Below are 72,089 nucleotides of genomic sequence, written 5' to 3' on the forward strand. Positions count from 1 at the left end.
AGGATGGAAGTATACCTGATCTGGTTACAATCACAACATACAAAATTTTTTTTTAAAAAGGAGCTTTAGCGACAGTACAAGGTCATGACAGCTTTGCCCTTGTGATGGTAAAGGGCGTCCACAGATAGGGGCAATGGGGGCACTTGCCCCCCTGCACTTGTACTTTATATTCTTTTGCCATATGTATATACACCTTGTTTTGTTATTTTTTGATATGAACACATTTCTTAAAATTACCATTAAGAATCTGCAATAAGTTTAAAAAAGTCTTACATCTTATGGTCAGCACCCTTTCAAATAATGGACCATCCCAATGCCTATTCTACTGCTCAGAGCAGCAGTCCAGTTTCGCTATGCCCCTTCCCTCTGTGACACGCTTCCTGTATCTCAACTGTGGGTGTTTCTCCTCCTGATGAAGCAGCTTCTTTCCAGGGCATATGATATGAGTGTGAATCTGTCAGGTGTGTTAAGCTTAGAGTGTGAATGCCAGTGTATGTGTGAGTCTTTGTGTGCATCTACAGTAGGTCTGTTTGTAAAACTAACTGCTAGTGTTAATGTAGGTAAGGGCAACTGTGTTTAAAGTGATGCTAACAAAAAAAATGTATTTTCAAAATATTAATCTACATTAAAAGTTACCTATAGGTCATGTTGATCATTTTTCGCTGATAGTTCTGCTTTTATAAGTAATTGTACCTTGAAGTTCCTAAACCTGACTGTTTAGCCAACCTGACTGTCCCTTCTTAATAGGGTTGCCACCTGTCCGGTTTTGACCTGGACAGCCCGGTAATTCGAAGGGTTGTCCGGGTCAAAACTTCCTGCTCGGTTATTCAAATTATGAAAACCTGGCAGGATTCCCCATGATTGACACGGTGATTGGACAATACGTTTATGACAAAATTATAAATAGCATTCAAAGAATGTTATGAGAGATAATAAAAAAGGTTATTTTCTGATGTCAGTATCTCTTTAAGAAGGTCAGACAAACGTTGTGTGTGAGTTATAGAGACTATAATGAACCTGTGTGTAGCTGTGTAACTACATTCATTATTGAATCCTATAGGTTGGCTGTGGATTTTGCCTACAATCATTCTCCCAGTGCATTTATTATAAAGTACATTAATCCCTACAGTTCCTTGCCCTGCTGCTCCACTGAATCCCCCACCTGTCCATGGCCTCACTCTATTCACTGTCCTCTTTTACTCCTCTTCTTACCCTTTCCCTTCTCATTCTGCTGAGTTACCTCCACACCTCTCTGTCTCTAATAACTTTCTGTTTCACTCTATATATCTGTATATGTAGAAATATCTATAATATTATAATATATATTGTTGCACCTCACCCCTCTCCTGCCCTGTATCCACCTCATTGTTTTTTGACGTATTTGGGTGATGTATCTTTTAACCTGTCTGCCACTCTGGTAACAGAGCAGCTTTCCCTTAGATTGAAACAGAATGCATAAATATAGATTCTATGCTCAGGCCCGGATTTGTGGCGAGGCCACAAAGGCCCGGGCCTAGGGCGGCATGCCACCCAGCCGCATCCTAGAATGTATGGGGAACGTGAAATTCCCCAGTGCCAGACCCACACTTGTGCAACGAGGGGGAATGGTGTGAGTGGGGAGTAATCCGGTGCTGTCTATGCTAGTGACATTTCGTTGTGCACAATCTCTTCTTGCTGCTGTTGTTACTCTACTTTATGTACAGTAGAACTCCCATTTTACATTTTTAAGGGGACCAGAAAAAATGGTGTAACGTTGGGGAAATGTATTATACATTATATATTGGTGGACCACAAAAAATGGTATACATATGGAAAACCTTAAAATGGAGGCTTCACTGTATATATCCAGCTTTACCTAGAACTCTAAATGAATACCATTCTACAAACCACTGGCTAGTAATTGTGCTAAGAAAGTAGAAAAGACCAAGCTGTCCTAGCAAACAAGGAGTTTGCGTCACTAATAGAATGACAATTAGGTTTAGGCTTGTGTGTAAACCAAAATATGGGTAAGTAATTTGTGTAATATGTTTTCTTTCTTTCTTTCCTCCTGAAAGGATTTCTGTGGACACCCATGGTGATGGTAAAGCCATATAAAGGAGTCTTTTGGTTATATTTTTCATATATAAAAATATATGCTTTAGTGACTGACCAAACAGCCATGGTTTTCAGTCAAACAGGTTCAGTTCCAGCCATGTGTCTGTCTGCAAGGAGTCTGCATGGGTTTCCTCTGGGTTCTCCTGTTTCCTCCTAGCGATAAGGACTTCAGATTGTAAGCTCCAATGGGGCAGGGACTGGTGTGAATGATGTATAAGTTCTGTAAACTGGTGCAGAATTCTTAAGAAGAATAATTGCAGAGGTCGGACAAACACTGAGTGAGCTATGAGAGGGAAATGCCAAACTTTCCTTATATTGCACTCAAGTGACTTCAAACCTAAAATGATATACTTTGTATTGTATTGCTGAGGTCTGGCACTTCATTGTGATGCTTTCAGTCAAACTCCTTTCTCTGGAAATTTTACATAAAAGTCATGTTTCCTGATGCTTGTATAAATGATCCCTAAATCCTTTTGTGAGAACTTCTGTAAGTGCTCTGTGACTACATTTAACCCTGGCCAACTCCGAAACATCAAACAGCAGGTGGGCTGACAGAGCTGTTTATATGTTCAACATTAAAAGGAAAATTCATCCAGCACAAAAGACATTAACAAAGAGCAATGCACACACAGAGCTCCCAAATTTATAGAATTATCATAGAATAAGTCTCAAGCAGAAGAGGTGGAAGTTTTTTAAAAAAAATTAATGTATGACGCAACAGTGCAGTCAGGACTTTAAATAGTTTAAATAAATGTTCATCATATTGTTGTTTTGCTTTTAATAAGGGCAGTTTATAAAACATTATAGGGGTCATTTACCATACATCCCGACATTTTGTAAATAAAAAGAGGGACAAAAAAGTTGCCGCACACAGTGTGGCAATTTTTTGACCATGCCCATTTTGTGGCCACACCCCCTATTTACCATGTTCATTTGGCAGGTTATGAAAGTTTGAACATATTTCTGTGTTTTTTTTTTTCAATTACAGTTTTGCTAATGAAGGTGAATTGGCCTTTAAGCTGTGAGTCTAACTTCTCCCAAGAGACCTGTTATCTTATATTGTTACAAATAAATTTTTGCTCAAAATTGTTAGAAAAGTATCTGCAGTTGTGGCTGTTCTGGGCTCTCTACCAAAAGCCAATTAAGTTAGAAACATTGTTTCTTTTTCTGCCTGTTCAGTGCAGAGAAAATCTGGACTTTCCAGTACAAACGAGGGACTGCGGGTTGAGCTGTCAAAAGAGGGACTGTCCCTCTAAAAACGGGACAGTTGGGAGGTATGATTTACAGATCCCTGTGGCACAAGGTGCAGAGCACTAAGGAACACAAGACATTAAAGATCCAATGTGAGGTACAGTGAACAGCATCAGGGGCACAGGCCACCTTGTTCTTATCACCTGCCATAACCGTTTCTTGTCAAACATAAATATAATTTTGATAGAGAAATATGTAGTGTTATATGTTAAAAAAAACCTATGTGTCAGAAAGGAATGAAAAGCCTATGAAAGCTGCCATTCCACATGTGCTTATAGAAACAATTTGGCTTTGCACCTTGGCTGAGCTGAAGCTGCCTTGTGTCACTTCTAAATGATCTATTAATATAAAGCACCCTGTATTTTTTCTGACTTTGGCATTTGTGTGCACATTGGAAGGTGCTGAACATAATCTGTTTCCTAGCAACCAGCTCAACAAAATGATCCAAAACTTTAGTGATCTGTTCTCAGCAGAAGGATGATAGACATGTCGTACTTGTGTTTCCAAGAAGAATTGAACAGAGGGAGATGAACTGAGGCTGATTGCCACACATTGGGGGGAATGTAATAAAAGTCCTTAACAGGAAAAAACAGAGGAAGTTCTATAGGGAAAAAGGTGATTTTGATAAAGGGACAGTATATATGAGGAACAAACCCAATAGGAAACAAAAATAGGTGCCTACAGCTCTGGGTAGAAATTTCACTCTAGTGGCGGAACTTCACTATTAACTTCATTCTTTGATAAAAATACCCCTTTATGTCGGAGAAGAGAAGGATGAATGGTCTTGCTTTATTAATACTAAATAAGCAATTAGTATTGTCTCTTGCTTCCCTAATATAAAGCCTCTGTATAGACTAGAGGTCATGGTTTAGAACAGTGCTGTCCAACTGGTGGCCTTTGACTTCCCCCCTTGTGTGGCCCCCAACATGAAAATGAAAGTCTGCCTATTGTGACTCTTTACCTTGTGTAAGATTTAAATGGTATCAGTACTGAGATTAACTGGCCCCTGCATTGTTTAACCTCAGATTCAGACTGTAATACCCCTGCATTGTTCACACCTGTAACATATCTATTGTTCACACCTGTAATGCCCTGTATTGTTCACACCCAGACTGAAAGTGCCCACATTGTTCACCTGTTCCCACCTCATACAAACTGCTAGAGGGGCACCAGCACTGTGTCACTGTATGTAGCACAGTATGAACTGTTCATCTTAGAGTGGATCTGATAGCTTTCCCTGTCTCCCTATTTTGCCTTCCCTATGCTCCCTGTGTGTGCCATAATGTTCCTGCCTATGCTCCCTGTGTGTGTGCCATACTCTGCCTGCCCTATACTCCCTGTGTGTGTGCCATACTCTGCCTGCCCTATACTCCCTGTGTGTGTGTCATACTCTGCCTGCCCTATGCTCCCTGTGTGTGTGCCATACTCTGCCTGCCCTATGCTCCCTGTGTGTGCCATACTCTACTCTCCTGCCCTATGCTCCCTGTGTGTGCCATACTCTACTCTCATGCCCTATGCTACTATAATTTTCCTGCCCTATGTGTTATCCACAGGGGAGGAGGAGGCATATGGATTTAAGGATATGTTTTTATATGACTTAATAAACTTGTTTCACATATGAATGATATCCCTGCATTGAGCAACAACCATTAGGTTTTTTGGTGTGCTACCGCCATTAATGTGGACATGGTCATAAAATTTCTTGTGGTAACATGGGTGTGGTATAAAGCTGGTTTGGTTCAAAACAGGGAGTGGTCAACACTGACTTCCATTGTTGGCCCTCCCCCACATACGCCAGCAGCACTGATTTAGAACAAATACATATAGATATTAGTTATAAGCATTGAGTGAGATACGTAATGCTACTGATAAGCCAAAAGCTATCAACGAGTTTAAGCTCTTAAACAAAGAATAAGCCTCTCTCTCTCTCCCCCCACTCTGAGGGAATGGATCACGATGTTTAGAGACAGATAATGAGAACTGAGGAAGGTGCCCTCACTATATCATACAGACTATGTCATACAGACAATGTCATACAGACTAGGAAAATTGCTCCTTCTGTGTGCTTTAACATCAGCTGAAGAAAATAAGAGGAGGATGGTAGTATTTCCTTGGCTTGATAATTGATAACTAATTTGCAACTCACCACTTTCCACTTTGGTTCCACAATATTCCCACTGCATGCCACTTGCTAGCTTGCTTAATCACAGGGCTCAGTTAAGGAAGGCAGCAGGGGTATGTTTGTAAGGTCCTCCACCCCCACCATTGCAACTTAGGCACATTGCCTTTTCTACCTACCCCTACCTATAGCCTTGCTTACACATGGGGAGTCCCAAAAATATACAGGAAAAGTAGATTACTAAAATCCACTTCTGGATGCTTCATATCTCTGTTTTGATTATTTATCATTGCTCATAAATCTTGATCCTATTTTCAGAACACAGGACACAACACTTTTCCAATTTACAACTTTCTTTCAATATAACCAACACTCCAAAGGCACTCAGGATTTAAATGCTTTATTTATGGGCTCAGAATCACATTGTCATACAGACTATGGGACTCTGAAACTTCAGCCTTTGAACAAGGCATTAACAATACATTGGTAGTTCCTAAACATAAAAATTTTTTACTGCAAAAAACATACACACACACACACATGCTGTGAGTCAATGACAGATTTCTCTTGGCTGATTGCAGCAAAGCTGCCAAATATCATGAAGCTGTTAGTTGTAGGCAAAAAAAGTTAGGTTGGCAATTTACACAAATGAGCCATTATATCTCAAAATCTATGAATCTGTGAAAAGGGATTATTAAACATTCACAGCAATATGAGTCAATGCTTCATATTAATGATTGTATCTAATATTTAAAAGATCATATTAAAAGATCAAAACATAGGGGGTACAATTGTTCCAGGGCTCACACCCCCTGCAGGCCTGTCGGCAGTTTGCGTGAGCAAGTATATGCTTAAAAAATCGCTTCCGGAGGGGTCTGCACCCGGGCTTGCCACTCCATAGTTATGTAACTGGTGTTATGTGCTTCAGGAGGTGGAGAAAAGTCTCTTCAGGGGACTGAGTTATGTGCCTCCACGCAACGTCCATTCTTATCTATAAACATATTCAGGCATATATTATGAGTCCACTGCCATGAGTCAGGTACTGCTAATTTCTGCAGACATATATGGGCAACTACTGACCACATATACTAGCTTTTGGAGTGAGAGTATAAAATGGGACAGTTTGTTCCATAAGGAAAATGTTGTGTGGCATAGATTTAGATGCAAGAATATGGCTACATCTTAGATTTAAAGGGTTTATGTGAGTGTAATCCATCTATACTGTTAAATTAGAGGAAACAGTGTTTCTACATATACAGTTTGGTTATGGGGTCCTGAGGCAGTGTTCCAATGTTATACCACAAAGTGGATTATACACGGGCCTATGCTAGGAGAGAACCGTAGTACCAAAAACAAAGGTCATTTATTTATAAGGCAAATATTACTGTGTTAAGATATATATTGCTTCAAGTAGAAATGCAAAATGTACTGGATGAAACAGTATATGCTGAATTGTGTAATCTATAATTAGCCAACTCCTCTTCCTGTTCTCTATTTGATATGAAATCTATTAAATTTGTGGGGAAATGCAGAGCTACATTACATCCTGGTTTTCTTTTTTTTCTTTTTTTTTTAAAGAGATACTGACAGAAGAAGAAGGAGAGAGTCCGTTGAGCTCCAAGGGCTGCATTGCTCCAATGAAGAATATCCTTTGTTGCTGACTTTAACACTGCAGGTTTAAACAGAGACACCCGAGAGGACTCCTAACTGGAGCAACTGGAGGGACTATATAGTATTACACTTTACAGGGATAGTGGTTCCATGGATAGACCGTAAGTGCTGAACCTGATGGATAAAAGTCTGTTAAAAGAGCAACTGATGGTTTATAGAGACTACTATTCATGGACTGTGAGTACTGCTGTAAAGTTCAAACTACAAAATATAAATAGTGAGGCTCTTGTGCCACTTTGGGAGGCCTGTGTTATATATAAATTCCTCCTGAAATGTTTTTGTACTCTGTCTCTGTTAATATTAATGAGCCCACCATAGGTGTAATAGTGGATCCAAGTAGAAGTAACCATGCTATGAACATCAATTACTTAATTACTAAAGGCACCACTGCTAAGGAAGGCGTAAAGGCAACTTGCCTGTATTTAATAAGAGACCACAAATAGCACACACCACCCTTTGGGGTGGAGCCCTTCCTCAAGTGTGACCAGTCTATTTATGTCAATAAGTGAGCACCACAGAAGGCATGCAATTCTCCCTAAAGTCCCAGAGAGGGTTATCTACATTAATGTTTTAAAGTTTGCAGCCACAAACACTTCTGGTAACTGTATGGTCACCGCTCCTTTGCAGTGAGTACTGTCCACAGGAGAGCATTCATCAGCCTTTTTTCTACCCACCTGTACTCCAGGACTGTGATGATCCTGATGAAGGAAAGCTATGGACTCCCCTGAAATGTTCCAATGTTCCTGCCTGCATTCCAATAATTTGCTTAAACAATACAGCTGATCTCAAATGGTATGTTAAATTGATATTCAAGGAACACTAGAGTGTGTGTTACAATTTAGATGTATGTGCTATCAAGCTGGTCATATTATAAATAAAACCCATCTACAAATTGATCTATAATTTGTACACATAGCACTTCCAACAACATTTGCTTAGAGACATAGGAGTATATTTATCAAAGAGTGAAGTTCGAGATCACCACAGTCCTCTAGAGTGAAATTCAGCCACTCTCCATTAATTTCTATGGGATTTTTAATAGAGTATTTATCAATGGGTGAAAGTGAATGTTCACCCCTTGTTAAAGGAGAACCAAAGCCTTTTTATTAAAATCCCCTACCTCCCTACCCTACATAGACCCCCCCTCCCTGCACCCCCCAGCCTAGGGGGCAAATTCATCAAGGGTCGAATATCGATGGTTAATTAACCCTCGATATTAGACTGGGAATGAAAATCCTTCGACTTCCAATATCGAAGTCGAAAGATTTTGCGCAAATACTTAGATCGAATGATCGAAGGAATAATCGTTCGATTCGAAGGATTTTAATCCAACGATTGAAGGATTATCCTTCAACCAAAAAATTTAGCCAAGCCTATGGGGACCTTCCCCATAGGCTAACATTGGGTTCGGTAGCTTTTAGGTGGCGAACTAGGGGGTCGAAGTTTTTTCTTAAAGAGACAATACTTAGACTATCGAATGGTCGAATAGTCAAACGATTTTCAGTTCGAATCCTTCGATTCGAAGTCGAAGGTCGAAGTAGCCCATTCAATGGTCGAAGTAGCCAAAAAAACACTTCGAAATTCAAAGTATTTTTTCTTCTATTCCTTCACTCGAAGTTAATGAATTGGCTTCTAGGTGTTACCCTGGGTAAATGCCGTTAACTCTTTACTTACCCCTCATTGCAGATTCAGGGCATCGGAGTTCATGGGTAATCTTCGGGAAGAGAGTAGCGTACCGGCGTATGTGCAGGTGGCGCAATTTTTCGGTCCTGAACAAATGTTCTTCTTACCGAAGAGAAGAAGATGTCGCCTGTGAACTCTGATGCCCTGAATCTGCAACGAGGGGTAAGTAAAGAGTTAGGGGCATTCACCCAGGGTAACACCTAGGCTGGGGGGGAGCAGGGAGGGGGGTCTATGTAGAGTAGGGGATTTTTATAAAAAGAGTTTGGTAAACCTTTAAATATGCTTTTCAAAATCCCTTTAACTTGAATGGAGAGTGGCGGAATTTCATTCTAGTAGACTATGGTGATCATTAACTTCACTCTTTGATAAATATACCGCATACTATATAAATACATGTTAATAATACTAATAATAATAATAAAAGTAAAGCATGTGTGTGTCAGATGCATATTTCATGGTTGCTCCATCTGTATCTATGGAATACATAAATGTCATCTTTCTCAGTGCCACTAACTTGCTATTACATTTCAGATCCAGATTTGACACGTGTAACCGATGTTTTAACATTCCCATTTATTCATATCATATTAATGTCATAACTGGAAAATTAAAAATGTCTTAAATGCAGCTGCCATAATAATCAAATGAAAACAATTCCTGCTGAGACAAAAAGTAATTGGTTTGTACGTTTTGTTTCAAACCTGAAATGGCAGCTGATGAAAAGGAGCCCGTATTTTCCTATGCAAATCCAGCTTCTGGCATCATATGAAGCAGTTTCAGCTTGAATCAAATCACAAAAGGGATTTGGGGTATGAACATTTTTTTAAAAATTGAGAATTCTGAATTTATCAGGGAGGACAGAATCCAAACACAAAATTATCATGCGAGGTCCCAGAAGGTAAAAGATATTTAATAAAAAATAAAAACGTTTGTATTTGGGTTGCACAACAACCATAGGTCTACTTCTCAGGGCTGGAGTGATTGACAGGGCACATCCCTATGACAATCAGTTTGTCATTTGGGGGGTACAAAAACGGTTTTAGAAATTGAGGTTTCTAAATGTATCAGGGAAGACAGGCTTCACTTCACTAGAATGAGAGAATTAAGGAACTTCCTCTTAGACAGTGTTGTAGGAAACAATAACAAGAGCTTAAGGGGGGTTCTAAACTACTGCAGAGTCATACAGAGTTAACAGTGACGCCTTTTCAGAATTTTTTTCTCAAATATCTTTATAAAATCATTTCTAAATATGAAAAAGCACACTTTTTCATGCTCTTTCTTTTTTTTGTAACAGACTTGCTTTCAGAGTTCAGGTGTAAATATCACCATCTGTACACAAACCTTTATCAATGCAAATCCTCTCAAACCGTGATAAATTAGTTCCCATCCATCACCTCATCTAAACAGAAAATCGCATCAATAAATCGCTGATTTTGTGCCATGTGATCCTCCTTTTTTTGATGACTGAAGAAGAGCTGTGAAACCTTTTGCCCTTGAGACTTTAATATTATTTGTTAACATTTTTTATGATGCCAAATGGTCTGTGTTAGAATGGGTGTCGTTCTTTAGCTGCAGAACCATATGGCAGAGCAAGTAATAAATAAAGTATTGTGATAGTTAATGAACCTAATTGCTGGCAATGGCTTTAATACCAGGGATGTGCTGCTGAGAATTTAGCACCGCATTAAACATGCGACAGAACTCCTCTGACTTCTGAGGCTTAATTTAAGTTCTATATTGCAAACTAGAGAAAATAATTCTCAACCCTCCTGCTGGAGCAGCAACCTGCTGGTAGACTGTGATTATACGGAATTACTAAAATCTCAATCAATTTTATATACGCTATTAACACTTGCTGTGCTGCCAATATTTTTTATTGAGCTGTACTGGTTACAGCTCTGGATAATGTCTTCAAAGTAATACTGCGGTTATTTATCAAAGTGCAAATCTGGGGCAATGAAATAAACAGCACCAAATTGCCCCCCAAGAAATACATATATTTGCTATTTTAATCGTTTTATGGGTATTTCAGGTCGATGACATGGAGCATCATTAGTACAAAAATTATAAATATTTCTTGTACAGGTATGGAATTTGTTATCTGTAATGTTGGGGTTCTGCAGATAACAGATCTTTAGGTAATGCGTATTGGTGCAATATGGCTACAGAAACATTTGATCATTAATAAAACGAGATTGCATTATTTCGCAGTTGTAATAATGCCGTTGGCATTGTATTTATGCTATAGTAAAAGTTGGTTAAAATATTAAAGTTATTAGTATTGCTGATTTTGGAGCCTTCAAGATAACAGGCTTCCAGATCACAGTTGTCATGCTGGTTATTTATTCTTACTTTGCAATAGACAAAGATTTTTTTAATACAAAGTAAATTCATGAAAGCAGAGCTGACAATCTAAACCTGTCTGAAAGAGTTTTGGTGTCCTGCTCAAAAGACATGGGAGTAAAAGTCAAACTGCTCTGCATCCCAGTCCTTTAACCACAGAACCAAAATTGGTTTGCTTTCAGCCGTTAGCAAGTTACTGGGGAAAATAAACACTGACACAGAGCAACTATGCAACTAATTAGCTAATTTTTGCCCCAATATGTGCTTTTTGTTTCAAAAATGACATGCAACTTATAGAGCAAATATGGCAAAGTTCCCCATGCTAATCCTGTGTCCTGTATTTTTGCAATCGCACCTGGACATATGAATGGAGATAAATGAATTTGCACTTCCGATATAGTTTTCTATTCTAATATAATGGCAGCAACTTTATATCTGGTAAATCTTCATCCAAATATTCCAGAATTTATGTTATTTTGTCATTTTCTACTAAATTTTCATAGCATGTTGTACTGAAATATCCTCTGTGCTACAGCTGATCTTACTTTATGGGGGGCTTTATATATGTTACATGGTAATCACAGCATTCTGTATAACACAGATTTAAGGTCTCGGCATTCAGGCAACACATTTAATACATTTTTTAAATGTTAGTGCCATTCTGATTGGATAACCACTACATATATATAAATTAAATAGCTTTCACACCACTGTGCAGTCATTGATATATCCCTTATGGGGACAGGGGTATAGAACCATGAGCATTGGTAGATTATAAAGAAATGGAGTGGCTTTCAGAACCATGTGCTAGCTGATCAATCAAGTAGAAGCATACAGGTCAGGTAAGGCTTTTTTGAATAAACGCATTTATGTTTACCAAGAGTGTTCCTAATATAGTTTGTGCTTTGTTGTATATACATTCTATATAATAGGTGATTGCAGAGGATCAGCATCCTGCATAGAACCTATACAGTAGTTCTGCATAATTTTTATATCATCAGCAAAAATAGAAATGCTACTTTCAATGCCCACCTCCAGGTCATTAATAAACAAGTTGAAAAGCAAAGGACCAAGTACTAAGCCTCGCTGAACGCTGCTAACAACACTGTCTCACTTAAAAATGTTACATTTACCTTCATTCTTTGTAATCTATCTTTTAGCCAGTTATCTATTCAGGTACAAACGCTATGTACCAGGCCAACATTCCTTAATTTAACCAGTAACCTTCTGTGTGGCACTGTATCAAATGCTTTAGCAAAGTCTAAGTAGATCACATCCACTGCCATCCCACAATCAAGGTCCCTGCTCACTTTCTCAAAAAAGAAATTAATTTAGTCTGGCAAGATCTATTACGCATAAAACAATGCTAGCACAACTCATAGTATTATGATTTGCTATGAAGTATCTTATCCTTTATTAACCCTTCAAAAAGCTTTCCTATCTCTGATGTCAGACAAATTGGCCTATAGTTTTGAGATTGAGAACGGGATCCCTTTTTTAATATCGGCACCACATTAGCAATACAGTGCTCAGTCTCAGAATAAAAGGATATATGTGTTGAATGTAATATATACATATACATTTTATATGATGGGTGCTTGGCTAGTATTTGTTTTTTGATACATTAAGATGTTTCTCTTGCATTTGTTGATGGGCAACTCTTCAGCCAGATAATCTCCCTGAGAGGTGGTAATTCCAATGTTCTGAAATATTATCCCCAACTTGCACATGAGGTTTTGGTTTTGACATGTCTGAAGCAATCTTGGTGCGTGCAACTCTGTGTACGGCAGCAATTAATTTGGAATAGCGGGGAGAGAGATGACGATTTGCATCCAAAATTGCATTTTGAACATTGGACTGCATTCAGAAATTACCCTTCTTGAGTTGAAATTACGTAAGTCACTAAATATGAGCAGTCATTAGTGTTTCTGGTTACAAACTAGTTACTGGATTTATGCAACATTTTCATTTAGAACCACAAAACAGGTGGTAAGAGTACATGCATGGAAGAGCAAACGCAATGAATTTCTCCTGCAGTTGGGAGGTCACAATGATCCCAACTAAGGGAAGGTGTCAGAAGTGGTATGTGCCTGGAGCCCCCTTACCTTTGCACCCTAGGCACATGCCTCTTCTGCCCTGCTCTTTCATACCTCCCAAATGTCCCTTTTTTTGTTGGACAATTCTGATTTTGACAGCTTAGCCGGAAGTCCCGGATTGTTGCTGAAAAGTCCAGAGTTTCTCTTTGATCTCCTGTAAAGACAACAGAAAAACATATAAAGTTTGTGAAATTTTATTAAATAAGAGGCTTTTTGGCAGAGAGCCCAGAACACTCAGCACCTGTACTTAGATAGATTTGTAACTATTTAAGATAAACAGTAATGATCTACAGGTCGATTAAAGCAGCATAAAGACATTGGAGTATATTTATCAAAGAGTGAAGTTAGACATCAACCTTAGTCCGCTAGAGTGAAATTCCGCCACTCTCCATTCATTTCTACGGGATTTTGAAAGTCGTATTTATCAAAAGTTGAACTTTCACTTTCACCCATTGATAAATTCTTTTTTAAAAAAATCCCACAGAAATGAATGGAAAGTGGCGGAATTTTATTCTAGAGGACTGCGGCGATCTGTAACCTCACTCTTCGATAAATATACCCCATTGTGCGTAGGTCGACCCGAATCCGCCCGACCAGAGGGCTTTGGGCCGGCCCACACATGACTAATAAGTAGCTCTCTTGGCAGAACTGAAGCTTTCAGCTTAAAGGGCAATTTCACCTTCAGTAACACAACTGTAATAACACTTAAAACATGACCCTAAAACCCCCAAAAATGTCTTCAAATGTTCCATAACCTGCCAAATTTTGCAAATTGGACATGGTATTTAGGGGATGTGACCATAAATTGGGAGTGGTCAAAAAATGTTGCTGCACTACACGTGCCACATCTTTTTGTCTCTCTTTCCTTTTTTTTAAATGTTGGAAGGTATTTCGTTAGTGCTCATTGTGGGAGCAATTGGGCCCCTCTGCCTGCTGCACTCTGCACAAGATAGGGGCAGGTAGGGAGTGGATCAAAGTGACTCCTATGTGCCTCCCCTGGCCCGTCTCTTTTAGATTATGCTGATGGATCCAAAGGCCATGTTGCAGGTGGTTTTGCAGCCAGCCGAACACAGTGTGCAAAGTTTAAAAAACATCCAATTGCAGTCACTTCACTTTGTATGCTGCATTCGGTTTTTCAGATGAGACCTATAGTGTATAGTGCAAGCAGCAAGTATCATAATATGCAGACCTAGCTCACACTGGGCTCTTTAAAGATGGTTTACAGTCTATACCACACAGGTTACAATAAAATGTATATATTTTTTATCAGCTCTTTCAATAGCAACTACACATACAAATAACTATAGAACAGTAGAATTAGATATTTTCATCCTGCAAAAATCTGTTTTTTGGTTGAGCTCCCCTTTAAGACATCAGTAAAGTTCATGTTGGACTAAAACAGGTCATGTCCTCGAACCTTTATTAATATCATCATTTATATGGTGTCAACACATTTTTCATAACCTTTGTCTTAGTTTTATTACTCTCTGAAGCTCACAATCTAATTTTTCTAGCACATTCAAATCTAGGATCAGTTTAATAAGTAGCCAATAAACCTAACAGTATGTATTTGGATGGCAGTAAGAGACTAGAGCACCCAGAGGGAAGGGCATGATAGAAGATGTGAACTCTATGATATTTTGATTAACATTGAAGACTGAATGATAATGGCAGGGGCGTAACAACCGGGCTTGCCCGCCAGAAAAATATTCGGAGTGCCCAGTGCACATAGGTGCTCCTGCATTAACCTTCCCCGCTGAGGCACGAGTGCACCAATCTAAGGAAATAGAAAGCAGCTGGGGGGGGGGGGTTTCAATGCTATAGAGGAAACAGACCCTGCTGTCTGGGCCCCCATTTTCCCCGGACCCCCCCTGCAACTGCGGAGTCTGCATCCTCTGTAGTTACGCCAGTGGATAATGGGAAAAGAACAGAGACAGAGACCTGGAAGGGGATAATACATATAAAAAATTAAGGGTGAGATCCACACACACACACACACACACACATATGGGGGAGGGAGACAGGAAAGCTGTATATAGGTGCAAATATATACAGCGAAACCTGAATTTTACATTGTTGTTTTGTGGTCCCACCTATATATTATGTATTATACATTTCCCTGATTTTACATTTTCCTGGATTTTACATCATTTTATTCTGGTCCACTGAAAAATGTAAAATGGGGTTCTACTGTAGTCGTATGAAACAAAGGTCTGTTTGATTTTCGGACGGTCTGTGGATTCAGAATAATAGTCCCAACATTTTTCATACCAGTGCGATCGGTCGTAGTTGTAGTCGATCGGACAGGTTAGAAGATTTCTGTCAGCTAATGAGAATATCTCTGCGTGTATTGCCTCTGATGATATCAATGGGTCATTACTACTGTATTTGTTGAACATAACTTTCATACAATTGCTGCCTGTCGATTAATGGCCAAAACATGGTCTGATTTGTTCCTTTTTCTACGTTACTTAATCTGAATGGTTAGTTGTTGATCTTTACATTGAAAGGAAGATCAATATCCAAATGTTCGTCGTACAAAGAATAAAATCTGCATGTCTATGGCCATCTTAAAATTTATATATATATATATATATATATATATATATATATATATATATATATATATATATATATATATATATATATATATATATATATATATATAGCTGCCCCTGTGCAAGGAAATATGTTAGATATCAATGAAAAATAAGCCAGCACCAAGGGTCTTATTGTGAAAAAATAAATATATTAGTTACATGGTATGTATAACCAACGTTTCTGTTTCCATGTAACTAATATATTTATTTTTTCACAATAAGACCCTTGGTGCTTGCTTATTTTTCATATATATATATATATATTCTGACCAGCACCTGGGTCTCGACTCCAGTAAGTGTGTGCCACAGCCCTTCCACATATATCTATATAGATATATATATATATATATATATATATATATATATATATATATATATAGTTTTACAGGAGCAGTGACAAGCTCCATGTTGTAGCTCCCACCATTCCCATCTATAGTCAGGTGATCCCACTGGTGTCTAATAAAAGGGCAGCCAAGTTTGGGAGTTTTACTTTGAAAGCAGCTAGTAAGTTGCAAGTAAAACTTAGTCCCTTTGTAAAATGTATAATGAAGCAATAGAATTCTTAATAAATCAGATGAAAATTGAGCATAGGACTGGCCAGATATGGGATGACTTTGACGTAGTTGGCCAGCTTAAGTATATTGCAATATATGGACAAACAATCCCTGTGTTGTTTAAAGGGTAAGGCAATTTTTAGTAGCAGTATGCACAAAATGTCGCTGTCTTAAATATATTGATGGTGGGTTGAGTGCAGAGGACCTCTTGTATATGTGTATATATATATATATATATATATATATATATATATATATATATATATCGAAACAGCATAAGTCCGCACTCATAATGATGGCTCACGTTTAGGAGTCGAAACTTTGAATAAATGAATTTTTTTTTATCAGAAGACCTATGAGTGCGGACTTTTGCTGTCTTGATATTATGATTGATTGTTCAGCACCTAAGCAGTTTTCAGTATTCTGAGTGCACCAATCTGTTTGTATATATATATATATATATATATATATATATATATATATATATTGAAGGGGTTTCATTTGAAGAGGTTTAAAATTTAGACTTTGGTCTTCTTTTCAACCCGACTATTTGTCATTTCTTATATCAGCATAGAGGAGGCAACAAAGTGACCCACAGTGGCAAATTTAAACCTGGGCAGATGGAACAGCACTTACTGATCCACAGCAGCCCATCCAACAATCAACTTACACAGATAGAATGTTACCTTTTCATATAGCTAATTTGCCCATTTAGCTATCTACAAATTAGTTACCCTGAAGAGAAATGAAATGAAACCATTATTAACCCCAGATTTGCAAAAATAACTGGCTGATTCCTTCAAGCCACATTGCTACTATTTATTTATTCAGTTCAGTTCAGCACTTAAACGGTTATGCAGATTTTTTTTCTCAGGAGGACAAGTTCCTAAATACATGGGCACAGCTCGGCATGTTCATTTTCAGACTAGTACACGGTGAGTGGATATAATTATAGGTGCCTGCTTTGCGTTCATGATAACCAACCATTTGGGCAGTCCCATCGGGAAATCATTGCCTTACAAACGCATTTCAAGCACATCCATATTCTCTTGTCTGGCTGAGTTCTTGTCCATCTGTTTCAATGGCCCCATGCCCGCTCAGCAAGTCATTCACATCATTGCCCTAGGGCACCAATGCCACTTAACAATGGCTGTAGATAGCCAGCCTCATTTGCAGTGCTAATGCCATTCCGTTTCCAAGAGGCAGGTCTTTCTGTGCCAAAATAGGCAGCTGGCACCTTGTGTTCTTTTCCTATGGAAACAACCATTCAAGAGCCATAAACCTGCTCCCTATTTGTCGCCTGATTCTTTAATGAGCGTTTTACTCATGAAAAAGTACCTTACCAAGATGGATGGTTCCCCACTGTGACTATAATAGCTGTTCCAGTAAATATTTTTTAAGGGAAAGCTCACAGCATTGCTACAGGGTGACTGGGTCCCTCAGCAAGATGGCTTTTGGCACCAGTGTCTGTGCAGAAATTGCACTTAAGCTGAAGAAACATAAAAAACCACACAGGCTTAAAGGGCTAGTTCTGTTTGGGACAGTGACATGCTGACAGAACTGCAGAAAGAACACATTCTTTAATCAATGTTTCAGTTTCTTAAATCATAAATATTTAAAAGGATGTGTGTGATATTAATGTTATTGAAGGGATGCTCGAGATTTTTTTTTCTACACTGTGTCACATACATATAAATTAAAAATCAATTCATAGTCATGTCTGCAAATCTTTCCCAAACAGAAGGCAAGAGGGCTTGTTTACAAACACAGACACGCAGACATGCAGTCACACTACATGGAAACGATGGTTGAATGTATTCATCAAAGTTACTTGCATCCGAACATGCTCCTTGCACTTCCTTATAGTTGCGCCAGTCACTACTTCGTCCGTCCCATCATTGCACACAAACATCATATAAATGCAGATCAAAATCCTGACTGACAATTGAAAACGCAACTTGCTTCTGATTAAGCAAAATGCACACACACACAATTGCCCTTGTATTAAAGCACTAGGCCACCCTGCAATTAAGATTTTTGCTGTTTTAGAGAGAAATATTGTTTACAGTATTTGGGACATATTTGTAACCATGTGGGCATGGTCTAAATGTTTTAGGTATGATCTGATGTTTTCTTTCTGTAAACATTTCACCTGCAGCCCGGTAATTTGCACACAAATTGATGTTAAAGGGGAAGTAAAGTCTAAAATAGAGGCTAGGCTAGAAATGCTGTATTTTGTATACTAAACATAAACATGTACTGCACCACAAGCATAATCAAACAAATGATTCATGATTGGCCACAAGGGTCACCATCTTGTAACATTGTTAAAGGAAAACTACACCCCCACCACTTAAGCAACAGCTAGTTTATATCACATTAAGTGACATATTAAAGAATCTTACCAATCTGGTCTATATATTTAAGTAAATCTTGTCCTTTTACATCTCTTGCCTTGAGCCACCATTGCATGAGGGTCTGTGTGCTGCCTCAGAGATCACCTGACCAGAAATACTACAACTCTAACTGTAACAGGAAGAAGTGTTGAAGCAAAAGACAGAACTCTGTCTGTTAATTGGCTCATGTGACCTAACAAGTATTGTTTGTGGGTTTGTTTGTGTGTACAGTGAATCATTCGATCCTAGGTGGTGGCCCTTATTTTTTAAAATGGCAATTTTCTATTTATGATTACCCAATTGCACATACTACTAAAAAGTATATTTTTATGAAAATGGTTTATTTACATGAAGCAGTGTTTTACATATGAGCTGTTTTATGCATTATATTTTTATAGAGACCTATATTGTTGTGGGGTATAGTTTTCCTTTAAACATCTTTGCAAGACCTAGACTGTGCACATTCTCAGTGTGGTCTGGGTTGCTTAGGGATTTTGGGATTTTATTTCTTTGCCTTTAACTATTGAAAATGCCTTGAACAATCCTGAAATTATCTCAGATACAAGCAGCATTAGGCTGTGGGGTGTGATCTAGAGAATGGCCAGGGGCAGAACAGAGAATCTTTTGGGCATAAAGGGAACCCCACCAAGAGGCACCTGAAAAAAACCCATGTTGGTTTTATTACAGAGAGAAGGAAATAGGTTTTAAAATTTTTAATTAGCGACGGCTTCGCCACACTTCGCCACACTTCGCCAGGCGTAGTTTTACCAGGGCTGCTCAAATTCACTAAAATCCAAAGTTGCGCTCAGGGAGGCGAAAGGTTGCGTTAGCGTTTATTCATCAAGCAAAGTGAAGTTACGCTAGCGATGCCTAATTTGCATACGGTGCCAAGTTAAAGTACAATGGACGTATATGTAGCAGCAAATACATTACACTACACAAGCCTGGGAAGCTTCATAAAATAAAATAGAGTTGTTATTTTGCCCTACACATGTGCCCACTGTATAGTTTAGGTGCCATATGTTAGGATATGTAGGGAGGAAGGAGGGTACCCCCAAAAAATTTACGATCTTTTTCACCCTATCACCCTTAAAAAAGTAAAAGACGCCAGCATTTTTTGGGACTTAGAAAAAATGTAAACTTGTTTTGAAGCAAGTCCTGTATATATGTTGAAATGACGTCACTTCCCGTGTGCAGCATTAATAATAGAATTAGCATTTGATTCACTTGGCGCAAGCCAGTTGCAGGTTTTGACACAAACTTTTATGGAAATCTTGTAATTACCTCCATGCCCAGGCTGTTGGTAGTTCTGGGGTTCCCTATGTCCATGCTTGCTCATCAGGGCAGAATCTTAACCACACATTACATTCCCTGTGGTCTTGTTGCTTTGATGTTGTGAGTGTTGTTGTGGTGGATTAGCAACTATATCTGCTGAATCCATATTTAAGGATCTGTAGTAGAAACTGTGTGGTCTGTTTATTCCAAGCCAAGTGCTGATTTAACATAAAACAAGAATCTAAATGGCCCCATCACTCTATAGTACTACACATACAGTATTAAAAGAGTAGGAGATGTCATATTTATGAAAGTGAGATTTTTTTAAGTCAGGTGTTTTTTTAGGGTTTTTAAAGAACACAAGCCTCACCTCAAAAAATTTCCAACATACCCACAGTTCCTCTCTATGTGACAATGAACAGTTAATATGACTTAGGCTCTACACTAGTCATTCAATTTTTATGGATACAAGAAACCTAAAAGAAATCCACTACGCCACCAACTCCGGCAGAATGGATAGGCAAGGTTAATGAATTAGCAAAATTTGAGGAATTATCTACATTCACAGAAAAACAACATTCTAACTTTAGGGATACATGGCTGAGTTGGTACTTATACAGGGACACTGCAGACTATAGGCAACTTCTGACCCCCTAAACTCATATTACATTGATCGACTTTAGAGGTCTCCTTATCCTGTATAATGGGCATTATTGCATGTTGTTACAATGTTCTACCCCTTCTACCCGTGTAGATTTGAGGGGACTGTAATTGATCCTATATTACCTTTATGTAATGCTTTGTTTAAAAATGATGCCTGAGTGGTGATATTTTTCTTTAATATTATTGTTTCCCCCCTTGCTTGCTTCCCCCACCCCCCCCCCTTCTTTCTTTCTGTACCCCCCCCTTTCCTCCTTTTTTGAATACAATAAAAATCATTATACGAAACAAAAAGAAACCTAAAAGGTAAATACTGTACAGGAGGCTTTATTTTTAGATAGGACTGGAGTCCAATGTACAATTCCAGACACTGCCCTTTCTACAGAGAGTTTGAATGTTCATCCAGGTCTGGACTGGGAGTCAAAATAGGCCCTGGTGTTCCAAGTACACAGAGGCCAAAATAGTCCTCCACTAGCCCTTTAAATAGTGGCTGTCTATGGGATCTTACAGCAGCCCATAGACGCTGTTGTCTTTTTTTTTTGGGTAGCCGGTTTCCCCCATACATTTTCTAACATATGGAACATTATCTATACAGTGGGCTCATGTGTAGGCCATTATATTAACTCTAATGCCTTTATTAAGGTTCCCTGGACTTGTGTAATTAACAGTGGAAATGGAATGTTTTTGTTGCAACACATAACATAAAGACATCCATTCAACTTTAAACTTTCCGCAGTATGCAAATTAACCGGAGCGCAAGACCTCGAGCGAATTTGTGCTAGGCAGAAATGAACGCTATGGCATCTTCGCTTTGAATTTGTTTGCATTTGTCGAAGTAAGGCTAGTGAAAAGTCGCCCACAACAAAACTCAGCATTTTAGTGAATTAGTGTTGTCCAAGCGAGTTTTCGCCTGGCGAAGTGTAGCGATGGGTGCTAAGCAGTCGCTGACAACTTTTCGCCGGTTAGTGAATCTGCCCCTTAGACTGTAAGCTCCACTATGGCTGGGACTGATGTGATTCTTCACTCTGTTTGTATATTCTCTGTATGAATTTGCACTTTATTACCTAGGAGGCAAATATTTCCTATATGTTTCAGCTATGATTACTGCTGCACACTACCAAAGCTATCAATCAGATGCTTTTTTTTTCATCTGCTAACTGGTTGCTCGGGGCTACTATAATCTGGGTAAAAATGATCATTATCTTTCAAAATGGCCCCATTATTGGGGCTCCCTATAGATCTGCTATAATCCCTGTTTAATGTTTTAAATGAGGGGTGGCCATATTCTAGCAGTACCCTGCCAGAAGCACTGTTGGAGGGTGGATATCCAATTGCAACCCTACATTCAAGCAAGCGCAGACAGGCTTCAGTTCCCTATCAGGTCCACCCAGTTGCTGATTAGTTTCTATCCTACAGTGCAGTGAGCTGAGTGCCGCTGAACAGCCTGGGAAAGGAGGCACCAGGAATCGGAACAGACGGTGGGACTAGTAGGCTTTTTGAAGAAATTATCAATAAAGCATTCTGAAACTTTTAAACACATTAATTATATATTTAAAAAGGACAGTGCATTGGCACATTCTTGCTTTTTAGATAATATGTCTCCTTTAAAATAACATTACTACAATAGAGGCAGGAAGACCTGTTTTGTAAGATCTTAGCAATGCATCCCACTGTGGTAACCAATATCAAGGCCTGGTTTCACTGCTACAATGATGTGAAATAATAGGCGAATTGTATGAAAACAGATGCCTTATGGCTACATACCAAATAACAGTATTACATTTTTTTATGGGGCATAATAAATCAAAAGAACAGAGGTAATCAGAAGCAAATGCAGAAGAGATTACTTTCATTGCCATTAGCCTTGTCACAAGCCATAAAATGGTTAAATCCAAAGCGCAGGTTTTGGCAGAAAACAAAACCAGTTTACTTGTGTTCTCTGGGCAGGTGTGAATAATCAGTTACATTATCCTTTCTACTTCTCGGGGGAATATTTTCTACTGCAGAGTAAATAACTACATAGAAACACTACCTTACTTTTAAAACTCAAGGCAATTATTAAATGCTGTGCTGAAATATGGGCCTTTAGATTTTTTTTAGATATTTCCTGGGAGATTAATTCTAGAGGCTGTTTCTTTGCCGTCTTGCTGCAAATCTACAATGCATTTAACTGTTTGCTTCCAATGAATAGAGAAACAATTTGGACACCCACTTGGAAATAGCACCAGCATAATGATTTCTAAGCTGATAAATGGGTGAATTTGGGTCAATTAAGCGGTGTTATGGCATAACATGACAAGCTGTCACACGCTGCGCTTGTGTTATTTTTTTTTGTCTGAAGGTGCTTTTTTCAGAGCTGGTGTACCATTTAGTCAACATGTATCTGGAAGCAATGCCAAAATTCTGCTGTAGGGGACATGATGGTCTATTTGAGTTTTCTGTTTGCATGACTTGAATTGATTTTCCTGTGTGACAATTTGTTGACTTGCTTAACATCCTCACTGTGCAGTGTGCGCATTTAACAAGTAGGAAAGAGCAAAAGATATTTAAAGCAAATTGCCTGCGTATCTCCATTGACAAAAAACACCTGAACCTCATTAACTGGTCGGACTCAGTTGGTCCTGTTGGCTCAGATCAGTTTTTCTCTGCAGTTCAGGAAAGTTCTGAGCAAAAATAAGGCCATTTTAACCCTTAAATGATAGATGACATGTAGGTAATAAACAAGTTTATAGACACACGTAATAGAATAATGCATTTGCACTAGAAACCATTCAACTGATATAAGTCAACACTGGCAGGTTGTACTGTTCGGGCTCTTATAGAAGGGAATCCTTTTATGCAGGATTCGGTGCATTCATATTCTCAAGTTCTGCACACTGTTTCCCTTTAAGTCCTTCATTGCCTGTTGAAATAAAAATTGCCAGCGTTTAATAATGTTCCCTTCCTTCCTTCCTTTCCTTTCCTTCCCTTTCTTTCTCTCACCTATCTTTCTCTCAATAGTTTGCAATGTTCGCTGTTTAAAGGAGTAATTCACTTTTAAAGGGTTGGTTCACCTTTAAGTTCACTTTTTCTATATTACAGAATGGCCAATGCAATGCAACTTTTCATTGGGTCTTTATTGTTTATTTTGTATAGTTTTTGAATTATTTGCCCTTTTCTCCTAACTTTCCAGATTTCAAATGGGGGTTCTGATCCCTTCTTAAAAAGCAAATATTCTGTAAGGCTACACATTTATTGTTACTCTTTATTACTCATCTTTCTCTTCAGGCCCTCTGCTATTCATATTCCAGTCTCTTTTTAAATTTAATGCAGGGTTGAGAAAACCAGTTGGATGACTGGTGAAACGTCTTCATGAAAAACACAGCAAGTCCAGTTGATTTGACTTATTTCTACAGATATACCATGACATGGATAAATGAGAATCTTCAGAATATCACTCTCTACATTATACTAAAAGTTAACTGAAAGGGGAACAGCCCCTTTAAGTTAACTTTATCATAGAATGTCCTATTCTTAACAAATTTCCAATTGATCTTCAATCTTTATAGTTTGTTTAAATGATTTGATGACTTCTTCAACCTCTTTCCTGCTTTCAGATGGTGGTCACTGACCCTGACTACAAAATTTTTGTTATTGTTACATTTTAATATTTCTATTTCTATTCAGACTTTAGTCTATTCTTATTCCAGTCTCTCATTACAAATCACTGCCTAGTTGTTAGATTAAACTGGACCCTTGCAACGAGAGCTGTTAAAATTCCATATTGAAGACTATAAAAAATGTAAAATATAAAAAATATTGAAAATATAAAAAAAGTAAGACTAATTACAAATTAGTAATATCACCATCTACATCATAATAAAACTAATTCAGTGAGAAGCTTGTACAATCCATATTGGGCAGCATTTTATTAAGATAATACATACATGCTGGTAAAAGACTCCAGAGAGGACAGCACAAACACTGCAATAAAAAAGGATTTTTCCTTCAAAGAAGATGTTTTACTATTTCCAGGAAAGAAATAATTGGCAGGTTATGTTTTTTCTTTGTTTGCCCATGCAAAAATTGTCATTATTTTAATGAAATCTTTTTTTGGTGCGATTGCATTATTGTTAGCAGACTTGGCATGGTCATATGGCAGGCTGCCAAGGTAAAGTCACAGTAAATGGAGCAGAACATGTTTTTATTTGTTTGGGGTTTTTTTGTATTTAAATTGTAAAAACTTTCTTTAACTGTCAGAGGAAGCCCTCCAGCAAATCAAATCTCATTTATCTGTCTTAGTTCTATATACGATATATATACCAATGAAACCCCCTGATTTTTAGTGCTTGGGTGCTATTCTCATGTCTACCACTAGGTCTAGGTATAATACAATGGGAAGGGGAGAAACAATAGCTGTCTCCAAGCAGTTCTATCCTGAAGTGCTGGCTCCTTCTCAAAGCTCAGATCAGGCACAATGCACTGAGATAGCTGCCTCATCAATATTACAGCTAAGAAAATACATATATTGGTTCAAGAATAAAATAGGTAGAGGGAATTACTTGCAATGTAAGCAGTGTAATTTAGAAATAAAAAGTAAACCATGAATCCCTTTAAGAAATATATTTTGACTATTTTCCTTACTGCAGTAGCAATTATATCCACTTCTACAGCCCCATGGTGCACACTGTGCATGAATGTCACTCTCAGAGAAAATTTGCACCTGGGCAGTAACCCATGGCAACCTATAAAATGTTTGCTTTCAGTGCTCTGCAGGAAAATTAAATGACATGGTTAACACACTCAAAGAGTCTTCCTAGATCAGGGGTCTCCAACCTTTTTTGCCCGTGAGCCACATTTAAATGTAAAAATAAGTTGGAGAGAAACACAATCATGCAAAAAGTTCCTATGGGTGCAAAATATGGGATGTAATTGGCTGTTTGGTAGCCCCCATGTTGACTGGCAGCCTACAGGAGGCTCTGTTTGGCAGTGCACCTGGTTTTTATACAACCAAAACTTGCCTCCAAGCCTGGAATTCAAAAATAAGCATTGGTCGGGGATCCCTGTCTTAGATGCTCCACAAGGAGACATGCGTTGATTTGATTAACAAACTTTGTGAGTGCAAGGTAAGGGAATTTCACATCCATTACGCTAGAAAATCCAGGCCACCTAAAAGTTTTAGGCCACCACCACATGCAATTTTTTCCATGAATTACTTTTATGTTAGTCGATGGTAGTGATTCTGCAGGACTTACACCTTCATCCTAATATCCAAGTATTTCAAATTTTTGCAATACGCAAATTGTTTGAATGTTTAAAGTTTAAATCCTACCAATTACAGACCGAACATGAATATTCGCTTTGACTAACTGATAGAAGGCTTCAGGGCAGTTGCTCATGGGCAGTTCCCTATATTATGTTGCCTGTGTAAATTCCAACTCTTTGGAATTGCTTTCTCAATTGACTTGAATGGTAATCGTCTAGACTACATTTTTAAACAGTTTTGCATATTGCAATAATTGGAAATACTTAAGATGAAGAAATACATGGCCAATGTGATCCCTATCTGATGGGATTCTATAACCTGATGATTTTTCAGTCGGGATGATTTTTCAGTCATTGGAAACATCCAATACATGGAACATTTTGCTGCTAATTCAGCCTGGAATAGACAAGTTAGCAGCTTATATCAGCCAGTGTAAGGCCGGTGTTACACTAAGATGATTTTAATATCATAAAATATCATAAAAGGCTCAGTCACTTCATATTTAGTTGCATTTTTATATGATTTTGCATATTGTATTGCATCTCATTAATGTGCTTATAGATAGATAGATAGATAGATAGATAGATAGATAGATAGATAGATAGATAGATAGATGGATAGATTGATAATAGATAGATAGATAGATAGATAGATAGATAGATAGATAGATAGATAGATAGATAGATAGGGTTAAGCATTACATTAAATCTTTAGTCCCCTGGAGATCTTTAAATACAATGTTTAATATTCCCCAGGCACAAATGACTCTTCTAAATAGAGAAAGAAGCATTTACAAGCATAACATGCTTCAAGGAGGACAGAGAAGCAAAACCCTTTCGATAAAGGAATCATTCTGATTGAATGGCACAGAGAGGATTAAATGCTGTGTATAAATACACTTTACTATCACAGTAGGCTGTGCGTTAAGAGGAAGCGACTGGAATATTTTTTTTTATGGTGATGCAGATCAAGTGAAAAGACAGAGAATAAATAAAAAGGAAAGATAATTATTTGATGGAGTTCTTTTCGGATGTGCCCCAGCAGGGAAGGGACTGGATGCTTAGTACCGCAGACTGCCAAAGCATTAAAAGAAGCTGTAAATTGTCACAAGAGAAAATTGAAGCCAAGAGATTGAAGAGATTCAGGCACAAGTCATGTTATTTCCATTTGACTACGCATTTCGCAGAGATTTTTTTTACATACTAAAGAAATCACTGCAGTGTGAAATGTAACAGTATTTCACAAAGATATCCAATTTCTTTCTTTATGTGGCGGCTGCCCAGGTCCACTGTCGAATAATTGGACTATTTGTAGAGAAGGATGAAAGATCAGAGCTTACTGCATGTAAAGAAGACCTTAAAAATGATTGCAAGATGTGCTCGTATTATTTCTCTATTATCTGAGTGTCAAGTGACTGTTTCAGTCAGACTATTCTGTAAATAAAGCTCCCACTAACTATAGCTATGGCCAATAAACATCCTCCTTAATTTATGTTAAATCTCCATAAACCCATATATATATAAAATAAAATATGCCTGAGTAAATTCTACTTTTTTGCAGTTTAACAACATTGTAATAATCTTTTCCCTGATACCAAGTTTAAGCTAGTGATCCTTAAAACTCTAAGATTTATTTTCCATTAAAGCTAGGCATACACAATAGAATCCACTTCTTTGATGAGGTTACCAGCCAAGAAAATCTTCGTACATTTTGGCCTTTAAGATTTGGGCCATGCACAGAGCCCTGCAGTAGGGTAGGATCACAAAACTTAATGTAAAACAAGCAGCACTTAACCATTTATGGGAGGACACAGAACTGACTGTAACATTCTGCCTGCCTGTGCTTTGTGCAAAAAGTTTGGGTCCTTCAAAAAAAACAAATCTATCAGCTCTTAGTTTCATTCTTAAATCTACTGTCCTCCAAGTTTAAAGCAGAATGCCCTATTCTCAAATCTCTCTGGTCACATATCTCATAATTATAGATGTGAAAATGCAACTATATCAGTTACTGAAGTTTATCAGAGTACAATCACATGGTTGGGGACACCTAGGAAATGGACATCATGTCTAGCCCCATGACAAATTTAAAAATTAAGTATTAAGCACTTTTAAAAAACATATTTCACTGTAGAAGTCTACTGGAAAAAGCAGTACTAACTGATGCATTTTGGAAAAAAACATGTTTTTCTGGGACAGTATCTCTTTAAGGGGTAAATTGTGGTCATCTTACAGTTGTCTGGTGGGTCCTTCTATAAGTTCCTTTTTGATAAGTATGTTCAAGATAATGAATGTGGTGTTACTAGAGAATACTTTGCATGAATTTTGCCAAGGACAACTCCCATTGCTTTCTATATTAACTCACAAGCTAAGAGATGCCGACATTTTACATTCAAGTTTTTCGATGTTTTTGATGTTTAATGAATACCAGACAGTTGAGTTTCTGAAAATTTAATTTGAATTTGTGAGTTTATTTTGCAATACAAATCTAATCATGGCAAAATTAGAATTCGAATGTTGATAAATCACCTCTAAATGTAGTATTTGGTTAAAACGGTCTTTGTGCTTCAGGGGGATAATTAATTATTTGTTTAAAGATTAAAATCTAGGGAGAGTTTTCACACAGAAAGAGGAGGTAGGAAGTTAATTAATAATAGTAATTAATAGTAGGGCATAGCAGAGATGAAATGTAAGATATAATAATTACTGATCAAATATAAAGTCATGCAAATGACTTTTTGAAGGATCCATTACTTAATTATTAATTAATCCATTGTAATCCATTAAAAAGACATGGATGGTAAAGCAGCAGAATCAATCATATAATTATAATTTTTGTTAACTATAATACTATAACTTATTCTAACTTCTTCAATAAACGAATGTGTATTATTTTTGTATAGCTTAAAAACAATTTCTAACATTTGCCACCCCTTAGTTTTCAAGGTTTGTATGGGAGCAACAAAGAAAGTCTCATTTACTATCTCTGCTTCTGGTGTACGAGTGAGCAGGGGTGGGATCTGCTAGCTCCTCCAGGGCCCAAGCCCAACTACCCACCTACCCCTTCATGGCCAACCACACACCGAGCTTGTGCCTCTGGACATTTGCAGGTATACTTCTGGTGTAGGCTGCAGTCGTGTAGTTATGTCACTAATCCCTGCCCATAATGCAGATCACTAAATAGATGCATATTCAAGCATATCATTTATAATTGTACTTGCCCTAGCCACTTGCATCTACCACCAATGCACCCACCCAGGCTGCTCTGATGAATTACACGCATTGAGGCAAATGAACCCTGGAGTTACCTCCAGCTTGTATGGGGCAGTAGTTCCAGGGTTCCACCAGCAGGTTGCAGCAATAGCCTTTACTCATTTGTGCCAAGTGAATTGAATGCTTTGCACTTATTAACATTGTGTGCAGTGGCACACCAGATCACTTTGATACCACTTGCACGTGAGTTGCAAAATACGCATGCTAAATAATGCATGGATTGGTGCATCACATGAATGTGGCAGGGGATACAACTTAGCATGAGTCCACTTTTATGCTATTTATGATGAAATTCTGCAGAAAACTCTGCATTTTGGCTAATAAATATATGGGCTAATGCAATAAAAGTCACATAGAGCAGAATAATTTGCACAATTAAGAATAAAAATTATCATTTCGCAATGTAATACTCTTCCTTAAACTGTTATTGCATTGCGAATCTTAATTGCGCATTGCAAATTTTAATTGCGCATTGCCCACCTTTAAGACGTGCTTGAAGGTGTCGTAATCTTTTGGAACAACTTTTTCAGTAAGAAGTTTTATTACATTCACTACGCCTAACCCGAAACGATAACATTTGCAAACCTTCTTCCCCTGAAGTGATTGCTAAACAGTTTCCGGATTCGCAAAAGCTATATTAAATTCGCATAAAAGGCAAATTTGTTTGCACACAGGCATAACTATTTGCATTGCGAATATTTTTTCCGTTACTGACTTTTATTACATTCTGCCAATAGTGGTTTGTGATCACAAATTGCACTCTGCATTATGCTCTGTGATTGTAAATGAGCCTAAGACTGAGGGCACACAGAGCGTTTGCTCCACTGCTCTAAGCCTGCAGGGTTTTCTTTGCAGGCTGAGATAAGCATATCCACTTCATTGCCCAGTTCCATTTTCTGCACTTAAGATACAGCTTCCACATACGTGCCAGAACCTAGAACAACTGTTGGCCCAAAAATGCTGCTTTCATGTTTTAGGATTATCTCCCATCCTGCTCTTCTTCTCTCAGTGGAGCTAAGTGATTATACCTGTGTTTATGTGTTTAGGAGTGTTATGGTAAAAGTTTTACTTCATCTTTGTGCATTTACATCATTAAAACCCTTTACAGTATTAAGACAAAAAGGACAACTAAGATAACCATGTAAGACCAAATATTGGCTGATTTGCAGACCAAATAACGGAGTAAGTTGGTAATTGTATGCATCCAGAGATGGCAGCATTCTAAGAACATGCCAGCAGGTGTTCTTTAACCTTTCACCATGCAAATGAACTAAAAAGAAAGCGTATAAGGATACTTTTTAACCTGCTTCACAGGCTCAAAGAGGTTTGACTTACATCAGATAGGATCTATAAATGTCCTGGCCCTATTAGGAACTGTGGACCATGGGAATTTAGGTTTTAGCAAGCTTTTTTTCTTTTGTTCCCTTGGCTCCATTCTTCTTTGACAGGTCCCTTTCTGCCCTTCCGTTGGTTCCATGTGGCTTTGCGTTCCACTATTAGTTCTGTATCTTCTGTGACCTCAGGAGGCCAAATGGCTTTAGACAGAAAAAAAGAAGCTGTTGGGAAGGACATAGCCAAGATTGATGAAACTTTACCTTGTTTAATGTCTTTGTTTCCTGCCTCACCCATTTGTGCTGTCATCACAAATACAATAATGCCTGATTTCCACAGCATTGCCTATTAAAGGTTAACCAATTAGACCAAAGCTTGAGGAAAAACAGGGCTCCGATCTTTTGGTAGCATTTTAGCAAACAGATATGATATAAACCGAAAATCTATATCTATATCTAACTATATTTAATACACATTGGTGTGCTAGAATGTTAAAACAACCGGCATGAAATAAATAAATAAATAAATAACGATTGAGTATATAAGCAAACACAAACAAAAAGATGACTTTAAAGAGACAACAATTACATGAATAGGTTAGTTTTAAAAATTGATCTGTTTCACAATATGGATTTTTTAGTACAGCATTATAGAAAAAACATGGATCACACAAAGTTACTATGTAAAACTTTTAAAATTTGATTTGCCCGGCTTTCTTATTCTGTCGGATATATGTTTATATGTATTCAATATTTAGTATAGATTGTATAATCAAGCAATCAAGGTTTCAAGCAAAATCACCACTTTGAGAGCGATCCCTACAAATATGAAGATTTTCCTGCAGAGGGAGCTATTGATTTCATAGAATTATAGAATTCAAACATGCTGCACAATAGATAACCACTACAACATCTTGGTTGTCAGGACTCTTGCATTGGCATCTTTTATTGATAAAACCTTTAATGTTATTACTTATTATGATTATGACTATATTGTTTTTTAAAAAAAATGCCAGGGTTTTTCGGCAGGCCCGTGCCACACAGAAGAAGCAGGATACAACAATGCAGTGAAACAAATTAAATATATAAGAGATTGTAAATTCTTGCAAGCAGGGCCCTCTGATCCTATTGATATTCAGTAATCCTTGTTTGTTATACTGTAAATGAAAATGATGAATTATTAATGAGCATGTTGTTACTTGCTGGTGCTATATAAATAAATGACAGTGATGATTTAACTGAAAATTCTTTGGAGCCGGCACTCAATAAAGGCAATCTTCCACCTGGCAGTTGAATCAAAGTGAAATAGTTTATTGTGTCCACTGCCTTACGCGTTTTGTGTTACAAACACTTAGTCATAGGCAGTGATTATATCCTAACTTATATACTAACTTAGTCCCTTTGTAAAATGTATAATGAAGCAATATAATTCTTAATGAATCAGATGAAAATTGAGCATAGGACTAGCCAGATATGGGATGACTTTGACGTAGTTGGCCAGCTTAAATATATTGCAATATATGGACAAAAATCCCTGTTTTGTTTAAAGGGTAAGGCATTTTTCAGTAGCAGTATGCACAAAATGTCTCTGTCTTAAATATATTGTTAATAGGTTGAGTGCAGAGGACTCTTGTATTTGTCTATATGTATTTTGTGGTCACAGCCTCATTGCATCCCACCTAATGGCTTTAAAAATTAGTGGTGAGCACAACTTTCCCTTGTTTGTTATAGTTATACAGGAGCAGTGACCAGCTCCATGTTGTAGCTCCCACCATTCCCAGCTATAGTCAGGTGATCCCACTGGTGTCTAATAAAAGGGCAGCCAAGTTTGGGAGTTTTACTTTGAAAGCAGCTAGTAAGTTGCAGGTAAAACTTAGTCCCTTTGTAAAATGTATAATAAAGCAATAGAATTCTTATGCAAAAAATGTGTCTGTCTTAAATATATTGAAAATGGGTTGAATGCAGAGGACCTCTTGTATTTGTATAAATATATATATATAATCAAACAGAATGGAATGCAGGGATTGACAGCACTCTGACGAAGGCTCCTGTGCAAGCCGAAATGTTGGATCACCAATAAATCTCCACTTTCATTGGAACTATTGACTTGATGTATTTCCTCGGAGTGCTGTCAATCCCTGCATTTTGTGTGTATATATATATATATATATATATATATATATATATATATATATATATATATATATATATATATATATATATATATACTGTAGCTACTTATGTTCACTGTGCTGTTCTGCAAAACTATGTATATAGGAAATACAAAGTACAGTTTCATTAAAATAACAGTGACATAAAGACAAGAGGAAGGAGATCCCTGTCCTGTAGTCAAGAGAACTATATTATCAGGAAGGATTTATAATCAGAAAGGATTTCTCTCAGCTCCAAAAAATATAGGTTGTCTCTTGCAATATTGGGGAGTGTCCAATGTCCAATGTCCAACTGGAGACCTGAGGACCACAAGCAACACTCTGACTCTCTTACCCATGGGCGACAACTCCTGCTCCAGCAGACTTCTGCACTGAAATCCAAAAGAGCAAACTGATTTTTTATATTTAATTTTGAAATCTGACATGGGTTTAGCAATATTGTCAGTTTCCCAGGTGCCTCCAGTCATGTGACTCACTCTTTACTGCTGTACTGCAAGTTGGAGTGATATCAGCCTCTCCCATCCCCCCCCTGCAGCCCATAAGCAGAACAATGGGAAGGTAACCAGTTACCAGCTGGCAGCTCCCTAACACAAGATAACAGCTCTCTGATAGATATGAGAACAGCACTCAATAGTAAAAATGCATGTACCACTGCGACTAGTGATGGGCGAATTTGCACCGTTTCGCTTCGCCGAAAAATTCGCGAATTTCGCGCGAAATTCGCGAAACGGCGAAAAATTCGCGAAACGGCGCCGGCGTCTCGTTTTTGACGCCGGCGCCCGTTTTTGACGCCGGCGCCCGTTTTTTCGACGCCGGCGCCCGTTTTTGGCGCCGGCGTCCGTTTTTCGAAAAAAAAATTTTGACGCCGGCGAATTTTTTGACGCGAATTTTCGCGGACGATTTGCGAATTTATTCGCTGGCGGCGAAACGCGCAAATTCGCCGCGAATTCGCGCCTGGCGAATAAATTCGCCCATCACTAACTGCGACTCCTTCAGTTACTTTGAGAAATTGAGAAACAATAGCCTGTCAGAAAGCAGTTCTATAGTGCAGCACTGGCTCTTTCTGAAAGCACATGACCAGGCAAAATGACCTGAGATGGCTGCCTACTACAATATTACAACTTGAAAAAAAATACACTTATTGGATTAGGAATTAAATTTTACATGGTAGAGTGAATTATTTGCGATTTAAACAGTGTAATTTAAAAATAAAAAACGAAACCTAAAAAACCATGAAAGAATCACTTTAAGTGCTAAGCATTATAGAATCCATGATGTACAATAGTGCCAACACTGTAGATTCTGTTTCAGGACTTCCCTCTTTTCAAGGTGCCTATCCAAAAAAAATCCAGAGAAACTAAATGGAGTTTGGGTCATATCAAATGTTACTATTTTATCAAATAAATCTAAAAAAATGAATAAATGTTTAAAAAAAGATAAGTAAAGTCTCCACCGGTCCACCAGCCTTGCCCATCTGTCAGTTTGCCAACACGGTATGCAAAAATAACTTCATTTGTTTGCTGACCCCTAAGGCAGGATCAGACATAGTGCTCCAGTTAATGTCTTGGTAAATAGTAAATGTGTTACCTTGAAGGAATTCCAGGTCATACCACGAGGTAAGGGAAAATACAGTATGTATAAGCAGGTAACCGTACATAGTCTGCCAGCAATCAATGCAGAGAGATCAAGACTTGAAGAATTTCTCAGTGTGTTGTTTTTTTTTATTTGTGTTTGCCTCAAGCCAGTCCAGAACATGATGTAGATTTGTACTTTTAACAGCTTCACTTACTATATAACTATATTTAACTATGTTGTTGCTAAGTGATTCACCATTAAATCAACCTTATTTTTTTTTTTAAAAAAATGTGAGGACTTTATTCCATCTTGATTATTAACAGGCCATGCTATTATTCAACTTATCCCACTCACTGGGATTTGGGGGTTCTGTAAATTTAAAATATGGATGACTTGTAACCACCTTTCTTATTCATTAAAGCGATTCTGTCATGATTTTTATGGTGTAGTTCTTATTTCTAAATTACACTGCAAATAATTCACTTTACTATTTAAGATGTAATTCCTAACCCAACAAGTGTATTTTTTTAGTTGTAATATTGGTGTGTAGGCAGCCATCTCAGGTCATTTTGCCTGATCATGTGCTTTCAGAAAGAGCCAGCACTTCAGGATGGAACTGCTTTCGGGCAGGCTGTTGTTTCTCCTACTCAATGTAACTGAATGTGTCCAATAGGGACCTGGATTTTTCTACTAAGTGCTGTTCTTACAGTATATCTAACAGGCAGCTGTTATCTTGTGTTAGGGAACTGTTAACTGGTTACCTTCCCATTGTTCTGCTGATGGGCTGCAGGAAGGGAGAAGGGAGGGTTTTGATATCACTGCAACTTGCAATGCAGCAGTAAAGAGTGACGAAAGTTTCTCAGAGCACAAGTCACATGACTGGGCGCACCTGGGTAACTGACAATATGTTTAGCCCTATGTCAGATCTAAAAATTGAATATAAAAAAAAAATCTGTTTGCAGTTTTGAAATATGGATTTCAGTGCAGAAGTCCACTGGAGCAGCACTATTAACTGATGCATTTTGGAAAAAAACATGTTTTCCCATGACAGTATACCTTTAAAGGGTTCACCTTTGCGTTATGTAATGTTGTCTGAGACAATTTGAAATTGGTTTTCATTTTGCATTATTTGTGGTTTTTGAGTTATTCAGCTTTTTATTGAGCAGCTCTCCAGTTTGGAATTTGAGCAATTTGGTTGCTATGGTTCCAATTACCCTAGCAACCATACACTGATTTAATCAAGACTGATATTTAAATAGGAGAGATCCTGAATCGAAAGATGAAAGCTGGAAATTGTCAAAAGACAAAAAGGGGCAAATAATTAAGAAATTATAAAAACAAAGTTGAAAAAGTTGCTTAACCATTCTATACATACTAAGAGTTACCTTAAAGGCAAACCATCCCTTTAAGTGTATTTTCATAAAGATGTAACTAAAGATGTATTCTACACACATAACGAACATTAGACTGTGCAGATTATAGATTCACTCTGCTATACACTGCCCTGCAAAATATCCAGTTTACTTCTGGAGCCATATAAATTTCACACCCCGCTCTTTGCTGCACACTCATCCGCTGTACATGTGTTTAAAGATGCAGCACTACTCTGCATGTTACAGACGCCCACCCGTCCCTTCTATGGCAGGCACACACCTGCATGCATTGCAGTTATCCGTGGATCTATATCTGGCATTTTACTGCTTCATTTCTACAGCTAACTGAACTAATTAGCAGCATCATGTCATGGACTGAAAGTTTAAAAAGACTCTAATTTAATAGCAATTTTGCACAAATTCCTAAAGCCTCAAGAGATACTATTTGTGGCAAAACTGACACAAGGTCGCCTTAGGGCTGTTGTGTGCTTCTTATATGTCACATATGGTTATAATGACAATTATTAAGCATGTGCTGGGTCATGAATAGGTTAAAGGGTTAACTATATAGCCACAAGGCATTTATCCAATGAAAAAGAAAAAAAATCTGTTTTCTCCTAGGCTCCCACCCAGTGTACCACATCTGTTCACATACAGCTTTATACACAGTGTTGGAGAATTCAATTAATTAAAATAAATAGCCGGTAACTTAGTTAAGACACATGATGGGCACAAAGAGATTTTGTTCTTTTGGGCTGAGTCCCAATATATCTCTTGTGCTTTACCTGAGTTGGTTGTTCACGAGAATGTAAAATAAACCTATGTAAGCCAAAGTGTAGAGACTTCCTTCCTGACCTTTACTTACCCAGAAATAGACAAAAGATAAGGCACTGAGCCCACCCAGCTTGACCACTCTGCTTCCTGGCCCGAAAGCAACTATTTTGTATTCTAGTCTATCTTCCCTTGGCAGGAATGCTGGAGGCTCATTGTCATAATCAGAACTTGACACCTTGTCTATATGAAGTTGCTTGTGCATTTCATCAACATGAATGCCAGTTGTGAAATTCTAGACAATCTTGAATGGTATTGCTTTGTTTTGTAATGTTTATGTTTTTTTTTACATATCTTGGTGTGGGGCAGCCATAATGATCAGGGCCACTTTGTCCAACCAGAGGTCTGGGAGCTTGTTGGATGTCCATCACCCACACCCATCCTTTAAAAAAATAGCACAAGAATGGGGTAATGGAGAGTTATGACATATAAAGAACATATATAAATATAATGAAATTGGTGTGTAAGTCACATTGCCTGATAATTTGTCTCCCTAACCTCTTGGGTGATTCCTTAAACTACATGTGCAGTTTTAAAAACTACATTTGGAAAACATTCTGTATCCATTTTTCACATTCTATGTATTTTACATTTTAGAAGTACATAAATACATATGCAGAGTAACAGGTATTCCTGCACTTTTACAGTTTTTGTGTCAGACTTGTTAAGCAATGTATGGAAACGGTATGTTGCAAAAGTCAGATAAATGATGCACTTTTCTATATAGCATATATATTAATGCAGAACATTCACATAATGACTAGACCCACTCCCCCGATCAGCCACCCCTTGAAGAAAAGATTACCAGAGCAAGTTGTGATGCAGCGTGACGGCATGAGAGTGACGCATGGGGCAATTTGTATGTATTAACTTAATTTTGGGGTCTCTAAGCACCAAATACCTTGGTGATCCTGTGCACAATGGGCATCAAACTGTTCAGTGGACCCCTGGAATTCATATTTAGGATGTTTTTACCTTATGCTATTGTCACTGGGGCCTATCAGCTCCCAGAGGGGGAAGTCCGGACCTAGGAGGAAGCTTCTGGTAAAAGTCCAAGTTCACAGTACAGATCAAGAATAAGCGTAGTCAGGATATAGGCAATAGTTCAAAAGACTGGTGGCAATAATCAAAGTCCAAAGTCCAGACAAGGGTGACCTTTGGATGCCATTGTCCACGTGGCGGCCATGGGCGCCGCCATCTTCGACGCGTTGCCGAAGAAGAGCGGAGCGCCGTTGGCCGCTCCTGACAGCTATGTGGGAGATAACATGTTAGAAAGTAGAAACTTTGAGGTGATTTTCTGGTATTTCATCAAACCGTTAATTTTGGGAAAGCATTGTGACTCAGTAGTTTGGAGTAGAAAGACATGGTTACCCATTTTGGATTCGCCTCAATATATGGCATTCATATTTAGGATGTTTTTTCATACATTTTTATAAAAACGGCTACGTTCAGAATACGTTGATGTTTGGTAATTAGGAGTAGAAAGACACGATTACCCATTTTGGTACTTTTCAAAAATATATGGTTTTCTTGGGTAAACCTACTGTTCCTGGATTTGGGCTTTGGAATCTAAAATATGCCGTATTCTGGAGTAGTGCTTTGAAAATTTGGAAATTTATTATTGGGAGTTTTTGATCTATGGAAGTCAGAAATCTCCATAAAACTATACATATCTGATATTGGCATGTTCAAGAGACATGAGGCTTTCCAAATTAGTTTTTTAAACAGGAAGATAGGCCCAAGGTTTGATTGTGTCCACAGATCCCAGCCGGCTCCCACTTGTATCCCTTCAAGTCCAAAAATTCTGTTGCTAAAATAAAAGAGCCAGCGCCAGAGGCACGGGAGACAGACAAACAGGCAAATAGGGTAATATAGTTTTGCAATGTTGCCACCTCTTGTGTAGGGAACAGATCGTTTGTTACACCATATATGTGTGACCTTCCTTTACTGTCAAACTCCACCAAAAAAAGGGGAAACAAAACAACACACGGGAAAAATCCAAAAGGTTTAAAATTCTGGGGTATAGAACAGATAAAAAGAGGATGGAGAGGAGGTGATCTAGTGAGAAAGACGTTGCAGATAGAAAGTAGATGGATATATCAAATGGAAACATCAGTACCAAGTGGTCTGAATGTAGACATAAATTTGAGAGCGTTTTTGTAGGTAATGCAATGTCTAAATGTATAGTGCTAAATAATATCATTCACCCAGTTTCGAGGAGTGGGCACGAAAGTGTAAAGAGTTAATGAATGAAAAAATTCTAAAATAACACTGCTGTTTAATATCCCTCTTTATTTTATTTCAGGTGCATCCATCTAGAGAGAGATATATACAATTATATATTAATTTTTTTAAAAAAATTTTTGAGTTTTTTCGAGTATTTTTTTATTTGTAATTCATATTCACATTTTTTATTTACCTTCCCCCTTTTTTGATAGGAGTGGTTTTTGTTAAATATCATAAACAAATTGTATAATGATGTATTTTCGAAAAAGTTCTGTATTTGTTTTAATCCCCTCCAATTGGAAGCCCCGTCAAAATAGCTATAAAGAGATCGTTCTGTTTCCAACTACGCGTCCCTATGGCAACGAAAGTCCTAACGATCAGAAAGCGACGCGTTCCTATAGCAACGAACGAACGTGGGGGAAAGCGTCAAGAGACGCAAGGAGAGACGGAATAAAAGATCAACGCATGCGCAGCTGAAATTAAGCCTCTGAGGAAGTCGCAAGACGAAACGTGTAAGGCAGGTGACGTAACTGGTAGGCGCCGAGTATTGCACACAAGGAACGAACGCAAACAACCATCACACACAAGGAACGAACGCAAACATTCTTATATTCGTTTTCCCAAGCCTGATCATCTTGGGACTTGTTGCTGTGGACTGGTGCAATCAGAGGGGCCTCCAGTTGGACGGTGCATAGATATGCTCTATTTTAACCATTGCCATGTGAGTGCATTTTAAACTTTGTTTTATAAATATTATAAAGATTTTTACACTATTTGCTGCTACATGTTGATTTACAGTCTACACGAAGGGAAGCGCTTCAGAATTTACGTGCAAGTTGATATTACCTGTTTGTGAGTACCCATCTAAACAAGCTCTTGAGGAGAGTCTTTTTAACCCTTTTTTTGGTGGAGGTTGACAGTAAAGGAAGGTCACACATATATGGTGTAACAAACGATCTGTTCCCTACACAAGAGGTGGCAACATTGCAAAACTATATTACCCTATTTGCCTGTTTGTCTGTCTCCCGTGCCTCTGGCGCTGGCTCTTTTATTTTAGCAACAGAATTTCCAAATTAGTTGAATTATTGTGCATCAAATAAAATATTTTTTTTCTGGTAAAACTTGCTATACTGTATCATGAAAAATACATTTTTTGGATTTCCCTTTGGTAATTAGAACTCTATAAATCTTGCTCTAGAATTTTAAATACACAAAAAGTCCTAAACTAAAAATCCCCTCAGGAAATGCAGTGTAAATGAAATGGAAACTTCTTCTGGCACTTAAAGAGTTAGTATTAGAATTTCGATATTGCTGTTTTTCACCATAGTGGTTTTCATTTCTAAACTGACACTAAAGTTGCCATGTCTTTTTAAGATAAATTTTAATGTTCTGAAGAGCAGATCTATTTACTTTATTACACTTATTTTACTACCAGTATTTTTTTCTAATTGTATTTATTTATTCTGGTGTCAGGGTTAGCATACAAAGTTTTTGAGTGAAGCCTGAACGTGCATCATACAACGTGTTCGAAGGGCACATTGACATATATTAGAGGCACAGTCTTCCATAATGTCTTGGAACAGCACAATCATCAATTTATAAATTTCTATTCATTTCACAATATACTGAAATGAGGGATTAATATTGGCATACAATTGTATGGAGCACGGAAACATTATTTTTGTGTTTGTGTACATGCACACAGAGCGCTACCTAATTTTCACTTGTCCCCCCTCATTGTTTTTATATAGTTTATTACTAATCCACAAATGCCTAAACTAAGGCCTACATAAAAGAGTGATGATAATATATATCTATAAAATAATATTTATAAATAGGGATGTAGCGAACGTCGGAAAAAAAGTTCGCGAACATATTCGCGAACTTGCGCAAAAACGCGAGCGGTTCGCGAACGGTTCGCGAACCCCATAGACTTCAATGGGAAGGCGAACTTTAACATCTAGAAAAGACATTTCTGGCCAGAAAAATGATTTTAAAGTTGTTTAAAGGGTGCAACGACCTGGACAGTGGCATGCCAGAGGGGGATCAAGGGCAAAAATGTATCTGAAAAATCTGCCTGTGTGTGCTTGGAAGAGATAGTGTAGGGGGAGAGCTGTTAGTGATTTCAGGGACAGATGATAGTAAGTTTGCTGGCTAGTAATCTGCTTGATACTGCTCTGTATTGGAGGGACAGAAGTCTGCAGGGATTTGAGGGACATTTTAGCTTAGGTAGCTTTGCTGGCTAGTAATCTACTGTTCTCTTTAAACAACTGCCATACGTTGACCTTGTAGGCATTGTTTGCCCAGTTTTTTTGGACGCAGCCACTGAAGCACAGTTGCCAGAAAAAATATGCCATATAAATGCTGAAAATAGTCATTTTTCGCCATTACGTAAAATATATTATGGCTGCTTGAAAAAAGTGACTCCGGTGTTTTTTCTGGAGACGGTAATATTATGGATATTTAGACAGAATGGGAACAAGGTCACACAGCTCGATGGCGGGTTGAAGAAAACAGTGTGCAAATAATGCCTACAAGGCCAACGTATACACTACTACAGCGGTGGATACGGATTACGTAAAATATATGAATGCTGCTTGAAAAAAGTGACTCCGGTGTTTTTTCTGGAGACGGTAATATTATGGATATTTAGACAGAATGGGAACAAGGTCACACAGCTCGATGGCGGGTTGAAGAAAACAGTGTGCAAATAATGCCTACAAGGCCAACGTATACACTACTACAGCGGTGGATACGGATTACGTAAAATATATGAATGCTGCTTGAAAAAAGTGACTCCGGTGTTTTTTCTGGAGACGGTAATATTATGGATATTTAGACAGAATGGGAACAAGGTCACACAGCTCGATGGCGGGTTGAAGAAAACAGTGTGCAAATAATGCCTACAAGGCCAACGTATACACTACTACAGCGGTGGATACGGATTACGTAAAATATATTATGGCTGCTTGAAAAAAGTGACTCCGGTGTTTTTTCTGGAGACGGTAATATTATGGATATTTAGACAGAATGTGAACAAGGTCACACAGCTCGATGGCGGGTTGAAGAAAACAGTGTGCAAATAATGCCTACAGGGCAAATAATGCCTAAAAGGTCAACTTATACACTACTACAGCGGTAGTAAAATAAAAAAAAGTAAAATAAAAAAAAATGAATATTAAAAAAAAAAATTAAAGTTGGTGCTGCTGAACTACTAGGAGCAGCAGATTAGCACACCAGTCCCACTCCCCAACACTGCTAGACTAATAGCACTGGGCTCTTATAGTAGTAGTAGTAGTAGTAGTAGTAAAACAACAAAAAAATAAATAAAAGCAGTCCTTACAAGGACTACTGTTATTGCAGCAGTCAGCAGATGAGATCAGAAGCAGGACAGCTGCCCACTGCAGCTACATACAGAGCACTGCAGTAGAAGGTAGATTACTAGCCAGCAAAGCTACCTAAGCTTAAATGTCCCTCAAACCCCTGCAGACTTCTGTCCCTCCAATAACAGAGCAGTATCAAAACGATTACTAGCCAGCAAACTTTCAACTGTCCCTGAAATCACTAACAGGCAGCAGCTCTCTCCCTACACTATCTCTTCAGCACACACAGGCAGAGTGAAAAAACGCTGCAGGGCTTCGGTTTTTATAGGGAAGGGGAGTGGTCCAGGGGAGAGCTTCCTGATTGGCTGCCATGTACCTGCTGGTCTGGGGTGAGAGGGCAAAAAAAAGCGCCAACAATGGCGAACCCAAAATGGCGAACGTCGCGCGACGTTCGCGAACTTCCGGCGAGCGCGAACACCCGATGTTCGCGCGAACAAGTTCGCCGGCGAACAGTTCGCGACATCTCTATTTATAAATATATTTATTTTAACAGCATTTCCTAAGCTAGATACAACAATTACACCTAAGTTGTCCTGTTACAATTGTCATTTTTCTTAAAGAAGTCTGTATTTGATTCCTTCTTAACACAACTTAGTGGCTCTCCCAGTTCTTTTTATGGCTGTCACTGCTATATTTTGGAAAAAAATAATGTTGGGGAGTCACTAATGTCTTTACAGTCCTCTCCCATCCCTGTTTGATAAATGACTGCCTGGCTGTGCGACTACTGAATAACAGAGCAGCTGCTCTGTCATTGCCCTCCCTGTGATTACTTCTTGCCAATGTTGGGGAGCGCTGGGGAATTTTGATGTTTGCATTTTTTTGCATTTAAATTGAATATATGCAGTATTGAGTCTTAACGCTTTTGTTCTCTGAGTCAAACAGGAGGCATGACAGAGATATTATACATGCATTTACATCTTATGCTGCTATTGCTCTCCTGCTACTTGATAGAATAATTACCACAGACACACTAACAATCTCTGTTGTTTCCAGCAGCACCTCCAACACCTACAACCCTCTTCCTGGTGATCACACAGTTAATTATATACTAACTTTATCACTAACCAGCCCTCATTTGTTGTAGAAACGGGTCAAAGACATATCTGCCCAGCCTATGGCTATAGCGCTACCACTATATTCAGCCAATACATTAGCAGCCCATTATTTATGAAATCAGATATTAGGAACCATATCAAACCTGTATTTATTGGTGACATCAAGCACATTCATCAAATTAAAGCAAACTGTCAATAATGAAACTGGTATGGGAAATGTTTCCATAAGTATTTGGGTTTGAGGTTTACCCTAATTGCCACTGTATTATGAAAGGAGAAAGTGCAGGAAATTAAGCGGTTTGAATAATGCAATTTGAAAAGCCACAAATTCAAGGAAAATCTTCATTTTTTTGTGCACAATTTCTTTTTTTTTTTTTTATCACCAATGCAGGATTATCCAGTGCCACTCCAACACTGAGTGCAGCAGAACTGTTGAAGCTGAGTCTTAGTTTCATTGGGGAAGGCTAACTTTTGCAGTGGATATTGTTTTGTTTAGGTACTTACCATTCCTGTGTCATCTCTAAAGATGGGCATACATGGTAAGAAATGATTATTTGGCAAAAGTACCTAAACTAGTGGATCATTACTTGATTTAGCCAACAACAGGACCTCCCAGGGGTACCATAAATGAGCTGATCAGCTTCAACACACAAGACAAAGTCTGTGTTTTCCCATGAGCTCAGAATTGTCTCTGCTTCCTTTCATTTACTTTACTTGCATCCACCTGTTAATGTAGATTTAAACGCATCAATTCCTATACACAACGAAATACATTAGGTAGAAGGAAGATAAACTCCAGCAGTGATTCAAACTGCAAAACTGGGGTTGTGGGCAGCACAACATGTTTGGGTCTAGGCCCAAAAGCAGCTCCATTGTGTAATTGTAGCTGTATGGGCTGTTGCGCCCACTGCCATTCCATCCAAAGCATCAAAATGAACTGAGTTTGTGCTTGTGCATGTTTGCAAATTAGATAGATAATACTTTTAAAGTGGAGCTTCTTGCACGTAACTACTGTGGGAAACTTTAAATTATGATCCGTAAATCCCCGGTTCCCCAGCATCAGTAGGCATCAACAGGCAGACTTGCAGGTGCATAATTCAGAGGAAGAGACATGAAGTGCCCAATGGCATTTAGAGCAAATATATGGAAGTGTGATGAACATGTTTGGATGCAAGTACCTTAACAAATGGCAACAACATGTGCAACATTAATGACCATTTTAGAGTGACCACACACACGGCTGCATTTGTAAATGACCATTTATGTGTTCTGTGCACACACTATACAGTGCTTTGCTAGCAGCTAAACTCTCCTTTAAATGCACTTACAATTGAGATTGAAAATCTGAAGAATTCAGACCGGGGAAACAATATGCTTTCAATGTGAAAACACACATCTACTCCAACACCAGCACCTTGTGGGCACTACGGGCACCGTCAAAAATTACTATAATTTATTTATAGAGTGCAGACATATTCCACAGTTCATTCACAGTGATTACACATCAGCCCTCCCCAGTGTAACTTACTATTTAAGGTCCATATCACATTCATACATATTAGGTCAATTGTATCAGGAGACAATTAACCTGCCTGTATGTTTTTAGTTTGTCTGAAGAAACCCACATGAGCCTGGGGAGAACATACAAACTCCTTGTAGTTCGAAGGCTGATCAAACCCAGGACCCCACAGCTGCATTGGAAGGTATGGTGCAAAGTGCAAAAAAAAACAGGCACTATCTAGGGATCACCAGTAGATAAAGGCTGAAATGGGGTCCTGTACTTATAGTCTGTCTTATGGCAAACTGTCATAGGGCTGGCCTGTGCTGGCCAAAGATGTCTTCTGCACCTCATACCAGATTTCTTTTATATGATTTTGTATTGCAGATATTATGCAGTAAATATTATTGGCCAGGACTAGTACATAGGCTCTCATATAGTGTCACATCAGTGTCTATTTTAATGCAAACATGCCAATAATTACTGTGCTGTTGTTGCTTGTACCATTGAGAATGATTAGGAATCAATCAAACAGCTGTGAGAAGACTCGTGTTTTATATTGGACTTTTTATTCCCAGCCTCTGTATATGCTGTACTTTTACAATGTTTGATGGCTACTGATATGCATGACCTTCGATCGTCACTACTGAGCAGCAATAATGAAAACTTCTGGAATAACCACAAGTCTCTCCCGAATGATTGCAAACAGACTCAGCATGAATAACCCACAGCTTACAATTGAATTCCCAAACCAATCATCACTTAGTAAAAGGTTTGTAACCCCTTTTGAATGTGTATGTTCTTTCTCTGCAAGCTGTATTCCTTTTAATCGGTGAGGCCATCACCTAGAATACCATGTGTAGTACAAGCCACCAAACTGTGCAAAATGCTTTACTTTTAATGTTGGACTTTTGGGTCCCATGGCCGTTGCACTCAGCATTTATAAATACAGATGGCAGCAACCCCAGGATTTGCACTGATTTGCCCTTTGCATCCTGCATGATGAATGAGCCCTCAGATGTGCCTGTGTACACCTATTCAAGCATAAGATGCAGAACAATGCTAAACTAGAATTTTTTGCCACTCACTAGTCGCCAGCATACTGGGCAAACTGTCTAGAATGGTGCAAATTAAAAGAACAGAAGAAGATCAGATGAGTGCTCTTATTTCTACATTCGTATATGACACCCACAGTTCAGAGAACCGATAGAAACATTATGGGGCAAATTCACTAAGCGCCGAAGCGCCTAGCGCTAGCGTCAATTCGCTCGCGTTGGTCATTTTCGTTATTTCGCAAATTCACTAACGAACACTGGCGTACATTCGCTAGTGTTACTTCGCACCCTTACGCCTGGCGAATTTGCGCAACGGATGTAACTATGCAAATTCACTACCGCGCGCATTGTACTGAACGCTACCTTTTACGCTAGACTTCCTTCGCCACCTCAGACCAGGCGAAGCGCAATAGAGTAGATAGGGATTGATTCAAAAAAAGTTCAAATTTTTTCTAAGTCCCAAAAAACACTGGTGTTTTTTCTATATTATGGGTGAAAGGCTGAAAAAGATCGAAACATTTTTTGGGGGTACCCCTCCTTCCCCCCTACATTTCCTAACTCATGGCAACTTAACTATACAGTGGGCACATGTGTAGGGCAAAATAAAAATTTTATTTGATGTTTTGAAGGTTTCCCAGGCATTTGTAGTGCTGTTACATATTCCTCCATTGAAATTTGAATTTGGAGCAATATGCAAATTATTCACTCGCTTCACTTAGCGAATCAACGCTAGCGCAACTTCGCAACCTTACGCTACCCCTGAGCGCAACTTTGGATTTTAGTGAATTTGCGGAGCACTAGCGAAACTACGGCCGCCGAAGTGTGGCAAAGTTACGCCTGCCGCAACTACGAATCTTAGTGAATTTGCCCCTATGCCTTTAGGTCTATTAATCTTACATCATTTGAATGTCAGGATCACTTTCTTTTTAAAGACTTTTTGCTTTCGCTATTTTTTTTTGAGGAATGCAGGTGCAATGTACAGAGCATGGTCACAAGGCAAAGCAGATTAATAGTAGGCTGTTTCAGCAACTACACGGGAAGATTTTCTTCACAGAGGAGTACAAACTGTTTTTGGTTTGCTAGATCTTTATAACAATTGTCTCTTACTCACTAGCATTAATAACATCCCCACACCCAGTGCTCTTCTTTTTATGGCCTGGAGTACTACCATAGAAGTACAATTTTCCTGTTCTTAGATCTTCTCTTTGACACTGGACCAAGGCTTTTTTGTAATTTGGATCTCCATACTTTATGTCTACATTTAAACATTAAATAACCTCAATGGGATTGTTTTGCCACTAGATATGATCAATGACAAGGTTCTGTAATATTATTATAGAGAAAAAATGTCATTAAAAACATTTGAATTATTTGCTAAGAATTCGGGATTGCCTCCTGTAGTTTCTGGATTAAGGGTTTCCAGATAAGGAATTAAATACCTGTACTTGTTGCTGTACGGCATAGAATAGGGGCTCCCAAATACTATACTTGTATAGGGTCCAAGTAAAAAGAGCGGGTTTCTTATGGCAACCCTGAAGATTGTGTTTAGTATCTATTATGGGATATCACTAACACCAAAAATTAAAACAGTTGGCATTCCTACCTTGGAAATACTGTTTCAATGCCCCCCTTCCAATGTGCAATCCACATTTCTATTCTATATATACTTAAGAGTTAGGGGCAGATTTACTAAAGTGGCTAACGCTAGCGACTTTTCGCCAGCGTTGCCCCTGCAAGGACATCGCTGGTTTACTAATAGACGAAGGCGTCAATTCGCTTGCAAAAGAGACTGGCGCTAGTGGTCATTCACACTATCGCCAGGCGACTTTTTGCTCTGGCAAACAGACGCTACTCCGCAAATTCACTAAATGCGGATATATTTTACATTACCTCTTTCGCCAGTAGCTGTCGCCACCTCAGACCAGGTGAAGTGCAATGGAGTACATAGACCTTCCTAAATCTTCGGTCACTTACATTATAGTCTGTGAGCCAAAAATGCATCAACGTCCAAAAAACGCTGGCGACTTTTCCTTTTTTCAGCCTGATTGCCTGCAAAACACCTATCAAACTTTTTTTTGATAACCGGTTTTCCCTAACATATGGAGCATTAATTTTACATTGGGCACATGTGTAGGGTATTCGAATAAATCTATTGTCTTTATTAAGGTTCCCTGGACATGTGTTTTTAAAAGTGTAATTTGTAAGTATTTGCACCAACATTTAACATAAAGATGTCCGTACAACTTAAAATTTCCCGCCCTATGCAAATTGACCTGAGTGCAAGATCCCTAGCGAAGTTTTGCTAGGCAGAAATAAACGCTAGCGAAAACTCACCAGCGCTTGGCACTCACGCCGAAACTCTGTATTTCAGTGAATTAGCATAGTCTGAGCGCATTTGCGCCTCGCGAAGTGTATCGATGGATGCAAAGTGGTCGCTGACAACAATTCGTCCATTAGTAAATCTGTCCCTAAATCTGAAAGATGAATTACATTCCTTTACTGGGCAGATTCTCTTATAATTTCTCGGTAGAAAGCTGCCATTTTCACTTTCTCTCCATCTCTTTTTTTATCCCTAGGGAGAGAGAGGTTTATTACCTATTTTATGCATGCCCCATTCTATACATGCTACAGAGAACTATAAAAATGGCCGGAATAGTATATTTGAAACTGTATTTAGGCTGTAAATAATGTTGTGATGGCTATGCATGCTGAATGCCCTTCTGTATACATCCTATAGGAATTCTGATTCCCAGTGACGAAACTAGAGGGGGGCGGGCCCTGGCGCGGGACACGCAGCCGGGCCCCGCCCCCTCCGTACTCCCGGAACCGCCGGGAATCAGCCCGGAATTCGTGGCGCATGAGCTACCGGGGGGCCCTGAGGGGTTGCGGGCCCTGGCCCAATCGCACCCCCTGCTCCCCCGGTAGTTACGCCACTGCTGATTCCTCTTTTGACCCATTTCTCTGAGTGGGGTACAACATACAGAGCTCTAACAGCAGGCTGCATATACAACGTATTCATAGAAAGGGAAACACTAATATTAATGAAAGATTTGGAAATATTTGTGTGATAACAGAAATCATTTCTATAATGCATTTTTTTTTTAAAATTATTAAGAAATTAAAGAACTACTGTTTTGTAGAAAAAAACACAAGAATCAAAAATCTATGTTGATATCGAAAATAAAACCTATAAATAAAGGCACATTTGCCTATATAAAAGACATGCTGAGTTTGACCTTTGTCACAGAGGAAATCCTGCCCTTTAACCTCGAGGTGTAACCTGAAGGAGAGGGGGATGGAGTGCATTAGCCAAGAAAGGACTGTGGGACTACAATGATGCCCTGTACTTCATTCCGCCCGTAAATGGAAAGTCAGGAGTTACTGTTCCTGCTGAGCTGCTTTGTATGGGCTGAAAGCAGTGATATGCAGCCATCAGTTGGAAGGAACAACAAAGCTTGTAGGAAAATAGATTTACTGCACGCTCAGAGCTGTTATAAGTATTCATGATGCATTGCAACGAGCTGCTTGTGCTGCAAATAGATGCAAGAAGCACAGTCATTACTATGGAGTCTTGCGGGCATAGACTGCAAAAGAGAATTTAGACAACATACAAATATTGAGACAAAAAAAAATCAGCAAACAAATTATAGGATCTTCTTTATAGAAGTAAAATCAGTGAAGTGTGAAGGAATCTATGCCAGTAAAGGGACAGATCTGCAAATGACAATAGCAACATGTCCATTTTACACTTATTCTAGGAAAGACACAGAACCCCATTTTTTGTGTATTAAAGGAGAAATGTAGAATCACTAGGTGTGCCAAGTTGTTAGGACGTAGAAACAAAGTGGCAACATTGGAGCTGCCTTTAGGGGGCAGCAAGAATTATTGCACATCCCAGGGACCCTGAAAGACAATAACACCTACAGTATGTGCGTTTATTCTGGTGATGGCTGTAAGATGTTGTTATACACAGGGCTGTCCATTTGCAGAATCCAACTGTTGGTAAACTACAAGTCCCAGCATCCACTAACAGCTGTTGCACAGAAGACCAGATTTCCAGTCAACAGGATATTGGACATTAAATTTGAAGCTAGTCCAGTTCACATTTTGGTCCAATAATACAGGACCTAGAACAACCCTACTGTAAACAAGCTCTAATACAAAGTATAATTATTGTGAAATGATCTGAGTAAAGGAAATTGTTTGTTTTTGGCCACAATATCAGTGCACTGTACATGCTCAAATACTCCACGTGTAGCAGTGTTGTAATGTAACTGGACATCTCGACGAAGCTGTTTATACATTCACCCCACTGCATATTCTCATTGTAATTTGATGAGTTCATTTTTTAAGAGACTGGCATAAATAAAAGTTGATGATATGGATTATATTATCAGACTCTTTAGTGCATTTAAGCATTCATCTGTAGCCAGAAGTATGGTCAGCAACAAAATTAACAGTGCTGCAATGATCACCTCACTAATTACAAACTGTTTCTTAATGTGAGGGTTTTTTTTTTTTTTTTACAGCACTTGACTAGGATTGGCTAAGTTTCCAAACCTTTTTGGATCAGAGCCTTAAAGGGCCCTGGTCACTGTTTTTTGTTTTACCCTGCCAGAGGTGCGGGCTAATAGAGCCTGCACTCCAGTTGGAGGACACAAGAGACTTTTTAAAAAAAAAAAAAAAAAATAGCCCCCATCAGTGATAGGTCACCCGCACCAGGAGGGAGTTCTCGGTGTGGGCTACCATCTTGCATATCGCGCATGCATATAATAAGCTAGTCTCACAAGCTAACATCATGAGCATGCACATAATGAATTGCAGCACTCACACACGGCCACACACACCAGGAACGACCTCCTGGTACATACTGCCTACAGCTATTGGGGGCAATTATTTTTAAAGAAAGATTACATAGTTCATGGACACTAGGGGGGTTATTTATCAATGTCCGAATTTATCTCAATATTTTCTGAAAAAAACTCCGACCAAATCCGCATGGGTTTTTTGGGCTTATTTATTAATACACTTTTCCGAAAAAATGTAAAAAATCAGATTTTTTTTCGAACTTTTCATCAGATTTTCACAATTTTTTTTGATTTTTCACCCGAAAACCAAGAATTTTGCCCGAAAACTACCAAAACTTTGGGGTATTGCAATAAACCGGGCACGCATCAAAAAATCATCGGGACTTCTTCCATTGACTTATGTGCAACCTTGACAGGTCTGAGATGCCAGATTTTCAGATTGGGACTTTTACCATCCTTGGGGTTTAATAAATTCAAAACAATTTGTGATTTTTTTTAAAAGTCAGACTTTATTAAAAAAAATCACGAATTTTTCAGGATTTTTGCATTCAGAGTTTAGTAAATAACCCCCTAGGTGCTTCATGGATAAGCCATGTTTAAAAATCGAATCGGCCAATGCACCATATCTGCCAGTGTATGGTGCATCAACAAACTAAGAAGGGAGGAGGACTCTCAGGTAGAAAAGTAGCTATTATTATTTACATGTATTTATAGAGTTCCAACATATTGGCAGCGTTCTGTGTTTAAAGGTCCATTATTCTCCAAGTGGGGCAATTATTCAGATACCTGAGTATTGGTCCATGTATAACAACCTTATAGAAGTAGCTCACAGACATAGGAACTGTTTAAATAGTAATTGTTATGGAATAATTTACTGTACAGCAATATACTGGTGCTTTATAAATATGTGTTAATAATAATCAATCAATCCATAATGCTAATTAATATTGATGTATGTGTATTTTATATAACACTACTATATATGCAATGGAAAGCAAATACTTCACTATTCAGATTCTATTTTCATTATATGTTAATCAAGCTTGGAGACCTGCCAATATTTAAGGTCAATGTCTCAGTGTTGGAAGACACTTGGCCAGTAAAATGACAGAGCTGGTTTTAATGGCTATGGATGAGAAATATGTTTATCATTGGCATAGCTAAAACATGGCTGAACGGCTACTTTTTCTGATGTTCTTAAATACCCTTTCATCTACAATGAATTAGAGGAAAGATATTGTAATTCCAATATTTAAAAAGGTTTTACAGTGTCAGTCTGGCTATTGCAGGCCAGTAAGTCTGAAATATTTTAAAGCTCTTCTACTGTATTCTCAGGGATCACGTTCAAGATTATGTTCTGGACAATTACATTATTATGATAGAGCTTTATGATAGATCATGTCACATAAATGTAATAGATTTTTATAATGAGATGTGGGAGCGTGGGGATGCAGCAGATGTGATCTACATGGGGTATGACACACCTCCACATAAACATTTATTTTTTAATTAACATCTGCTGGTACTTGGAGAGAAAGTGGACTTAAGGGTGGTGTACAGGTGCTTGTGTATGGGATATTTTTGACATGGAGAACAGTTCCTAGTGGTGTTCCACAGGGTTCTGTATTGGACCCACTTTTACTTAATTTGCAAATTAATAACATTTGTGTTTACAGATGACACAAAACAATGTAGGCTAATTACTTCCTTCCAGAATGCAGCATGTAAGAATATGGTATACACAAATACACAAACTACTCAAGTCCTTAAAGGGGTGGTTTGCCTTTATATTAACTTTTATTATGTTATAGAATAGTCAATTCTAAGCAACTTTTCAATTGGTTTTCATTACTTATTATTAATAGTTTTATAGTTATTTGACTTTTTCTTCTGACTCTTTGCAGCTTTCAAATGGGCGTCGCTGTCCCCATCTAAATAACAAATGCTCTGTAATGCTACAAATGTACTGTTATTGCTACTTTTTACTGCACATCTTTATATTCAGGCACTCTCCTATTCATATTTCATGCTATTGTTAAAATCATTGCATGGTTGCTAGGGTAAGTTGGACCCTGGCAACCAGACTGCTAAAATTGCAAACTGCAGAGCTGCTGAATAAAAAGCTAAATAACGCAAAAACCATAAATAATACAAAAATAAACCCAATTGCAAATTATCTCAGAATATCACTCTCTACACCATGCTAAAAGTTTATTCAAAGGTGAACAACCCCTTTAAAGGGGTATAGACTCAGTGGGAGGTGTGGGCATTCTACCTCTTTACACTGGTAAGGCCCCATCTGGAACACACAATGCAGTTTTGATATCAAACCCTTCATAAAGATATTAATGGAATAGAGAGGATCTAAAGAAGAGCTACCAAATTGATAAAGGGATCAGATTAGAAGAGAGGAGGTTCCTTCATAATACAGGTATAGGATCCCTTATCCAGAAACCCGATATCCAGAAAACTCCAAATTACGGAATAGCTGTCTCCCATAGACTCCATTTTATCCAAATAATACAAATTTTTAAAAATGATTTCCTTTTTCTCTGTAATAATAAAACAGTAGCTTGAACTTGATCCCAACTAAGATATAATTAATCCGTATTGGAAGCAAAACCAGCCTATTGGGTTTATTTAATGTTTAAATTAATTTCTAGTAGACTTAAGGCATGAAGACCCAAATTACAGAAAGATCCGTTATCCAGAAAACCCCAGGTCCCGAGCATTCTGGATAACTCCCATACCTGTATTTGAAAAGGATTTTTATACAATGAAAGTATGAAGTTGTAGAATTCTCTCCCTGAGGCTGTTGTTTCTGGCAGATACATTAGAGAGGTTTAAAGGGTTGGATGTCTTTTTAGAAAGTGGGGAATGCAAAATTTGGGAAACTAACTTTTGAGAGTTCAAAGAGTTCTTCAGATAATGATCAGTAATTTGCAGTAGAATCGTAACATACGAACAGTATTTTCAATTCTTATTTTCTTACTTGTAAATGAAACTCAGTATCTTAATATCAAGATATAAATAACACACACACAAAATTTTAATTAAAATATCCTTAATTAAAATATTTCTTAAGAAAAACAAAAATGTAAAAAGTAAGTTTACTTACGGAGGACCTCCCTTAAAGTGGACCTGTCGCCCTGCCACAAAAATCTGTATAATAAAAGCCCTTATCAAATTAAACATGAAATTCAATTTCTATTTTTCATTAAAGCATTCATAGCTGTTGTTTAAAAATCTCAGCTGTCAATCAAATATTGTCTGCCCCTCCTCCATGCCTTAGGCATAGAGGCGGGGCAGACAGTTACTTTCACTTTCCGTTCAGCACTTCCTATGTGTCACTGCTTTCCCCACATTCCCCCAGTTCTCTTCACCATTTCATTGTGTAGCCAGGGCATGGGGATGGACATCAGGTCCCCCATTCTGGTGCACAAACAAGATTGTGAAATTATGCAAGGCTTGCCTTAATAACAGTGTCCACAAAATGGCTCTTGCCTGCTTGCTAAAATTATGAATTCCCAGACTGAAAGAAACGAGATTCAAATAATTTATATAGTGTAATTAAAGTTCAATTTGCTTGACTAATGTGATAAACTGGGATTTTTTTAGGGTGACAGGTCCCCTTTAACCCCTTCTCATCAGGGTTCATTTACAATGGGTACAGCAAAAAATATGTGCCTAATTTATAAATACCCCCAATGCAAGTGCTACAGCACAGAGGGGTACATACTGTAATAGTGCCTTTCTGTGCTCTAGCACTTGCAATAAGGGCATTTAAAAAATAAGGCTTTTATTTTTTGCTATTATTGTCACAATTTTATTTCCTTTATACTGCATGGATGTGAAAATATATTAATGTTATACTGTATATACAAATTGGATTTTAAAGGGGTATTTAAAAAAAAAAAAAGTCCCAGAAAACATTTGATTGTTGGAGCTTCCTATGCGCTATTACAGTTTAAGACCAGCAGAACTCTATGTAAAATATTAACACCCATGTGCTATAAAAGGCACTAAGTTTGCCCAGGTGCACTAATCCGTAGCAACTACAAAGATGTTTGCTTTTTATGCAGGTCTAGACTATACTTTTTAAATGAGTTTCTAGACTAATAGCAAACTATTTATTACATGTCCCATACGTGTGGTTTAGCGCCACCTATGTTTCACCCCAGCAATGGACAATAGTAGGGACATTTCTCCAGTAACATACTTCACATATTTGAAGATAAAGCCTTTAACAGGGATTGTGCCTTGGAAATAGAGACCTATGGAAGCTATAGTTCAGGGATAACTAGTAGTGATGTGAAGCTACTGTGACAACAAACTGCCGTGTCCCCCACTGAAGGTCCAATAATTACCAAATACTTATTGTCATTACAAGTTAAAATAAATATTTTTTGTAAGAATCATTTATAGGCACCTGATACAATCCAGACTGTGGAAATGTAGCTCTCACCTTAGACCATATTTAGCAATTATTTTAATGGTAATCTCAAATATTTTTGGCACATTTAACAACTATACAGTGAAACTAAAGGAAACTTACTGCATGAATGTTACTTACTGTTGTATGTAGACTGTCGGAAATATAAATGCAACCCTCAATGGACTGCAAATACGCTGTACTTAGGGCAGATCTAGGGAGTTTAATAACCTACCTATGGTCCTTGTCATTTGTACTGTCCTTTCTTTTAAGCCATTTTCTTGGTTTGCTCCCCCTGCCATGCAGTGTCATTTAGAACCACAAGCAGTGTGTAGTTTGTTTTGTTTATTCACAGACTACTTTACATAACTTTGGCAGTGAATTAGTAACTCATTAGCAGTGTGTTAACTCATTAACAGCACTTATTGACAGCTTTGCCACTAGGAGGGTTCTTCGTGGTATGAAAGGTTTAGGAACCTTTTCACTATAAAAATGTGAATCTGTACACAAACTAACAATTATGCCACATAGTCATCAATAAACAACAAGGTAAGAGATCAGACTTTCAATTACTAGTCTGTATGTAACACTACTAGGCAGCTTTATATACATACAGCAGTCTTTCGTTTGTATTAAACACTGCTTCTTGCACTCTTTAGATAAAAGCAGGACAGCTGGTGAAATTAAAGCCATGGGAATGAAGTGACGTAAACAACATGAATATGAACGTTTTACCTTCTTACAGTTATGGACCTTTCCCCATATGTGAAAAATGCATGTGCCTTTTTAAACCTTACTGATTCAAGTGTAATTTCTATTTAATTGTTGGTTACTTTGAGCCACCAGGTGATTTGCAGTCCAAGCTGTTATCCATAATCAACACTTGTCAATTCAACCTTTACTAAACAAACTGCTTTCCTGTGATACAGCCAGCAGCAAGTAATCTTAGTGTTTCAATCGGTTTCACTATGAGTGAAATTGCCTTCCCACGTGTGCAACTTAATAAATAGAGACTACTCTTTAAGGCAGGGTCCTCAAGTGCATCCAACAAGCAAGGTTTTCATTGTTTCTCTTATTCATGTTTAATTAATCTATAAGTCTGGAACAAATTGCCAGTGGAAAAACGTTTCTTTATCCAGGATATGAGGCTTGTTAGGTACTCTCAAGAAGTGACCTTGGGGAGCACTCTTTCAGGGAGTGAGAGCTGCTTGTTAGAATGTGAGATTGAATTCTTCAGTGGCTCTAAATTAGTGTAGAGCTACTTGCAAGAGGCTGCTCTTAAAAGAGCCTGCGACTCAGTAGGAAGAAAGCTGTGCCTGTGAAAATCGATCCCTTCTGAGGGGGAAGATAAGTCTAGCTAGAAACGTCATGGAGTTCAGAAGGGCTAGGTGGTTTGTATTTGGGATTTTTGTAAAGATAATGATGCTCCTTTACGGGAGACTATTTTTCTATTATGAATAAAGCACATTTTCTCTTTGTTTCAGATACGCATTTTTCTCAACATGTTCGAAAAATCCATTCATGGCCAGTGCATTTTTTTTGGTTCCATTAAATTGTGATCTTGAATTTTCAACTGTGTTGAGCTAACCATACATGTAACGATTTGCTAACTTGGCAAGTTTCCCATATCTTTGTTTGGCCACACACGTTGGGCCAAATCAGGCTAAAGGTTGGATCATACTTCAGATTAATTGGCCATTGATGACTTTAATGGGAATTTCTAACCTGTTCAAGAGATATCTGTCCAATTTTCAGCCAGATATAGGTCAGGCAGGCCACAACTTGGAGGGAATGTATCAGCAGAACTATGTTAATGTAAAACAACAAATTACGCAAATATATGGAAAACATAGCATATTATTTTTCATATATTAGAGAGATTACCATCACATGATCATTCTAGACCGCTGTCAGGGTTTGGCCACCAAAAGGTTAAACATCCCCTGTAAGCTATGAATGGGTAGGATTATGCAGTTCAGCTCCACCACTCTGGTTTGGTAAATGAACTCTGACCTTCTTGAATGAATAAACAAAGGCGGCCAAACAACAAGAGCTCACGAAGAAAGATAAACCTTGCATGATTCGACCTCCTAATGATAGATCCCTGCAGTCTTTCAGTTTTAAGAATGATTCTTAAGTCTAATAACCTGACTAAAAAAATGTGGATTATAAGTGTATCTTGCCTTTCTTATGTTTGCCACAATGCTTTGAATAAAGTCACCTGCCACAACTCCCATTCCTGGGTATGGCTAATAATATTTAAATATATATATATGTAACACATCATCAATCAGGTCTTAAAAAGTTTGCAAAAATGTATTGAAAACAATTGTTTCTGGACTGTGATTTCATTACATTTTGATTTTTTTGTAACTTTTTAAAACCTGTAAGTGCTAATCATATTTTATTTAATATATTACATAAATTGTGATATTATGTATTGCATCTGTTTAAACTCGTTGCTAAACTGTACCCCCAGTCAACTGACTTGTTGAATTGCACTTTTCCAGATTAATACTTACAAAATTATTCAGCAGAAAATACATAATAATTATGTGTGAATACTATTGTTAACATTCAATGTGATATAGAAACAAAATGCTATATCTTTCATGAAAAGCTTATACAATATTGGTTAAGGGTTGTTTAGCCAATCCAAATAAGTCATGAAATAATGTGTGTAACTATAGATATAATGGCAGTCAAAACTATTTTTCACCCTTGGTAATTTACATTCTACCCTGGGAACTGGAACAGATCACACGGGGGAGCATATTTATCAAAATCTGAATTTTTCTGAATATTTTAGTAAAAAAACAGTTTGAGCAAACTAGAATCTACGACTGGACCTTATCTATTATTAAAAAAAAAGTAGAATTTAATCGCATAAGGGCTAAACGTAAAAAATCGAGTGAAAATCCAGATCCTATGATTTTTTTGGAGTTTTTTCCAGCACAGACCACAGAAACTTCTAAATAGTATAGGGACCTCTCCCATTGGTTTATATACAATCTTAGCAGGTCTGAGATGCTGGATTTTTGGGTTCTGACTTTTTCCATCCTCGGGGTATAGACTTTAGTAAATAACCCCCTTATTGTTCACTTACTGATGTGATTTGCCTGATACAAAATCCATCTTATTTTAACAGATTTGAAAATGAATACCAAAAAACAAGTCAGCAGTGGTTTTGTCACATATCTTGAAAGGTAAGAAAGTTTCTCAATGCAGTAAAAATTTGTATTTGAAACTTTTTCTATAGTGCAAGTAATACTAAGTAGTACTAAGTGCAGTTCAAAGACTGTAAGGATGTGGGATATTACTAATATTGCACCTCTCCTTGCTATGTCACGGGAGATAAACTCTCTTTTGTGTGGGAGATTTAGGGGTGGAATGTTAGATAGGCCCTTCTGAGACCTAAATCACAATGAGTTCTTAGAGAGTGGGATAGCTTGAGGCTATAAGCCACTAATTAGCTATATTGTTTTACAGTATACAACTAGCACCGGAAGACTCTTGCAGAACACCCAAGGGACTGTGAAAGAATTGTTCATCTGATTTTTAATGAATGAAAGAGGGGAAAATGAGTAAGAACAGATAAGTAAATGTATGTGGGACTAAATGTGTCCATAGCAAGCTAATCCACTGAAAGTGTTAACTCGCATTACAATTCTCTTCAATTTTGTCCATCTAAAATTTCAATAAACTGTATATTTATTTTATCCCCATTTTTAAGCATTTTATATGCACTGTGTGTTTTTATTCATTAAAGGCATTTATGTACTTTTTTCTTTAGTATTTATGTTTAATACATAAAAAGATTTTTTTTAAACAGTATTTTAGTTCTGATGAATTACTCTTTAGGAAGATGGTTCACTTTTTTTAAACGGATCATGGGGACCCATTTTTGGCTCCTCATCAATAGGTTATGAGTCACTGTAGCAGGCAGACACAGTATACCACCCTTGTGTGGGCTGGGTTATATTAAATATGGTGATGTTATATAAGAAAGGTTTAGTGAAAGACAGGGCACCAAAGCTGGATAGCCTTGATTTAAACAATATATGTATGTATGTATAATTTATGTATGTATATATATATGTATGCGTTTGTATGTATTTAATATATAGGTATTTATTTCTCTGCAGGAACTTCTTTGGATCTAGAACAAATGGCCATCATCCTAAACATTTGTCAAGATCTGACTTATTTACAGAATCTGTAAGGTTAATGCCAAACGTGGTGTTTTTAAGTTGTGTTTAAAAAAATTCCTTCAGCAGCGTAATCACACCAGTAATGCATTCACGTTAATATAAATTGGATCAGCCAAATGGCAAACACATGCAGTTCTGATGGGCTTAAAACACCAAACAATCCAGGACAGTGAACTTTTTGGTGTTGGCTGAAAATCGCCATTAACTTTTTATGAGTATTGATTCGCAAACGCAGATGTTCCCACCACATTGTACACTGTGTTATCAAGATGGCAACACCAATTCTCACAAGATTGTGTCACTGTGTCTATGTGGAGCATGGTACTGTGTCAATAGTGGTGCACCACGTATTTCTGTTTACGTACTTAATGACAAAGTGCATCTCAGGGAGCAAGAAGTTACTGATAACGCAATGGAACATGGGAAAGTTAAAAGAAAACACCTGTACTAAATTAGTTTGAATCTTTTTTTCTTTATGCCATGTTGTGGCATTGCACATCTGTGGTGTAAAATGGTAGTAGCCACACAGTGTCTGTAAAATGCTTGTAATGACCAAAGGTAGAAGTAAAGTTACCCAATACTAAGATACCTAAACAAAAAAATTATATGGGAAATGTTAAACTGTAAAGAAGTAGAAATCCATTGTTTAACCTCAAAAAAGTAGGTAGCACTCAAGTACATAAAGTATAAGTATATTTAAGTAGATAAATTTTTTTCTGTTTTTTGGAGTGCTATAAACAATGAATATTACACTGTGTGCAATTAGACCGTATGATTTAACTGGCAGGGATAAAAATACAACTTGACTTGCATTCCCAGTTTATAGCAGAAATCAAGGATACCGCTAATTTGAATTAATGTTACATTGTACTACAAAATCCTATCATTACAATCAATTAGAAATATTCAAATTACAGTAGGCAAAAGGGATCATTTACTATACTGAAGGTGCAGGCTCTGCAATTAGTTCTGTGAAAAATCACATTCATTAAAGTACTTCTACCAAGATGCACTCCTTGCACTTCCATAAAGTTGTGCTTGGTGGCACTGCCTTCTTGCTGTCTCTATTGATTCAGGAGAACCCTGGTTCACCTAAAAACTAGTTGGTAGCTCCAGGGTACCAACAGAGGCCTGTGTCAATAGATGCAGCTCAGATGCACCAAAAGAAACAGACACTCTTACAACAACTTCAGAAATTCCATCTACCAAACTTGAAACATTTCCAGTACAATTGCATCCAATATGCATTGAAGTGAAAGCACAATGGTGTAAATTTCAACAACATATCAGGCACAATAGCATTGAATACAACACTCCCTGGCAACTGGAATGAAACTAGAATTCTGGAGAAAAAAAAACCCATTGTGATTGCATTCAGAAGTGCGCACTATGGGTATATTTATCAAAAAGTGAAGTTAGAGATCGCCACAGTCCTCTAGAGTGAAATTCCGCCACTCTCCATTAATTTCTATGATTTACCAATGATATATTCTCTCTGTAGAATATTTTCTATAAAGGATTAAAACACTGGAAAATAATAGCAGTCTGCATTATAGGTATAGGCAATATGCATATTGAATTTGCTGCCCTTTGCCAAATGAAGAGCATAAAAATTCTTTCAGTACCAGTGAAAGTATTTATTTCTTGCAACACTGTGTTAAAGACTAGAATGGCAGATTCTCCTATGAACCACACATTAAATGCCCATAAATTGCATGACCCTAATTATTGCTTAATTGCCAAGCACTATCCTGTTGCATTTCTGCACACATTACTTGTAATGGCACATTCCAGCTGAAAACCTCTTTTAGGTTATTTGTAGCTTAAGAATGGATACTACATGCTTTCTCTGAGTGTAATGAGGAAATGCAAGTGAAATTATATTTTAATTGTTTTACAGTCACAAGGCATTTGTCATTTATATAAGTGAAAGCTACTGAATTATACATTATAGATACTATATTCAATAATATAGTTACACAACAGGAATATAGTGAATGAACCTGTGCCTTACTCATCGCCTTAAACATGTCAGATGGCTGGACTGGTGAAATACTGGTCAGTTGGAAACCATGATCCCAAGGAAAAAGGTAAGAAACATGTCAAGGTCATTCTAAAATGTTGTCAGCTTCCTGTACCCCTTGATATAGGACATTGAATATTGTGATGTAAGTGCATAAAGGCCAAATAATTCCATGCTCCTAAACAATGAAGAAGAGTATTCTGTTTGGCTGTAGCCTGCCTGGTGTTGTTATGTGCTCCATACAGCCCAGCATGCTGGGAAAAATGGGCCAACCAGTGTTCAAACCCTACTACAAGGACACAGGACATGGAACAAAAAGTAACTTCATAACAACCAAACAGCATGACATCAGTTCTTCATGACAGATCATTTAAAAATCCTATTATCCTGTTTTCTAGTGAGATAAAAAGGTATTACTTTAAATTTTTAGAGCTTTACTTTAAATGTTTTCAGCTCTGAAACAAATAGCAGCCTGAAAAAAAAGGATTCTTCACTATCCAAAAAAAGCGACAATGGGAAGGAATAAGGGCAAGTGTACCAAGGCGCCTGAGTACATAACTAAGTAACTGTGCTGAATCCAATTTGTAAGCAAATTAAAAAAAAAAAAAAAACAGTATGGGTCGTTGTTTACAAAGTCTTGTCCAGTACTTTCTTTCCAAGAAAATTGCGTAACGTGTACAGAAATAGCAGCCAAAAAAAATAAAACTTGATAGCAGTAGAGAACAGAACGTTTCCTAAAGGACAGGAGCTGAGAAGCATGCTTTTGCTGGGAAAAAAATAGCTCTAAAAATGTAACCCTTTCATCATATAAAGCCTATCACACCATGGAAAATGATAACTCTCCTGGACTTTCCTCTCTAGCTGAAGAATTAAATACAGGTTCCTTTTATGTGTTCCTCTCTTTTTGTTTTTAAAGCAAAACACAACTAAAGCAGGTGCATATTCCGGACTAAAGAGAGTTCCGATTCCTAAAGGAAAAGTCTGAATAGGAAATATTGCTATTTTGTTAGTAGCTGTATATATTGACGCTGGGACAAAATAAAATATTGTACACAAAAGCCTTGAGTGACCTCTTCTACATATCTACTCTATCTTCCTATAATAAATATACTTATAAACTGTAGTTATAAATGTCATTATTTGTAATTAGAGCTTTTAGAGATCACATAGGTCATATGCTTTAACTTGGATATTATAATAATGTAAATTAGACTTGTGAAACCTGTATGACAGCACTCGACATGCACCCAGATGCATACATGACCTCTGGCATTCTTATATTTTAAAGGGGGTACAACTATACCCAATATTATTATATAATAATTATATATTATATATAATATATATATATTATATATCCATGTTTGTTCCTGTTGCAAGATATTTTGCATCATTGCAATATATATCTATTGTCAATTAGGGGCAGATTTATCAAAATGTTGTATTCATTCCAATGGGATTTTGAGAATTGTATTGATCAATGAGTGAAAGTTAAAAATTACCATTTGATAAATATGGTTCTAAAAATCCCATAGGAATGAATGTAACGTGGGTGAGTTTTTATTTGTTAAATGAGAATCAAACCCTTTGTATTACAATCCCCTAATCCCCTTCCCTACATAGAATCCCTCCCTGCTCCCCCTCAGCCTAGGTGTTACCCTGGGTAAATGCTGCTAACTCTTTACTTACCCTTGTTATAGATTCAGGGCATCGGAGTTCACGGGCGCCATCTTCTTCTCTTCGTTAATCTTTGGGAAGAGAGTGCCGTGTCGGCGCATGTACAATTGGAGCAATCTTCCATTTCGCGACATGCACATGCGCCTGAATCTGCAACGAGGGGTAATTAAAGAGTTAGGGGTTAACACCTAGGCTGGGAGGAGCAGGGAGGGGGGTCTATGTAGGGTAGGGGATTTTAATAAATAGGGTTTGGTTCTCCTTTTAGCGCTAAACTGACATTTTGATAAATCTGCCTCTCAGAGAAGGTATTCATTGTAAAAACAGTGAGTAAAGGAAGTGTTTCTCTAGCTAAATGAGGAAGGCTGGAGGTTAGTAAAATTAAATTTGTGCAGGTGGGAGTAAAGTTACAGGGGTTGGGATACAGGCAGAGCATTGACAAATGGACAAAGGAAGGACACCACAGGGCAGAAATTGGGAGAGTTGATTACTTCCTGTCGATACTCTCCTCACAGGAGAAGCAACCCCCCTCTTCCACACACACTCACTCAGTATTAAAGGCTCCTGGCTACTTTTACATGGAAAGAATAGCTTAATCACCAACTTTTAATTTGCAGTCCCTTGACTGGCAGACTTTTTTTTACTCATGACTCATCACTGGTAAAGATATTTTCTATAATGGTGCAGTTGTTTTCTATAAAAGCATGTGCAATGCTCTAAGGGCTACCACTTTGTACATAGCCTCACTATGCAGAAATGCCTTGTACTTTGCAGCAGAAATAGGCTTACGTTAATTACAGGGTGTAATGGAGTCTGAGTCAGGATTCCAAAATGGTGACCAAGATGGCGTCCAAGATGGTGGCTCCCTGGTTCCTCGCGGACGCAGCCGGATGACGCCCACCTCTTCCCGCACTCTGATTGGTCGCCGGCGACGGAATGGGCGTCGGCGTCAATAATCGGCGCCGGCATCGGTCGCACACGTCGCGCGTCGGTCGCTGACGTCAGCGCGTCCGCGCACACGTTATGACGCCGATGCGTCCAAAATTGGCGCCAAACCTGGGCCTATAAGAAGGAACTCTGGGAAGTCATCAGTGCCCAATTATAGGTTTTAGCTTGCTATTCCTGGGTGTGTTTCTTGTGATATTCTTGTCTATTTTGTGTACCGACCTCTTGCCTGATTCATCGACTTCGAACCTCTTCTGCCTGGACTGATATTATTGCCTGTTTGACCATTCTCTCGTCTCATCCCTAATTTGTACCGCGAACTTGGACTTTTGCTACCTCCTCCCTTGGTCCTCACTACCTCTGAGGCCTTTGGCCTTACATTATAATTGGGCCATGGACCCTTCGGAGGAGAATCCAGCGCCGCCTGATGTCGGTGGAGCGCTTCGTGGTCTGGCTTCCCGGATGCAGTCCTATGAGGTACAGCAGTCTCATTTTGGTCAGGCTCTAGAAACAATACTTGCCAAGTTGTCGGCTCTAACCCCCGCTGATCCTGTTCCGGCACCTGTACCTGTGACCCCACTTCACGTCTCCGAGCCCCGCATTCCGGCTCCTCCACTCTACAGTGGTGACCCTGCAGCTTGCCGTGGGTTTATCAACCAGTGCGAGGTCCACTTTGCACTCTCACCCAGTCAATTCGTTTCTGAACGTGCCAAGGTGGGCTTCATTTTCTCCCGTCTGCAAGGAAAGGCATTGGAGTGGGCTTCACCTCTATGGGAGAAGGAGGATCCCATTATCGATAATGCCAGAGCTTTCATTCGTGAACTACGAGTGGTCTTTGATGCTCCGGGTCGTGCCACTGCTTCCTCCGCACGCCTGTTCCATCTTCAACAGGGAACTCGCTCGGTCTCGGAGTACGCCATTGAATTCCGCACCCTGGTTGCAGAGACGTCGTGGAATAATGATGGGTATCACGCTGCCTTTTACAACGGTCTGGCGATACGCATAAAGACTGATCTGGTGTCCAGGGAAATTCCATCCCATTGGGAAGATCTAGTCGCCCTGGCCATAAAGGTAGATACTCGGCAGAGGGAGTTTCAAGCTGAACTCGACAGAGAGCGCTCCCCAACCAAGAGATTCCACAGGTTCCAACCTACTCTGGCTCCTCGTTTCCAAAGACCCTTCCTTCCCAATCTGGCTTCCACCTTGTCTTCTCCAAATCCTGCGGCTCCTGCTTCTTCTTCCCTGCCTTCGGAAGAACCGATGCAGATTGGACGGGCTCGTCTGACCGAACAGGAAAAGCTTCGGAGAAGGGCTGCTGGACTTTGCCTCTATTGTGGTGGAAAATCCCACTTCGCCTACGAGTGCCCAGTGAAGCCGGGAAACGCCAACACCTAGGTAAGACTTACCTGGGTGGAATTGGTCCTTCTCCCCATTCTTCTGCTCAACGCTTCCTCCTTCCTGTGCAGATTCGTTTTGGAACCCAGACGATTTCTTCTGAAGCTTTCCTTGATTCCGGTGCAGCTGGGAATTTCATGGATAAAGTCTTCGCTGAAAACCACTCCATTCCCCTGCGATCTCTGGCTGTTCCTCTTCGTGCTCTGGCGATCGATGATCGTCCATTATCCTCTGCTACAATTTCCCACTCCACCGATGAACTTTCCGTTATTGTGGGATCCATGCACCTTGAAAGACTGTCCTTTCTTTTGATCGATTGTCCTTCTACTCCCATTGTACTTGGTTTGCCCTGGTTGAATATTCATAACCCAGTAATTGACTGGGCTTCGTCTCAGATCTCCCGATGGAGTTCCTTCTGCCAACAACATTGTTTACCCACCAAATCCATCATTAAAGTTTCATCTGTGTCTTCTAATTCTTCTTTGCCCTTGGTTTATCAAGCCTTCTCTGATGTCTTCAATAAAAAGTCTGCCGAAGTCCTGCCTCCCCATCGTCCCTATGATTGCCCCATTGAACTTCTTCCTGGAACCATGCCCCCCAGGGGTCGCACCTATCCGCTTTCTCCTTCTGAAACCTGTGCCATGAAGGAATACATTCAAGAGAATCTACAAAGGGGCTTTATTCGTCCTTCCTCTTCCCCGGCTGGAGCCGGCTTCTTCTTTGTAGAGAAAAAAGATGGAGGTTTTCGGCCCTGCATTGATTATAGAGGGTTAAATAAAATCACAATTAAAAACCGTTATCCCCTTCCTCTCATCTCCGAACTGTTTGACCAACTCAAAGGGGCTTGTCTTTTTACCAAGTTGGATCTTCGTGGGGCTTATAATTTAATCCGGGTCAGAGAGGGAGATGAATGGAAGACCGCATTCAACACCCGTGACGGGCATTATGAATATCTTGTAATGCCATTTGGTCTCTGTAACGCCCCCGCGCTCTTCCAAGAATTTGTAAATGACATTTTCAGGGATTTACTGGGCCAATATGTAGTGGTGTACTTGGACGATATCCTTATTTTTTCCAGGAACCTTGCTGAGCATCGTCTTCAAGTCCAAGAGGTCCTTTCCCGTCTGCGGAGAAATAACCTATTTGCCAAGTTGGAGAAGTGTTCCTTTGAAGTATCGTCCATCTCTTTCCTTGGTTACATAATTTCTCAACAGGGTTTCAGAATGGATCCTGCCAAGATCTCTGCTATCCAGGACTGGCCTCTCCCCACCAGTACCAAAGCTATCCAAAGATTTATTGGCTTTGCTAATTATTACAGACAATTTATCAAGGGGTTTTCTTCCAAAATTGCTCCCATTCTCTCGCTTATCCGAAAAGGGGGTAAACCTCAGCATTGGCCACCCTCAGCTTTGGAAGCATTCAAGGATCTTAAAACTTCTTTTTCTTCTGCCCCCATTCTCAGACACCCTGAACCATTCCAGCCATTCTTCATTGAAGTTGATGCCTCAGATGTCGGTGCAGGAGCAATTTTGTCCCAAAGAGCGTCCACTGATGGAAAACTACATCCTTGCGCTTTCTTTTCTAAGAAATTTTCCTCTTCTGAACAAAAATATGATGTTGGAAATCGTGAATTGCTGGCCGTAAAACTTGCCTTAGAAGAATGGAGACATTTGTTGGAAGGCTCTTCTGTCCCTGTGACCATCTATACTGACCATAAAAATCTTGAATATATCCAGTCACTCAAACGCCTCAACCCTCGTCAGGCCAGGTGGGCACTATTCTTCTCTCGTTTTAATTTCATTCTAACTTTTCGGCCTGGTGCTAGAAACAAGAAGGCAGATGCTCTTTCCAGAAGTTTTCTTCCTGAAGATCTCTCTTCCGTTGAACCAGAATCCATTGTACCTCCCACAAAGATCATCGCTGCTCTATTTCCATCCTTGGCCTCCCAGTTATTGTCAGTTCAATCTTCTGCTCCTGTAGGAACCCCTCCTGGTGTTGCCTTTGTCCCTCCTGAACTCCGTCATTCCCTTCTGGTTCAGTCCCACAGCTCCAAGCAGGCCGGGCATCCTGGTATTAGAAAAACCACTGAACTTCTGTCTCGCCTTGTATGGTGGCCTTCCCTAAGAAAGGATGTCAAAGACTTTGTTTCTTCTTGCTCTGTATGTGCCATATCCAAGTCTGGACGTTCCCCTCCCAAGGGGTTACTCTTACCACTACCCATTCCTTCTCGTCCATGGACTCACCTATCTATGGACTTCATCGTGGACCTCCCTAACTCCTCTGGTTACACTGTTATTTGGGTAGTAATTGACAGATTCAGTAAAGTCGCACATTTCACTCCTCTTCGAAAACTCCCCTCGGCTCCTGAACTTTCTTCATTATTTATTAAACACATTTTCCGCCTCCATGGTTTCCCTGCCGAAATTGTCTCTGACCGTGGTTCGCAATTTGTTTCCAAGTTTTGGAGGTCCCTGTGTAAAGCCCTGGGCGTTTCTCTTCAATTTTCTTCTTCATACCACCCACAATCTAATGGAGCAGCAGAGAGGGTTAACCAGGCCCTTGAACAGTTTCTTCGATGCCATGTATCTTTGTGCCAAGACGACTGGGCGGATCTGCTTCCATGGGCTGAATTCGCACATAACAATGCCTTACACGTGTCTTCTGAAAAATCCCCTTTCTTCTGTATGTATGGTCTTAACCCTTTGGCTTTTCCTCAGGACTTATTCCTCACCAATGTCCCTGCCGCCAATGACCAAGCTGCCCACATGTCGGCCATCTGGCACGCCACGGTTGTCAATCTGGAGAAAAGTTCCTTGGTCCAGAAAAGATTCGCGGATCAAAGAAGAATTCCTTCCCCTCTGTATGCACCTGGTGACAAGGTTTGGCTATCCACCCGGAACATTCGTCTCAAAATCCCCTCTCCGAAACTTGGTCCCAAGTTTATTGGTCCTTTCTCCATCTCTGAGATCATCAATCCGCTGGCTGTCCGTTTACAACTTCCCTCAGAAATGCGGATTCCAAACGCCTTCCATGTCTCCTTGCTCAAACCTGCAGGTACTTCTTCTTCTTCTTCTTCCTCCTCAGCTCCTGTCTTGGTGGACGGTCATCAAGAATTCGAGGTAAAAAGAATCCTGGACTTCCGAATTTCGAGGGGCACCCTACAATACCTCATTGAATGGAAGGGGTTCGGCCCTGAGGAGTGCTCTTGGGTAAGAAGTGCAGATGTCCATGCTCCTCTCCTGGTCCAAAAATTTCATCGGCAGTTTCCTTCTAACCCAGGTGGTCCTGAGGCCCCCCCTAGGGAGGGGGGTACTGTAATGGAGTCTGAGTCAGGATTCCAAAATGGTGACCAAGATGGCGTCCAAGGTGGTGGCTCCCTGGTTCCTCGCGGACGCAGCCGGATGACGCCCACCTCTTCCCGCACTCTGATTGGTCGCCGGCGACGGAATGGGCGTCGGCGTCAATAATCGGCGCCGGCGTCGGTCGCACGTCGGTCGCTGACGTCAGCACGTCCGCGCACACGTTATGACGCCGATGCGTCCAAAATTGGCGCCAAACCTGGGCCTATAAGAAGGAACTCTGGGAAGTCATCAGTGCCCAATTATAGGTTTTAGCTTGCTATTCCTGGGTGTGTTTCTTGTGATATTCTTGTCTATTTTGTGTACCGACCTCATGCCTGATTCATCGACTTCGAACCTCTTCTGCCTGGACTGATATTATTGCCTGTTTGACCATTCTCTCGTCTCATCCCTATTTGTACCGCGAACTTGGACTTTTGCTACCTCCTCCCTTGGTCCTCACTACCTCTGAGGCCTTTGGCCTTACACAGGGTCCATGGGTTATTAGTCCTGGTACATTCAGGTAGTGCTAGTAGAGAATGAAGTCCCTTTCTGCAATAAAGAGACACCATGCGCCAGTGTAACAAGCATGCACAAGTTATATGTGTAACCATGATGCTTGAAAGTGGTCAGCTTCCAACCTTTGGTGTTATGGGTCTGAGACCCATGGATTTACAAATTCATATTTTGTTCATGGCCTCTAACCATGCCAGCCCTGATAGTGACTAAGAAGATCAGCAATTGTTGAGACCTAATATGTCATCAGATAATAGGCAATGATGACTGCAAATTATTGTTTAAAACATGAGCAGGAAATAGAGTATGTTATTACTTTTGATTTGTAATAATAGCTGGCAGTCAACGCTTTAGAAAAAACTGTAGGGCAGTGGGCACTGCTTGCACTGTGGCTCATTGGAGAAGTTGTTCCATTCCATAAGTCTACACACTCTACAGTATTTAGTAGCAGTAAATGTAAAGCAACTGAAGTTGCTGAGCTTTCTTTAACATATTTCATCTGAAATGAGGAAGCTCGCCGGGTGACTGGGTAAATATTTTCACGGTTACTCATAGGGGCAGATTCACAAAAGGCTGAAGTGGCGGACACTAGCGAAAATTAGCAAGAAATCCCATCCGCAGGGACATCACCAATTCACTAACAGGCGTAGAGGACAATTCCCTAGCGAACAAGACCTTCACTAGCGTTCATTCGCACCTTATTGCCAGTTATTACTGAACGTTACCGCTTTCACCCGAGTTTACTTCACCCAGAGCCGGATTTACATAGTGGGCACCCCTAGGCCTACTGCCGTGAGTCACCCCGTCCCCTCCCTTTTATTCGTGCTAATTTTCATCATCTGGACTGGAGCAATGGGGATTGGTGCATGGAAAATTAAAAATGATTATTATATCTCCAGCGCATCCCCAGTGTTTTTGAACCAATGTAGTTGTGGTTGGGCAGCATGCCGCTCCCCTAAAATCCTACAGTCCTAGGCCCAGGCCTAGGTGGCCTTTCCACAAATCCGGGTCTGACTTCACCACATCAGACCAGGCAGACTGATAAAATGAAGCTACATCTTACTCAATCTTATGTCAGTGACATCATGTCCTGTATGCCAGAAATGCATTAAAGTTGTAAAAAAACACTGGCGACTTTTCTTTTAAACTAATTTGAGGGGCATGCCACATTTGGCTCATGTCTAGGGCATTAGAGGATCTCTTCTGTCTTTATTATGGCTCATTGGACATGTGTTTGAAAAAGTGGCCACTTCAAGCATTTGCACCAACACTACTAGTAAAGATGTCCATACGACTTTTAGGTACTCGCCCTAATCAAATTAACCGAAGCATAAAAGTGCTAGCAAAGTTTCGCTAGGCAGAAATGAACGCTAATGAAAATTCATATAAAATGCTCGCCCAGCCAAAGTAACGCTAGTGAAAATCCGCCAGCGTTCAGTTGCTGAGACACAACTTCACATTTTTGTGAATTAGTGTAGTGCTAACGAATGTGGCTGTCGTGGCGCGGAGTGTGGCGAAGCGGTCGCTGGCAGAAATTCGCCCCTTAGTAAATTTGCCCCATAGAGTTTGATTACTTTAATCTTACCACTACTAAGGGGCCGATTCACTAACTTCAAGTGAAGGATTCGAAGTAAAAAAACTTCGAATTTTTGTGGTCCTCGACTATCGAATTGGCATAAATTCGCCTGAGTAGAATGATTCGAATAGGTCGAGCGCAAAATGCCTCGACTATTCGCCATTCGATAGTCGAAGTACTGGATCGAGCGCAAAAACGCTGCGACTATTCGCCCATTCGATAGTCGAAGTACTTTCTCTTTTAAAAATACTTTGACTGCCTACTCCCACTAGCCTGGGAAAGTCCCATAGGCTTGTTTTCTAAGTTTTTAATCAAATAAAAAGACATTAGATCGAATGAAAATCCTTCGAGCGAATATTCGATCGAGCGCCTATTCGCCTGGCGAATATTCGCCAATTCGACTATTCGCCAGCGCGTAAATTCGCCCGAATTGCCTATTCGATTCTATTCCCCAGTCGAATTTCAAGGGATTTAACCCCTCGAAATTCGACCCTTGATGAATTTGCCCCTAAATGCTGAAAATCTTGAAAGGAAAACAGACATATTTCCTAGTTGCTTCCATCAAGGGACGCTTAGGCATAATAAGTACAGGTACTGGCAGCACAGATTTCAACTGCTGAAAAAGAGCATTTTTCATTCTCAGCAAATCTTAAAGGATAAAGATTAAAGTTACTTTACAAGTTGAGTAACAAACATTCTACCAGTCTCACTGTCCACATTTTCCAGAAAATATTTACAGAGCTGCTGGGGCAAGGTAACACCAGGTAATGCAGGTGCAGCATTTATAGTTAATGTCCAGGCTGATTGCTATGGATCAAACAAAAAGCATATGCAGCATTAAATCCATATACAATTATCCAGATTGTCCTTTTTTAAGATAGTATTGTACATGAAAAGGTATCACAAAAAATATATTATAGCAATTCCATAGCACAAGATTCTGAATTTATAACCCAAACCTTTTTTGAAATTGCTTGTACAGGGATGGGACCTGTTATCCAGAATGCTCGGGACCTGGGGTTTTCCATAAAAGGAATCTTTCCGTAATTTGGATCTTCATACCATAACTTTACGCGAACATTAAATTTACTTCCAATAAGGATTCATTAGATCTTAGTTGGGATCAAGTACAAGCTACTGTTTTATTATTACATAGAAAAAGGAAATCATTTTTTAAAATTTGGACTATTTAGATAAAATTGAATCTATTGGAGACAGCCACCCCGTAATTCGGAGCTTTCTCGATAACGGGGTTTCGGATAACAGATCCCATACCTGTACTGCAAAAACAATGACTAATAATGCATGGGACCAGGCAAAGCTAATTATACACAGGTTTTTCCTAGGCTCCTACCAAGGGCTCCATTGGTGCTGGGAGGAACACACATACTTAGTAAAGTTTGTGACATATGTTTAG

General features: G+C 38.9%; 1 long non-coding RNA gene across 1 annotated transcript; it reads right to left on the bottom strand.

The window, feature by feature from the left end:
* Window positions 1-12,695: 12,695 nt before the first annotated feature.
* LOC121395556 lies at window positions 12,696-53,719 on the bottom strand. The gene is made up of 3 exons (XR_005962548.1): window positions 53,681-53,719; window positions 30,592-30,812; window positions 12,696-13,411 (listed from the first exon to the last, which is right to left on the bottom strand). It is a non-coding gene; the product is annotated as an uncharacterized LOC121395556 (long non-coding RNA).
* Window positions 53,720-72,089: the final 18,370 nt, after the last annotated feature.

The sequence above is a fragment of the Xenopus laevis genome, chromosome 7L, assembly GCF_017654675.1.
Source record: "Xenopus laevis strain J_2021 chromosome 7L, Xenopus_laevis_v10.1, whole genome shotgun sequence".
Classification (NCBI taxonomy): Eukaryota; Metazoa; Chordata; class Amphibia; order Anura; family Pipidae; genus Xenopus; species Xenopus laevis.